Source organism: Electrophorus electricus, chromosome 25 (genome assembly GCF_013358815.1).
Source record: "Electrophorus electricus isolate fEleEle1 chromosome 25, fEleEle1.pri, whole genome shotgun sequence".
Classification (NCBI taxonomy): Eukaryota; Metazoa; Chordata; class Actinopteri; order Gymnotiformes; family Gymnotidae; genus Electrophorus; species Electrophorus electricus.
Window position 1 is genome coordinate 5,417,779 of NC_049559.1, and position 72,089 is coordinate 5,489,867.

The 72,089-nt window shown below is 40.3% G+C and overlaps 3 protein-coding genes and 1 long non-coding RNA gene across 7 annotated transcripts; 3 read left to right on the top strand and 1 right to left on the bottom strand.

Annotated features, from left to right (window-relative positions):
• Nucleotides 1-3,195: 3,195 nt before the first annotated feature.
• On the bottom strand, nt 3,196-25,110 carry LOC113586733 (dehydrogenase/reductase SDR family member on chromosome X-like). 3 transcript variants are annotated; one of them, XM_027025077.2, is made up of 7 exons: nt 25,001-25,110; nt 23,772-23,879; nt 20,942-21,010; nt 13,055-13,156; nt 11,745-11,952; nt 7,846-8,053; nt 3,196-4,064 (listed from the first exon to the last, which is right to left on the bottom strand). In XM_027025077.2, exons 1-7 carry the CDS (start codon nt 25,098-25,100, stop codon nt 3,819-3,821), a joined length of 1,041 nt encoding a protein of 346 aa, XP_026880878.2. In that variant the 5' UTR covers nt 25,101-25,110; the 3' UTR covers nt 3,196-3,818. The 3 variants fall into 3 exon arrangements, with proteins under 3 accessions (XP_026880878.2, XP_026880877.2, XP_026880880.2); XM_027025076.2 differs by having other exon boundaries at nt 7,831-8,053; XM_027025079.2 differs by lacking the exon at nt 13,055-13,156 and having other exon boundaries at nt 7,831-8,053.
• Nucleotides 4,750-7,906, top strand: LOC113586734. The gene is made up of 3 exons (XR_003411648.2): nt 4,750-4,832; nt 5,418-5,528; nt 7,838-7,906. It is a non-coding gene; the product is annotated as an uncharacterized LOC113586734 (long non-coding RNA).
• A 10,307-nt stretch (nt 25,111-35,417) lies between the features above and the next one.
• On the top strand, nt 35,418-48,540 carry si:ch211-39i22.1. The gene is made up of 18 exons (XM_027025067.2): nt 35,418-35,714; nt 37,063-37,092; nt 37,879-37,947; nt 38,577-38,606; nt 38,804-38,851; nt 38,966-39,007; nt 39,134-39,169; nt 40,651-40,686; nt 40,908-40,958; nt 41,825-41,863; nt 42,118-42,156; nt 43,763-43,807; nt 44,129-44,179; nt 44,361-44,393; nt 44,780-44,809; nt 46,866-46,982; nt 47,346-47,396; nt 47,728-48,540. Exons 1-18 carry the CDS (start codon nt 35,552-35,554, stop codon nt 47,754-47,756), a joined length of 939 nt encoding a protein of 312 aa, XP_026880868.2. The 5' UTR covers nt 35,418-35,551; the 3' UTR covers nt 47,757-48,540.
• A 335-nt stretch (nt 48,541-48,875) lies between these two features.
• On the top strand, nt 48,876-54,723 carry arsh (arylsulfatase H). 2 transcript variants are annotated; one of them, XM_027025084.2, is made up of 11 exons: nt 48,876-48,992; nt 49,301-49,341; nt 49,471-49,614; nt 49,704-49,825; nt 50,225-50,347; nt 50,440-50,863; nt 51,364-51,500; nt 51,733-51,867; nt 53,104-53,266; nt 53,673-53,794; nt 54,043-54,723. In XM_027025084.2, the coding sequence occupies exons 2-11, from the start codon at nt 49,322-49,324 to the stop codon at nt 54,420-54,422; spliced, it is 1,770 nt and encodes a 589-aa protein (XP_026880885.2). In that variant the 5' UTR covers nt 48,876-48,992; nt 49,301-49,321; the 3' UTR covers nt 54,423-54,723. The 2 variants fall into 2 exon arrangements, with proteins under 2 accessions (XP_026880885.2, XP_026880886.2); XM_027025085.2 differs by lacking the exons at nt 48,876-48,992; nt 49,301-49,341 and having other exon boundaries at nt 49,510-49,614; nt 49,694-49,825.
• The last annotated feature ends 17,366 nt before the right edge of the window (nt 54,724-72,089 follow it).

The following is a 72,089-nucleotide window of genomic DNA, read 5'->3' on the forward strand; positions in this document are numbered from 1 at the left end:
ATAAACAAAAATGTAAACTGTTTTTATACAGCGACTTTTAAATGAAAGCTGTCACAATTATGCGTATGTTAACTATACACATACATTAGGCCAAGCTTACTATAGGCCAAGCTATAGTGGATGGTGTATACCCTGATAAGGATGAAATCAAAATCACTCATCATGAACCTCACCTTTGTCAACTTTGGTAAAAGATTCCAATCATTCGCACAGATTGAAGTTTTAAAAGTAGTATCAGAAAATTCAATTCACAGCTGAATTCCATACAACTTAACAATTAAAACAAACACATCAACAAAGAAACAAATCCTGTGAATTTTCGATTTCTCACACTACGTTGTCTCTGTAATTTTATATGCGATTCTTATTCACACTTGAATAAAAACAAAATCTGCCACCTTATAAACTCTTGAAGTTCTTTTCAACATATGACTAGAAATAACAAAGACAAACAAGTATTTAGTGAAACATAAAGGTTATTTCACTCTTATCAACACCATTGTCAATAACATTATGCTGTGTTTCATCCAATGAATCATATAAACACATATGACTGCAAAAATTTAATGTACATGGGAGCAAGTATGTAACACAAAAGGGGACATCATTCAAATATTACACAACTGTAGTTTTTCAAAATTTTAGTTTAGTAGCCAGATCTTACTACACCTTTAAAGACCTAACAAACACTGTAGGGTATCCCTTCAGATAGTGGAATAGAATCTGTTTAGTGGAACCATCTTTAAACCTAAACAATCAGACAAACAAAAAACCTAAATTGGACATTGCAGCTTTTTCTTTTTTCCTAATAGAAGCTATATAACCAGTGTAATATATAACCTGTGTATGATACTGCTGAGACATTCTATAACATGTAATTCATTCCCTTTTAATCAACTACGTAGCAAACATGTTTTTGTGTCATGTGAAAAAGTTAGAAAAGTAAAATGTAAACTCCTATATACTTCTAAAGGCTTTTCTCACATTTTTGCTTGTCAGCTCCATTCATGTGTCACATTGTCAACAGCATGTTCTGAAGGAAGAAGGTGAAGCAGCATACAACCCCAGTTCACAGATCATTCTGAGCTTATGTTCATGTTATGAACCACAGACCAGAACAATATACTGATATTTGCAGCATAGCAAATACCATGAACTTGTTATTTAAAAGTGCTGGACTGCCCTTTGAACCTGTCCAAGTTGTACAATGTTCTAAACATTATTTCTAAGTAATAATAGTGAAAACACATTTGCACAGGGGTTAGAGTTGGGGTTCAAATGCTGTCAATTTAAGAATATAATCCAACATCAACTAAAATGATCTTTTCTTTTAGACTGGTTACAAGCTACTTTGTTATCTTTACAGAATTTCCTTATTAAAATCCATACCCTCAGTTATCCATATTTCAAGTTTTGGTATGAAAACAAAAACAAAAATAAACAAAAAGGCAGTTCTGATCATGCCTGGTGTTGACATTTTCCCTAATTCAGACCTCAGGATGGTTACAGTTGTGTTTGAAGTCATAATCCAAACAAGCTTCTACATCATATTTTCACACATGTACCTAGAAATGCAATTATTTGGCTATCTGCATTTTATTGAGAAGAGCACTGAGCGAGAGGGTCATAGTGAACTGGGCCATTCATTCCCAGGCTTCTGGCCTTACAAATCACAAAGCATAATAATTTCAACAGGACTCCGTTTGTTCATGCACAAAAGTAATAATGTGCACAATAATTCTGAATGACAATGAATGATGACAAAAGCCAGGGTGTGCTGATGCCGAGATGAGCTGGATAAGTGGAACCCGAGCTGACTCGGGTGGGGTCCAATAAGGCAGTTCCTCCGTGATCTCATGTTCTGGGGCTTTTTATTCCATTTTGCTTTGGGAATGAAAACAATGTGACAATAAAGTGTCTCCTTGAGTAAGTGTTCAGCAGATCCTGGGAGAGGCCCAGTGAGTCCAGCCAAGCTCATGACAGGTCCCCTGTGCTTTAGAGCTTCACTGCTTAACTCGGCATACCATAAGAGGTCACACAATATTTTTCTGAGCTGTAAACCAAAAGAGGTTGTGGTTTGTTCAGCCAAAGATGCAGTAATATTTCAAAGACGAGCAGCAAACATTTGAGCACAGGATAAAAAGTGTAAAGAGTTGATCCAGAGGTGATCCATCAGAGCTAAGGTAACACACACACACACACACACACACACACACACACACACACACACACACACACACACACACACACACACACACAGAGGCATGTCTGTGCTTGCCACAACCTAACCTACAAGCAGCATGAACAAACACAGAATACTGTGCCATGTGAGGCAAGAATGTGTGGCAGCATGTCACTGACTTTGGTCTGCATGTCCCACTAACTTACTAGTATATTTGTCTGCATTGTTTGTATCATTACAATTACTGCAGTCGTATGTAATGGCGAGTACTGGTGCAGTGATGTGCCTACAGGTTGACTGCATGGATGGACACATGGCATCTGTGTTCTGAGCACCAGTATGAGGAAATCTCCACATAGTCAAGGCTAAGGCCTCATGTCCCGCAAACAGGACTAATTAGGACCTAAAGGAGACGTGTCCATAGGCTCAAGCTCTGTGCTCAGCTCCCTGTATGCATTTAAATAAATGTCTATTATGAACAACAGACATGCACATGTATAGGGGCAATGGACCATGTTTGGTGTACAAATTATAAGCAGTTATTCTTAGTCTGACCATCCGTCCTTCAGTTCTATTATGGCAGTAGTCAAAACTATGTACCAAGAATGAACTCAATAATTAAAACAGGTAGTTTCAAAAGAAACAGAACAATTTGGACAGAGGTCCTTCATCAGCTGAGCAAGCACTTTACTATAATATCTCTACATCTCTTACACTGTACACTGCAGTTTCTCACCTAGAATCTTCTTCTTCCAAAAAAGGAAAATAAATAAAAAAACACACACTCAGACAAACACATTTGCAGGAAGAATGAAGACTTCAACAAAAAAAGCATAGAAATGTGTGAATAACAGTAACAGTAACAGTATGTTTCGGACATATCTACTGTGCAAGCAAAGTGTTTATTTTACACACACACACACACACACACACACACACAAACAAGCTTGATTGATTAAGTCTAACACCCAGTCGCTTCCTTGTCTGTAAATGTTAAATAATGTCAGAGATACTGATACAAAACTTTCTTTTATCTGAAGCTACACAGTAATAATAGCAAATCACCCATCTGACTGAAGTACACAATCTCATTAAAAACACCTGCAAACACTTATAATGCACAACAGACAACATAAACAGCAGCTGTGCCATTTACAGGTCGATGTCACGACGACAACACGCCACACAGATGCCAGGAAACCCATCAAAATGAGACGGGACAACACGAAAAGCCCATACAGGTGCGGCAACTGTACAGGCAAAGTGCTTTTTTCCTTCTGGAAGATCAAGGGGATGCACATACACACACATTTGCGTGTGCTCGCACACGCCTACGCACAGAACACGGGAGGGAATCTCTCAGACTCTCATACATTAAGCACTTCTTAAAAACACACGATTACAATAAAACCGTGACAGATTTCTTTCCTAAATTTACTTATTCTTATATTGCAGCCAAGCACAGTCTTTCGGTATGAAGAGATTGTCAACACAAAAAATACTGCTGAGAGAGAACTGAAGAAAACTGAACAGACTTATGCAGGAAAAAAACAACAACAACCAACCAAAAACCAGGGCTTTGATCATATTCACAAACAGACCATCACTCTTCATGTACTGAAAAATCTATGTGTTTCTACAAAGAGAGATTGGTGTAAGCTCCGCCCCCGCCCCCGCCCCTTTTAGCCTGGTACACGTAGAGGGAGTCCGCAAGGCCTAGAAGGCTGCAGGACCTTCTCCACAGCTGGGCCTGCAGCTCCACATCGTAGGAGAGTGCAGAGGAGGACACGCGCTTGCCCTCGTACAGGTAGCACCCCCCGACTCCCTCCAGCTCAGGAGATGCAGCGGCGTAGACGGCTGTGGCTGCAGCCTGGGCAGGGCTCTGGGGAGACACCATTTTTAAAGTCAAACGATGGCGTACTTTGTTCGAATGTTTGTTTGAAAAGGACAGAAAAACTCATTCATAATTGGAATATATTTGCATTTGACATTACATTAACATTACGTAACTTCAACAAACAAAGCAAGGTTGTATGTTTAGATGATCTTTAGAAACAATATGTACAAACAAATGCTTTCTGATTACACAGCTACATTTCTAAGTATATATTCTAAGAGAATATAACTGACAACTGACTCACCTTGCAACATTTGTATGGTAAGATTTTGAGTTCACTGTCCCAATATCTAAAAATCTGAAGAATTTTATAATTGCCTCAAATAACTTAATATTAACATATATTAAAATATTAAGATATCTGACGCATAAGTTTGAAGTGAATTGGAAAGAAATTTTTTTTTTTCGGTCAAAGTTATTTACATAGCGCTTTTTACAACAGCTGTCACACAGCAACTTTACAAATGTCCGAGTCTGTTACGAAACATTACAGAGTCCAAGCCCCCAGTAAACAAGCCAAGGGTGACAGTGGCGAGGAAAAACTCCCTAAGAGCACGAGGAAGAAACCTGGAGAGGAAGCAAGACTCAGAGGGGGGCATCCTCCTCTGGCTGACAACGGTCACTACAATAGCAATAATATAAACAATAAGGAGCAGAATAAGTAGAGAGAGAGAAATATAAATAAATAAATAAAAATTAAAGAAATAAAAAATCAATATCTAGTCCAGAACACAAACCTGTACTTCATTAAAGGTAAGGTCCTTTGATGTAAGAAAACTGCTTGATATATTTGACATGTAATGTCACTTTTCCTATTACAAGCTGCCAAAGATCTTTGATGTTTACTAAGGAGGATACCCATAACCTGTGCAGGATTATCAAAAAGCTAACTCTATCCCTAGTCCAAATTAATCACTTGACCAGGGAGGCAATAATATATCATTTTAATGGTATGAAAACCTCCTTTAAAAACGCTTCCTCATGCCTATGCTTCTTTTGCAGTAGGTTACTTTGGGCTAAAATGCAAAACAGGAATGTTTAGACACTTATTTTGATAGATCAGACCTTCCTGAGTGATGAAAAGGACTATGTAATCATTAACTATCATAAATTTACTTTGTTCAGCTACAGTTTTAATTTCATTGTTTAATATTTTGTTGACTGCTATGGCTAAGATGGGGACACAAGTTCCCAGTTAAGTATATGGCATAGGATTGAAACTTTTACAATGAGAGGAGCAACAGAAAAACAAAGTCGATAAATTCAATCTGATCACACTGCTCTGTGGTTAACAAACTGGTAAAGAATGACTGTCTTGTCATTTTCTTCTCCAAACAGTTACTGATCCCACAGCTATGGATCTTTTTGTCATGTGATACCTGGAAATCCTGGCTAAAGGATAACCAGATCACACCATTATGTGTGACTAAAGGGGGTTAAATGCTGATGGTAAGTTGGGCCAACAGCCTTATATCACACACTCTTTCTCATAGGCAGAAATGCCAATAGACACCATTGATGGATGGACATTACTCTGTTGCATAGACAGTCTTAGAGTCTTTGTATTTGTTCTCCAGTTAACCTTTGCTACTACGCACTTACACATAAAACTCGTCAAGAGTTGTTAAACATTAGTGTCAGCAGCTTGCAAAAACATGTAAATTCTACTCATTCTCGAAACACTGCCTCTACTGATATGCTTGTTCTATCACAGATAGATACAGTTTTAAAATCAGTCTCATCAACCATCAGACTATCCTAGATTGCCATGGAAGAAATGAAGACAGTGTTACGAAAACTTGAGACGCCCTTGTCCTAACATCACCTTTATTGTCTTGGAGTTATTACCCAAAACACAAGCCAATTAAGATAATAAGGCCCATAATAAACATCAGAGTGTTGAAAGAGCCAAAAATGCAAATAAGCCCCCCACTGACTGAGCACCACACGCCTTCTGTTCGGGTATGGAGCATCCTGGGCCCCCTTGTGTTCTGCAGTGCTATGACGGGTTGAATGGAGCAGGTGGTGGTGTTGCAGGGCGAGCTCATTGGCCTGTCACCCAGAAACGAAGGCAATTCAGCAGTAACGCCCCAAGCTACCCACTGCATAGCACTGATGGCAAGCTAGCGGTGGAATCAAGTACAAATCAAGCCAGTTCACTGCACCTCACATTTGAACTGTATCTCTTACCCAATATCTAATGACTATAGCAATATTCCCGAGACAGTCTGTAGACAGACTGTAATAAATAAAATTCAACATCAGAGACATTGCATACACTAGCGGCTTGGAATAAATTTCCATGTTTGTCACGTTTGCAGGTTAAAAGCCTCCTGAAGGGCATTTGTTAAGGGAACTGACCGAAAAACTGATCGTCTAAAGCACACGCCATTGTAAATCAGCTCTGTTTGGTACTAAATCTTGCCACTTGAGAAATAAAACCATCACAGCAATACGTATTCCTGCAGATGTAAAAACAAAAAACACCCCACACCAAAGCAAAACAAAATCAAACAAACCAAAATATTCCTCCATTGTCACTGTTTGTGGGGAAAAAATGCTGGATACTTTGATGTGGGAAAAAATGCTTTGATGTGGGAGTGGTCAGTAATGAACTTTGCAAAAGTCTGGGGCCAACAAAAGATTTGATGTAGCAATGGTATAATTACCATATATAATTTTTTAGAGGAATAGAGGACATGTGTATGCAGTATTTAAAAAAATCTGAAACCCCCCCCCCCCCCCCCCCCCCCCAAAAAAAAAAAAAACCAGCTACAGTGGCAAGTACTCAGTGTGACTTCTTTTTAAACTTGAGCAATAACAGAAACCTGGCTCTCTTAAACCCAACTGGAATGGAACCTGAATGGAATGGTACCAGAAGATGACTTCAGAAAACTTGAAGGTCTTCCCAAGTCTAGCTAATAGTCAGATTATGATGATCTTGTGAACTGTTTTTGATTGGTTGGTTTTTCCTCTGCGTGACGAACAGAATGCAGTGCACTTGGGAAACGGGCTGCATGACATCAAGATGTGCTTGATGCCAAGGGAGGTCACACTAAATACTGACTTTTCCCTGTAGAACCCATTTTGTTCTGAAAATTGCTATTTTTTATTTTATGTACATATTTCCTGTATTTACTGTTTGTATATTAATAAAAAGACTGAGAAATAATTAAATATGTTCATTATAACATTGTTAAAACAAATCTAATGGTGGCCTAAGACTTTTGCACAGTACTGTATGTGATGCATGTACACCTCACATCTCAATAGATGACTGATAAAATACCCTTCAAAATATAATAAAATATCCAGACAAAATAACAAAGAGATTGTCAGATCCACTTCTGAGCTACCGTGGAAAGGATGCTTTAGAAATAAAGGTACACATTTTGGAGTGATTTAGAATGGTTTAAATGGGATCTCTACCATCTTCCTCAAGATTTCTCTGTTAAAGTCACCTCAAAAAGACATTGCATGGTAGATGACTGCTATTAATGTAATCATGCACCTCACACATTAGATATCTTATAGTACATATATGAGGTGTCTTATAGTACATATATTAGGCATTTTATGGTATATATATCTGGATATCATAGATCTTCCAGACTAAGGAGCATCTGAGTTTTGGAGAGATAACTAAGGAGATAACTGCATGCAGCATGATAAATTTTCAATTAGTTTTGGATTTTTTGATTAAATCTAGGTACATTCCCTGCAAAACATTCAAGAGCACACTACTGCATACCCTCCAGGATCCTACCCTGAAGAGTAGGTGGGCGATGAGTCTTTGGGCCAGTCTGGCTGGGGTGCTTAGGTTGCGGTACAGATGGGTGTCCACCACGCCTGGGTCAACGGCACTGGCTGTCACAGCGCAGCCACTGGACTGCAGCTCCTGCTGGAGGCGGTAGGTGAACAGCACCTGGGCCAGCTTACTGTGGGCGTAGGCCCCATGGGCACTGTAGTGCTGCCTTCAAACAACAGAAAAAGTAAATATCAGAAAGTAAGATTTTTTTTTTTGTTGTTTCAATGGATGAATCTACGCAGATGTTTAGGAGGGTGGGTAATGAATCAGAAAGTATGGGGTGCGATAGTAATCCTGAAATTATACGCTTGGCAAATTCAAAATGGAAATCACAAAACCAACTGAATCAACACAGTTCCTGCAGAACCAGGTAAAAATATATTAAATCAGTTCAGTTCAAACAGACCAAATATAAAATATTCTTAATTAGAACAATGTCATCATATCCAGTTTCTACAAAATTGTTTTAAGCTCTGACCGAGAATTTTGATGTATGTCTTAAGATGTTTCACCCTTTGAATGTAACTTAAAAAGGACAACCAATGATGAGCAATTACTCGGCTAGAGAATGGTGGAGCTACTGAGCCTTCACTATACTCATCTTTTTCACTCTACCCATCTCTCGCTCTTAAGTTGACATGAGATGTGCTCTTCTCTCGCTGTCTGCTCACCCCGCCACCACCTCCTAATGGGCCTCTCAGAACCTCATCTCAGGACAGACAAAAAAAAAATCGAGAGAGATGAAAGTGTGCGTGTCGGAGGGTGTGGTGGGGGGTGAATCTTTCCAGAAAAATATAACTGCTGCATAGTGAGGAAAGGAGCCTGATCTCTTATGCAAATGCATGCTGCACCTCTGAGAAATCATTCTTCACAGATTGGTTCCGTTAGGTTTCAAATCACCAGATGCATCTAATGGCAAGTTTTCGTTGTTTAAACAAAGCTGGAACAATTCTGCCTGCACAGCTCCATTAGCAAACACAGGGACACAGCAGCAACCATTTCAATCAATTCCCCTGGGGATTTCCTCAGACACGAGGACAAAATCTCATATTAGGTGAGTCAAATGCAAACATAGATATGAAGGCTAACAGAAGACTCGTGGGGGAAGCAGAAGCATTTAACCCTGCCTAGACCCACTCAGGGTTGTGTGAGAGGTCATCCAGCTTCTGTAGCCTCCTGCGACCTCTTCTCTATCGAGCTGTTTCTGTACCACAGCTCAGACATTTTAGGTCAGAGGTCATAGGGCCTCAGCGACTCTTCCGGAACTGTCCCTGTTACTCCAGCAGGTGCTGTCACTCCGTGGGCGGTTAATGTAAGACTCTACTGATGAACGGAAACAGTGCCTTGCTTTCTACTGTTTTCTCCAGATCACCACTATACTGGAGGCAATGTGGATAAGCGGGACTTAAAGATAAGTTTTATTTATAAACATTGTTTTCATTTGACACTAATATTAAATCATATATTTAACAATGTATAATGTATACATTCAATAATATAGCAAGCAATGAGAATATAATGTGCAGGCTAACAGCTAATTTTAGGTAATTTAGCACAGTTACAAATGTATTTTTATAACGTTATATGATAGGATACACTGATATTTTGGAAATTGCCAATAGTCATTGACTCTCCCACATTTAGCACCTTTAGCTGTAGTGTATAGTCAAAGCCTGTTAGCTAGACCTGGTTAACCAGCAATATAAAGCTAGCTAGCTTACTAATGTAAACACGATCAATATGTAAGAAACGTGTAAAGGGTCTGGCAAAACCAGACGCTTGCGGACATGAAAAAGGAGGCGATTTATTAATTGTACAGGGATAGAGGAATAATCCAAGGTACATAAAGGGGCAATCCAAAACGTATAGAAATAGCCAGTCCAAGTCCGAAACCAAAAGAACAATGACAAAAAAAAAAAAAAAAACAGGCAGAAATTCTGAAAGGGGTAGGCAAAAAGACAAAAAAACAAAAAACAAATAAGAACAAGAACAAGCTACAATACTCTGAAAGGCGATCCAAAAAGAACGCTTGGTATGCTTTAAGATAAACTGTCGACAATGCTACGCCAAGACTGTGAGGCTGAAACATTCTTAAATACACTTGTTATCAAGACATACAGGTGAGTTAAATACTCTGGCAAAATAGATCTGAATTTCACGCCTCCGATTGGTTGCGTCGTTGACTGAGTGATGAACAGGCTGCTGGGTACTGTAGTCTGTATTGGGATCTGGTGTTATGACAAAATGCCAGGTGATACCACTCTGCATACGTCCGTAAAACATGAACCGTGACATTCTCTAATTTAACCAAAGACTTTGATTACTCTATTTAAACCCAGCACAATTCTGCAGTTGATCAATATCCCTAACAGCCTTTAAGCTCTTCTGGTTCAGATAAGTAAAGCTGCGTTGATGTGATCCAAATTCCAGCATTAACATTAACATAACATTCTATGCGGAAATATTTATTTTGCACAGATTTTTGCAGATTTTAAAAAATAAACTGTGCAGGGCCTTTAACGAATGGGCTTCAGATGATTTTTATTCAGCACTGCTGCTTATGTCTACCTATGCTGCTGTAATATGATCCACCTCTATGTAAAATCCAGCCCTGAAGTCGTCTCAGCATTGCAAGGATTAGTGTTTTCCATGTATGAAAACAACACCAGTCAAAGCTTGAGTTAATTACCGAACTAATGATCAAAGCGGCATGATTCAACTCATCAGTTCACACAGGTTTGTTGACGGCGGAGCAGAGGGGTGCTGGTGTCTCAGGGAGCCCTCATGCCTGTGCTACATTCTGGCTCTCCCCTTTTATCTAAGCTGTCAAAGCTAGCTGCTGGAGACTGTTACATTCTTTTAATCTATAATATAATTGTCTTGTGTATGCCAAATAGAACTAAACAAATCTGTGTTGCTTTTCTCTATCAAGCTGTACAAGTGTCACTCTTGTCTCTTGTGATGCTGATGCAAGCTTGACCCCTGAAGGAGAATTCCTGCTTGTCTGCTCCTCAGATCAGCCTGACCATCGTGGACCCTCCATCTGTACCTCACTGACCCATCTGCATGTTCCACCTCTCCTGAAGGTCCTGTGTATTGTCATGACTTCACCACGGCCATCCACCCTCCTGATAGACTGGGTTCAGTTGTTTACTGTGTGGACTCTGAATAAAAGTACTAATTGATTATCAGTGAATAATATGAGTACCTCTGTCAAATATTTGAATCATTTCTTCGGGCTTATAAGCTACTCTTAAACATTTTGTAGCAAGTCAAACATAAAGGCACAATAGTTTGAGGCCCTATGAGTTTATGTATATACTCTAAGGACTGTGCTGATGTTTACACTTTTGTTTTGAGATGTACTGTTTGTGCCAGTTACACAATCAGACTTTTAACTTGTAACGTTTGTGTGCATTTACACTCATGTATTGTCCCTGTTCCTGCAGTGCCCACCAGGAGGAACCAGGGGTTTCACACAAAACAGAGCCACTGGGCTTTTGCTGCTCAGAAATTATGATTCTTGGCTTGAATAAAACCCATGGAGTGAGAGCAGGAGTGCCAGGTTGTAGATATATCTTAGTGAGAGGGCCTGGTAGTAGCCATATCTTCTAGTGGGAGTATTTTGTATTCACATAGATAGCTTTGGTGGATGGAACAGAGTTACAATGAGGGTGAATGCTTCAATATGTATAAGCTGGAGGTTTCAATAACATAATGCTCAAGGAAATCATCATCTGAGAGACACATACCTACATAAGCATAACAGAGAAAAACATTTCCCATAGCATTTAGTCCATTCCCAAAGCCATATCCAAGTGTATAGTATTAGTTATTTTCAAGGTTTCCAAACTCACATGCTTCTGGAGAACAAGAAGTCTTTGTCGGCTGTGTAGTGTGCTGAGGAGGAGATGCTGATGATTCTAGAACACGCCTCGTCCTTCCCAGAATGCACCAGGGTGTCCAGGAGGAAGCGGGTCAGCAGAAAGTGCCCCAGGTAGTTGGTAGCAAAGTGCAGCTCAAAACCGTCATCTGTCTTGCCTTCGGGGACCAGCATGACGGCCGCTGAGACAGATCACTGAAGTGTTACTATGTGCCTTTTGTGACAAATTTCCATTAGGAGACCTGAACAAGCAACAAATGAACAGTACAGAGATGCCTCCTCTCAAGCACATGGCAGGGTAAGAGCTTTCTCTTGTTCTCTTATTCTTCTGCCATGCCTTCCTGGAGCAGAGTGACAACAGTGCACACTTTAGGGTCTCCCCTGCTATGTACCACTCCCCAAAAACTTGATAGTGAGTTAATAAGTTGTGTCAAAGCAGAAACACTACTAAACTGCACAGTGTTATGTCTTTTGCATCTCCTAGAGAGAACACCATAGTACTAATATGCTAATAATACTACTAAGAACAGTCTATTTAGTTCAGCAGTCACCACCCATGATCCTGCATATTTACCATCTTGCAGAGTTTAGTTCTCACACCAGTCCATTATGACTGACCCATCTAACCTTTGTCTCTGTAGGATCCTTGATTAGCTGGATGAGGTGTCATAGATTTGGTTAGAGGTAAAAGGGAAAAGAGATATCCAGGAGTACAGTTGAAGGCTTCTGATCCAATTCATAAATGTCCACCTAAAAACCTATTAAGATGTTCTGAAATATTTTCAGGAATGAATAATATGCTCACCTTTGGTTCAGTGGAAGTGACAGTGTTTTCCTGCATTGCAGTGTTAGGCCAGATCATTTCCTAAGCACACACACCTAGCTCTCCATCCACAGAAATAGAACTCACATTTCTGTTCACAAAGAGCTGTTCATCAACTAATCTATATAGCCTTTTTGGCTCATTATTAATTGTGAACTGCATACTATTCAGAATTGATGAGTGAAGAAAATCTGGATAGAAATGTTATTTCTAATAACTATGTGCCATCTTGATCAAGATCTTGTGATGGATGACAAACATAGGTTTGTAATTTTACTTGATTATAATCACAAGGGAATCTAAAAATAGCATCCTGGAATTTTACCAATACCACCTCCTGATTACTGACCCATATGATAATAATTGATAATATATACATTAATTAGGTAACAGGTCACTAGAACAGAATCTCATTGTAATAGACAAAAAGACCAGAGTTTCAGGCAGGAGACAGAACGCACCATTGTTGATGAGCACATGAAGTGGGAGTCCCTGGGCCTGAAACCTGCACACAAACTGTCGCACAGAACTCAGGGAGGCCAGGTCAACAAACTCAAAGTCCACTGGAACAAAACATACAGAGACACACACAATGAGCAAAAAGAAAAATTAAGGTTCCTGGATTTATTTCTATAAGAGTGCAATGTTTTATCAAGCCTTAGACATCATTCCATTTTAATTCATTAATATGTTCATTAATTAATATCATTAATGTCACATCACTAACCCGAGAGGTGGGGGGGTGGAGAAAGAGAGAGACCTAAGGAGACTACAAAGCGCACCTTAGCTATAGGAGAGGAACAGGTCCATATGCACATGCTTTCCCCTTAATAGCAGTTGATTAGCCAGCTTATCATTATCAGGTATGTAGGAATGTAAATTAATTAAAATGTCCTTGGTAGCAGCCAGCTGGCCTAGAGCCACCCAACCTGCTTTTAAGCATGTTAAAACTAAAGAAGACTTCTTCAGCCTCCTTCCTTAACCACTTGTTTTTGATCAAAGGCAGGGCAATGGCAGTGTTCGCTGCCTGACAGCCCTAAGAAACCTCCTCGGAAGGACAACTGTTCAGGAAAAGTGGCTGCAGCAAATCTAAATTAACCATGAACACTCTCGTGCTTAGGTCACAATCAGGTGCTCAAGCTAGTGTCTCTAAAGCATGGGGTTGTATTGAGGACTGGAGAAGGGTCTAAACCTCTCTGCCTGTGGACACTGCTGTTGCTGCTCATTTTATAGGTTTGAGTATAGATGACTAATTTCTCCCAAAGGGCAGCAAACACAACTTAAAGACCAAAAAGGTTAGTATGTGGAAGTGACATCCATTTTCCCCACAATTATCCAAATGCCTCTTTAATCTTTTGGTCTTTTGTAGGACTGGCTCCACTCTTCCATGCCGCACCAATTTCCCCATGTGGAAAGTCAAAAATCACCCACAAATTTCTGCACTTAAGGTCTGAGCTGTTTAAGGACTCTGTAAAATTACTTCAGCCTTCAGTCATGTGCATAGGAACCACAGGACAGACTGCTATCTCCAGATACAGCTCTGGCCAGACACTACCATTCCACTTAAGTGTGCCTTTATTTTGGGACAAGCCACCCAACAAATAACAACCAGGCTTGCCCCAATACACACAAACACACACACACACACATCCACACCAGCTGAGGTGGAAAGGCAAGACAGAAGAAAAAGCCTCCCTCTATTTGACATAATATACAACTGTTTTTGTGTTATCTGATGCTCATGAGTAACTGGTAGAAAAGTGGAAATAATAAGGCCATGATGCAGCTCCCACCTTGTCTCCCAAAGCCTCGGGGAGAGAGCTAACCTCATTTACACTCCATCACAGCCAACCTGGAGAAGAGTCCCAGCTGGGAATGAAGCTACTATATGTAGGGTTGAAAAATATATCATTTAATTGTTATCACAATATTTGCTGTTCACCTTCAAACAACAGGTATAGTGTTTCAAAACTAAACACACACACACACAAAGAAAGACAGAGAAAGAGAAAATCACATGGAGAGTAAGGAAAATAAAGGCAAAATAACATTCATAATAACCCATGACACCACTTGTGCTACATTCAGTGCTAGTGGAAAGAACAGAGTACGTGCCTCTAATCTGCTATACAGCCAAACCCCACATGTGACACAATGGCCAGAATACTGATGACTCTTTATGTGCTACAGAGCCAGGCATTCCTAGATGTTGACAAGTTCTAATTTTCTACTTCCTTGAAACAACAGCCTGGGGGTTTTATGAGCTGCAATAATAAGATTAAGGCCTGAGAAGGTTGAGAATCCTTTTTTATGCAGGAGCGGTTCTGCTCTAGGTACAGCTTATTGACAAATGTTCTGATAGTTAATAATTACCTTTATAATCAAAAAGACTTTTCACTAAAATAACAGGAGTGTTCATCCATTTTTGCAGATGTTTCTCAAATTCTGCCTTAATGTTTAAATTCAAACAACTTCTCAATACAGCAGGTCCCTGCCAGAAAATGTACGAGTATAGGGACACTCTTCAGGACAAACTCTATGGTTGTAAAGTCCTGATACACATCATAATTTAACTAACATTTTAATCCAGTAGAACAAAATATTAGCATTAAGCATAAACAAAAAAAAATCCAAAAACTCAAAAGGGCTGTCTGCACCATGGTAGCATACAGAGCTGGACATGTTGCATTCACAGACAGTGTTCATTTCAATTTCTGCTAGATCTGACATGTGGTGCTCAGACAGGGATAAAGGCGAAGCCAGTCATGCTGGGCGTCCATCAGAAATCTGACGAAGGTGAGAAGAATGAGACAGATAATCGGGTCAGCAGTTTAGCTGCACGCCCCTCAGGCCAATCACTGCACTCCACTCCAGCACCCTCAGGAAAGCGAATGACTCTGAGATGAGAATACACTCATAAAGCACACATACATCAGCTTTTTTCTATGAAAAAATACACAGCTGTGAGTGCTCTAGGTGGGAGTTGACTACAGTTGCTAAATTAGGGAGGAGTTGCCATATTTCTTTGTACTAGATGATATCAGTATCTCCTTTACCATATCAATGCACAAGTGATTCACAGTTAAAGCATTACGTTCACCACCCACTTTATTCTAAATATTTGATTAATTAAAAACACAGCGTAGCTGCGAAATATATTAAATCTGCAGTACTGTTTGTGCTGGCTGTCATCCAGCTCTCCACCACCGGTCAGTTTATGACACTGCTGCAACCTGTGCCCTGGCACCCAGCTCTGCTATCATAGATAATGAGGAGCAACCTGGCCACAGCTAACTGGAAACCTCACACTATATGCTTGTTTGGGAGGGCAATGAGTGGCCCCATGCTGAGCACTTGTGTGACTGTGCCTGACACAAGTGTCACAAAATTCTGAGAATTCTTTATTCTTTGTCCCACTGTTTTTGGCTCTGTGCATCTGTGGCAGTGTGAGCAACCTCATGAGTTATTTGAAGCAGTTTATCATGAGCACTTGTGACTTCAGTTGATATATTTTTCCTGAGGCTGGCTGCACTGATGCTGAAGCCTGTGGACGCTGCCTATCACACCGCTCATTGTGATGGTTATAAACTTCCTGATTTATGTAGGACCTCAGGTATGCTACCTCTGACAGTAAAAATGTCTTGCCGTTTACTTATGTAAATCCCAACCTTACACACTGTAGCCTGTGACATGGAGAAACCCTGCCGAAATGGCTATCCCAGTTGTTCATCCTCAACACTTTTGCCTTACATGCCAACCTTTTTAATTCTTCTACATAGTTCTTTTAAGCTGATATCTAAAGTCATGATGGATGTTCCACTTGTTCAGACAGGTTTCACACAGTTCCAGAAAAAGGCAGGTACCTTCTGGCTTCACAGATTTTTACAGTGAAAACTGAATCGTATTAAACCCAGAACAAAGCCATTTTTGTTCATTTTTACAAACAATTTGTCTTGTTGTCATACATGTTCACAGTCTAAATGTTGAGAGGAAGACCACAGAAACTAAACACTTTTCATTTAATCTTCCTAATAGCAACTGTTGGGGCAATGTATCGTTGTATCCCTAGTCTGTATACCTTTAGGTCTTCAGTACAATGAACGTCTGCAGGTCACTTAGAGTTTATCTCACACACTTGCAGTTAGGTTCAGTACTATAATTAGCAGCAGACTGCTTTGCTCGCAAACAGCAGGAGTGGGCAATCCCTGCTGTTCCTCTGGCCAATCAGGAGGCCTGATGGCCACCCACTGAGAGGGGGGGGACAGTTTGAGAGACAGGGGGGCTGTGGGGGGGGGGGGGGGGTCTAGGAGCAGTTAATGCACTCTCACCCTAATAAAACAGACCTATCAGCATAAAGTAAACATTTTTTTTTTTTTACTTGGTGTCTCTTCACACACACGGTTGTATTTGAAAAATTACTCATAACATCTTTAAACTGATGGTCAAGGATTTTCTTCAATCCAATAACTTCATGGAATAAACAGATAAACCTGCACAACTGTACTAGGTTTAAAAAAAAAACGTACATACAAATTGCATCAACATTGGTTGATAAAGGTGGGGCAGCAGGCATCACCCATTTCCTCGATCCATCAGCAGCTGGGAGTGGCCATCCCTACAAAGTTCTTCAGGGAACTTCGAATTCATTATGGGACTGTACGCAACAGCAATCTCACCTTTAAGAGAAATGCTTCATATATTTAATGTTTCCCCTTGCTGTAATAGGGCCTGAAGAGAGGCAGAGTCCTGCTGTTTGTTTGAGGAGATTTAAGATGCCCTGTTCCACAGGGCAGGCATTCACTTAATAGGTAAATGGTAAAAGGGAATTACTCACCTTTTTTTTTTCCTTTTTACAAGCATTACTCATGCTCATTATTAAATATTAAGCATAATCAAAAGTGAACTCTATTTGGCAGCTAAGCCAAATGGTTTCTCAGGAAACTATCTACATATCTATCTTTTGTGAAGCTGTTAACATCGAGACCTCACACTTCACCCCAGATTCAGCATCCAAATGACGTACACTAGTCGAAAGTGGTGAAAAGGGGCTTCAAAGCATAAAGTCCACTCTCAGGGATGAAACATAAAACACCCCTGAAAACCAATGAGCTGCTAAGACATGTGGTTGAAAAAGGCAGGACTAATGGACACAGGCACTAATCATACCAGTAAAAGAACAATGAAGGGGTACTATTATTCAGAGATGCACTATGCTTGCACAGCTGAAGAAAGACCTGGTTGTTTTAGTGTACTACAGAGTTGTTACTATGGCAGTAATTAAGTTAATAAACTCAAAGAAAAAGAACTTATCTGTACTCTCAGAACTTTAGAACCGCATGGAATGAACGTTATGATTTTAACATCAGCGTTTTCTAATATAAACTCCTGGAACTTCAGATGATGAGAACACCTAAGATACTATGCAGAACCAAAAAGGCATTTTTGCAAGGAGAACTGCCACTCCCTGGATATTTTCTTTTTTAGACCATTCACTGTAAACACTAGAAATGGTTGTACGAGAAAATCCCAGTAGATCAGCAGTTTCTGAAATACTCAGACTAGCTTGTCTAGGACCCACAACCATGCCATGTTCAAAGTCACTTAAATCACCTTCCTTCCCCATTCTGATTCTTGGTTTGAACTTCAGCAGGTTGTCTTGAACATGTTCACATGCCTAAATGCACTGAGTTGCTGCCATGTGCTTGGCTGATTACATATTTGTTTTAACAAGCACCTGAACAGGTGTACGTAATAAAGTGGCCAGTGAGTGTACATATTAATTCAAAATTGCAAAGTGTATAGGGTTAACAGAGAAACAGGCCATTTTGGACAGCTGTGCAGTTTTTTATTTGAAAAAGTTTATATATATATATATATATATATATATATATATATATATATATATATATATATATATATATATATAGCAAAAGAGAGAGAGAGAGAGAGAGAGAGAGAGAGCGAGAGCAAGAGAGTCTAATTTGCAGAAGTATAAGATAAAACTCAGCTATGATAATATTCACACATTTCCATACTTCCATAATTTTCACTGTCACTGTAAATGCACTTAATAGCTGTGAGTTAGAGATTTTGAGGAGTTTTTGCAGGTCTCGGATTGTGATGAGATTTATTGCAAATAAGAATCAGAGTCCATAGGTTTGAACGAGAATGTAGGTAGAATGTGGGTGGCATTTAAACCATAATTTCCAGACATAACTGAAACATCTAAAAATGTTTTCCTCATGCTATAGCCCATGTATATTCCAGAGCTGGTTGCAACTTGGAGAAGGAATCAACAGAAATAAAAAGTAAAATGTAGCAATACCAAAAATATCACCGATGTATCTCATAAATACTAAGGATATATTGTTCAAAAAAAGGATGGTCCCCTTTTAGTACACATACTAACTCCTTATTTGTGAATAGTACTTGGAGTCAAAGGTGTTGGAGTTAACAATGACAGTCTTAAGAGAATACCTGTGGGAGGGTTTTTCTCTGGTCTTATATCAAGAAAATGCTGTAAAGCTCAAACATCAAAACATCTTCATTAGGGATAACTGTATACCCCTTAATGCCCATTGAAAAAAGTAGAGTTGGCAGGAATCATTTGTTCTTTCAGGCATTCAAAGACGGTAGAAGACCTGAAAAGTTTTTAACATATTTTGGTAAAGACTGAACCATTGGTTGAAAAATGTCTTTGAGAAACTGGGATATAATTTCTGTCAGGCAAGAATAAGAAGATACAGCAGGATGTCCAGGATTGTTTTCCTTATGAATTTTATGGAGAAGACAAAAATGGCTACAGCGAGTATCATCTACAATAAGATTCTGTGCAGACTCGGGGAGGCATCCTACTCAAATTTCATGACTGATAGTGAACTGAATGTCAGTCTGTAACTGTGGAGTGATGTCAGAGCTGTACCGCCTCTAAAAGCTGGTATCAGAAAACAATCAGAAAACTGATTGTTTCCTTCTTGTAAAGGTCTTTTCTCCAAATGACAACAACTCCACTCTTATCAACTGTCTTAATAATAATGCCACTTTGTTTGTTAAAACCTTTAAGTGTATAGTCATCTTCCTTTGGAAGATAACGTTTTTAGTATATATTTTATATGAATATATATGAGTATTTGATATATGATGCAAAAAAGATTTATTCATGGTAATTGCTGAGAAACAGACATTAATCATTATTACAGCTGCTTAAGATGCAACACAGACAGTGAGATGTAATTAAGTGCACACCTAATTGATTGTAGTATTTCTTGGCATCAGAGGGTTAAAAGCTTATTGCACAAAGAACAGAGGCATGATGTGAATGTTTCTGATCCTCTGTCTTCAGTCATGTTTTACAAACTACAATTACATCTAAGAAATAGAGGACTCCAAATATTGTCTGCTGAGTTACCATGTGTTCCTTATCTATTAACAGGTTTAATTTGCATGTCTATAATCTGAGGTTCTTATCAGACAGGCTAATGGTGGACAGACTCATGGCAGACATGCTCAAACCAGTGTAACCATGCTTTTTCTTCTGCAGCAATGACTGCCTATAACTCCTGCTATGATTTCATGTAACCCTCCTGGGGATGTCTAATTTGTTTAACACTCCACTATGTTCCCTCAACCTGTGGCTGATGTGGATTAGTATGCTCCTGACATCACTGTCCTGGAGACACTCTTTCTGAGGACAGGCAATCTTAAATGACACTATGACACTCCTCAAGAATAATGAGCACTAGATTCTGCCATAAAATACAAGTAATACCACTAAATACCAATGCCGAGAGGCAGGAAACCATACATCTCAACATAAATGAGCCTTTAAGAAAATCAGGAGCACTGTGAGTTTATGTCCCTCTACAGTTCCTTTGTGGTGAAGAAACCCCTGAATGTTCTTTCTGGAATGTTACGCATCATCTATTTTTCATGCATCCACTGATAAGATATTGGTAACAGCTGTTTTTCCCCAAATGTAGCTCAAGCAGTAGTTTCAGAGATGGTGGACAGGTGTACTGCTTTGCAGTGCAAAGCATAGCATGTGTCTTTGCAAACAAACCTCAATTATCTCTGCCAAGAAACTACAAACCCAAAAGCTCCTCAGCCGCTACAACTGAGACAAGATCACACAGGGAGGGAGAGATGAAACAGGGAGGGATTCCATTCGACACATGAAGGTGTTAAATCTCTTGTCTCTAGCACCTTCAGGCACCCCTTCTGTGAGTGGAGCAGCTGAATAATATGCACTCCTCTGTTCATACACCATCACTGGTCTTCACCATGGGATGTGTGCAGAGTGGTAAACATGTGCAGAGATAGAGGAAAAAAAAAAAAAAAAAAAACCTCACCTAGAGCTCTGCTTTGCTCCTCCCGAATACTCTTCACAGCAGCCAGACCCTGCTTTTTGTCATGTGATGCTGGTGGAGAGAGTGAGTATTATGGGTTACTGCAATAATAAAAGCATGTTGCTAAAATTCCAAAATGAAGCACAACCTGTATGTTATAATATTGCTTTAATGATGAAAATCCACCTGAGCAGCTCAAAATGCACTCAACCTTAATTAACTGTTAAAATCTCTCTCTAAACAATCAAGTTTCAATAAACTATGAATGAAATATTGAACTGAAATACTTCAACAAATGTTCAGTCTCATAAAAAAACACTATCTTGATTTACCATAGTGTTTGTCATCAATTTGAGCATTTATGTAATAGTAAATCCACAGTATGTGGAAAAGATCAAACCAAAGTAGACTATGTCTGGGAGGGAAAAACTATTTTAGTCTCAGAGCATCAACACCCAAAGGCAGTAATTTGCCTAGTATTATTTTTGGCTTCTGGGAATTAAATACATAACCTAATTAACAAATCCTATTAAATAACTTACAAATGAGGAGGAAGACAAAATCAGGATAAAGAACATACATAATTTTTCTGGTCATACAGTACTTTACATGAAAGTGACAAAATATTCAAATACACGTCACACTGGAACATATTACAAATATTATAAAACCTCAACAATAAAACACATAGCACAATTTAATCACATTTTATTACAATTCCTTATTTCTGTTTTGTATGCCTCTTTTAAAAAGCACTATACAAATAAACCTTTAAAGAAATTCCAAACAGCACCAATACAAACCATTTAATATCACAATTCATTGCATTTTACTACCTATAGAAATCTATCTGAACAAATACAGACCATAAATTGGGTGTATATGTTTTGCACTCTTTGGATATATCCAAATACCCAACACAGAATGCAAAAACCTGAACTCATTTTTAGGTGCATGTTTTGGAACTGAGGGCACTTATTCCCATGACTGCCCTTGTTCTTGGTAGTTCAGCAGCCCAACACAGACCCTTGTGAGCAGGATGTAAACAGAGGGGCAGATGGCTCCGTTGCTGACACATCTGTACTGATGATCTAATTTACTACCAGGCAATAAAGTGCATGTCATTATAAATGTTGTTACAAACTCTGCTTTACACCCTGTGAAATACCCCTGTGAGAGTTCATTACCCAAATGATAACAGTGCTCTGCTGTGTGCATCAGTAGACACTTGATGCATATCTCAAAATAATAAACTTCATTATCACTAGCAGTGTTTTATTGCAACATTTCATTAACTTCCTTACACACCCAAACACCACACACACACAACTTCATGCTGTGCAGTTGGTGATTATTAAAGCCTTTTAATAGCCACAATAATAAAGTGACCTTTACAGTATCAATAATGCAAAACAGCAATATGTACAAAAAAAGAAGAAGAAAAAAGCAGACTTATTTTAGAGATTTTTAGGTTCACAGGTTCTTGTGTTTTTACTGTTCACTGGACAGACTTTTATTAACAGCTCCAGCTCACTTATCTGTCAGAAGCATTTTTGTTTTTGGCAGAAAAAAATAAAGAATATAAAACACCACCCCGTCAGGATAGTTTCACTACAATGCCTGGATATAAACTAGGGACTCTAAGGTAACGCAGTGTCAATATCACACGCAACTAATTAGAATGTTCATGGGTGGGACTTGCGTTTGACTGACAGGAATGTTAAGAACTTTGAACTTTTTGGGCCATTTCTAAATATAATGTTCTCTCAGCAATATACCCTGATCAACTTAATAATATAATGAAATAGGTTGTGCAATCAGAAACTGCCTTTTAATCACAGGAATGGTATCTAAATGTGTTTTTTCCAGCATCAAAGCAGTCTCATTATGGTGAAGGCAGCCACTGTTAAGACTTTACAGACTGAGGGAAAACTTGCTGAATTCACCACTGGGAACAGGCATACCCAGCCCAACTACAGCTGTAAGATATTTGTCCATCACTAATCTGCATACACTTCATACCCTCTTTCTCCTATCACAAGGTGGTATTATAAGGACAGATTTAGTCTTGGACTACAGCACACTGTCAATTATGATTACTTTTAGACGTAATGGATAAAACTCTATCTAAGGTTTAGGGCCAATGCCTTTAGCTAAATACTAAACATAATGTGCATGTTTTAGTCTGTATAACCTGTCTAAGATCAAGTTTAATGTATTAGTATGGCAGGCCTGTTTACAGGTGTTAAGCGCTTATGTTCTGAGAATGCCTGGAAGCTATAATAAAGAGAGCCAGTTTTCTATGCATGTTCCACTTTACAAAACACAAATAAGTTCTACACAGCAGCCATGAAATTATAGTGGTGAGAGAAAGCTCACTAACAAAGAAGACTTGAATTCTCACACTGGCCTCCCACTATAGAAGAATATTTACTAATTACCTGAAAATTCTGTTGGCCATGGTTTTTACCTTGTTAGAACAAGCTCTGCACTTAATTTCTTATCCTGTCTCTCAATATTCATTAGCCTGCCTGCATGCACTAGCGTTCTTGTATGTGTGCACTGCCAGTTCTCGCCCTCTTGCAGATCATGCAGCATGTACCAGATCCAAACATTTAAAAAACTCTTCAAATAATGTTGCTCGATCTTCACTGTTGTCTGTACAAGCTCGTTCTTGCTCGGTGTGCAGTGAAGAGAGAGGCCAATAGACCCCCAGGGTGAGCTACATAACACTCTCATCTTTATCATTTTACAAGAGCAGAAAGGTCAGGAATAACCGAATGTGAACGTCATGAAACATGAGTGTGTGTGTATGCACTGAGTGTTACTCTACCTATGATAACATGCATCCCCAGACCAGCCAGCTGCCTCACTATCGCATATCCCAGGCCCCTGGCTCCCCCTGTCACTATGGCAACCTTCCCGTGCTGTTTAGGCAGAGCTGTAAGAGAGATGGGGAAACTCAACATGTTGCTCTTTCATCTGTCATCTAATTCAGAAGAGCACATTGCTGCAAGCTGACTTGTGTCTGTTTCCATACAAAACCACACCAAAGATAACAGTACTTTTATTCCAGGATAAAACATTTTTTGGAGGTTGGAAGAAGGAAGCTTCAGAAATAATTTCATGAATATTCAGTTAAATCAAATTAATCCACATAGCAACCCTACTTTCCATGAACTCATCAGTAGTACACCTTATTACTAACAGTACGTGTTAATGTTGTATGTGTCCAGCTGGACTTGCACTATGTGATTATAGGTGATAGTTCTAGTGAAGTCTGGTTGAGGTTTGAGCTATAGGCCAGTGTTCAATGACTAAATCCAGTACAAACTGCAGGGATCCATAAATGTGTTAATATTCCTAGGTTGATGCACAGATTCAGGATTAGCGTGTTTCTGTACAGGGAGCACACGTCGAGCAGCAGCCCTGATAGCTGGTCACAGCTTATCTTCACAGAGCTTTGGAGGCGACATTCACGTAAAGAAAAGGCAGTAAGCTAGTCCGACCTCCTTCCCATTTGAACAAAAGTTCACTGAATCTGTTATATCTGACAGGTACCCAGTGTCATTAGTTGTGTTATATGGGGCAGACACGATTCAGAAGTATGTTAACAGAATGATATAGCTAAAGATTATTTTAAAAACTTATATTTGAGTAATCGTGTGCCACATTCTGCCAATAAAACGCTTACGACCTGTTTATTTTAAGTCAGTGTTCCATACGTGAGTGGAAGTATTAGGTAGTTAGCGAACACTTATCATGGCCTGTGCTAAGCGGTGAAATGAAACCGTAGCATTTTCTACCTGTGTGTGTGTGTGTGGCTGTAATTGTTTTGACTGTGACAATTTAGGCATTAAACGTGCTTCACGTAAGGTAGCCACGTTGATTAGAAGTTTTATCCTACGCAGACTAACGGACCTAGAGGACATTCACTGGCAAGTGGGAACAACGCAGGCTAGCAGCTAGCATGAAACGCAAAGCACCGCTGTTCGTCACAGCGCGACTAACATTTTAATTTTACATTTTAACATTAAAGCTGCTCAAACGCCGCAGGCTGACCTGGAACAGCGAACGGTTTGTGGAGGAGCTGATAAAACAGGACCTTCACGGCGGTAAGGTAGAGCTTTAAGACGGGGAGGACGCGCGCCAGTACCGACATGTCCGCTTCGACTAGCAGCTGCGCGAGCCTCCGGTACCGCGCGGCCGCGCGCCCTTCTCTCAGGTCCGCGCGCGCGCGCTGCCGTGTTTCACTTCCCCCCGTTTCTTTCGCCGAAAGCTTGGCTCCAAAAGCACTGCTCCCTTACAAGGAGACTAAGTTATGCACAAAGTCTGAGAAAGAAATAATGGATTGGGACGTATTTTTCGACACAAAATAAAGATGTGAACTATTTAGATTTTTAAAACTCATGCTACTCCAAGACATTTAGTACTGCAGAACAAAGAAGTGCTTAAAAACATCCTACTTAGTCTTTCCATATTTCATTGCCCTATAGGTCTATTATAGGTGTAGTCTATTATTTACTGATTAAATTTACGTGTAACAAAATGTTGCTTTTTGAGTTTTGTAACCGGTAAATAAATATTTTACCAGAATCGGCCTGATTATTAGCCAAGTGCACAAGTGAAACGATGGCAGGGCTCTTTTACCATGAAACCATTCTGAAGTAAATGAGAGTGAATAACTTCAGTTTGAGGGGTTTTTTTCTGCTTCCACATCAGGACATTATGTCCAAGAAGCAAAGGGACACTTCCTGTCCCATGCGGGATTTACATCATACCATCATCACATCATAAGAACCTCACATCACTCCATGCATACGCCATACTAACCTCACACCTTACCAGCCTCACATTACATTACATTACCTTGCTACATTCTAAAAACCTCACATCACTCCAGCCTGACTGCCCACCTGTGCTTTTTGGTCTGGACTACGCACAGGAGTTGTGATTCAAAAGGAACCCCAACCATAATTTTTTTAATATAAATGTTTTAACAGGTTTTTCTCATACTGAGGACACTGTGTAGATGAGCATTTAATGGAATTCTGACACCTTTTGATACATTGTGCAGGTATTATCAAACTTGTCCCAACACCACAGATTCAAGACCATAATAAGAGAAGAATTCTGATCAAGGTGTGCTCAGCAATCAGGTGTACCCCCCTTTAGCTCATTGCATGCATCAGCACAAACATTCTGATTAGTTGTATTTCATTAGGTGCCATTCCCTGAGTGCTTTTTATCCACAGTAAATGGAGTTCAAGTTATTATCAAATTAATCTAGTGCCCCATGAAACATTTTGTGTCTGCATATTAATTCCTGCTTTCAAGGCTGACGATGCTAATGTTTCAGCATGCAGAAAAGAAACAGAGCCACAACAACAGCACTTCTTTTTCTTTCAGGACCCCCACAGTGAATATATTTAGACGCACTACCAGAATTTGAAAGATATGCCTGACAACAAATAAGAAAAGCGTAACAACCTTTCTAGTTACTTCCCATGACACTCTTCTCCCTTAGGAAAGGTGATAGTTCAGAAAGGTAGAACAGGAGGCATTGTCTTCAGTATAGTTTTTCCTCACTGAAATTGGTCTTGTAAGAAGTCAGCTCTAAGTGGTCCATCAGTTAACTGAACTTTCGTTCTTGATGTCACTGTTTTTCTTATAATCACAAGCCTCTTCTGGAGTGATAATGAAAAAGATTCTGCTATCTAGAGAGAAGCAGATGCAAATAGGCCTACTAATGCTTTAACATGCTAATGCTTTAACAGGCTAATGCTTGTAATGCTTCATGTAACTAAAAATACTAAAATGTGCTGAGGAAGATAATTCTCAACAGATAATGGCCCATGACAACAATGCTTCATGTAACTAAAAATACTAAAATGTGCTGAGGAAGATAATTCTCAACAGATAATGACCCATGACAACTTCTTAAAGGGACAAAACACTGCAGAGTCAAAATCTGGTTAATTTGGGTATCAGACCATGATCTTATATAATTTATCTGTGAAAGCAGGAACTCATGATACTATACCCTAAATAAGTTATTACTGCTGAAGATAATGTTACTACACAATTGGCAATTTACTCATGATGAATACTATCAGCCAGACAGTGATCTGGACATCTACACTCAATCCAACCCTCCTATCTACACTCAATCCAACCTACCTATGTACACTCAGTCCAACCCACCTATCTACACTAAATCCAACATACCTATGTAAACTCAATCCAACCCACCTAGCTACACTCATTCCAACCTACCTATGTAAACTCAATCCAACATACCTATGTAAACTCAATCCAACCCACCTAGCTACACTCAATCCAACCTACCTATCTTGAATGTATATGATTTGGTGACTGTCTATTGCCATGAATGTTTGTATATTCTATACATTTTATTCAAAGTAGGAGGTTCCCCATCAAATTGAGCTTGTATTTCATGTACCAGAATAAATAAATTAGCTACATGATCAAACTATAAATAATAAAACATATGATGAAGGAGCGTACAAAGCTATGTAATAGCTGCTGAAGCATAGGGACACATGTCCCTGAAACAACAGGCAAACAGGACTACACATCTAAAATTGCTGTAAGTTTGAAATTAAACAGCCTTGAAGTAGGCTGTGGCTGTTGATTGAAATTCACAGGCTGTGTGAGGGTCACCTTACCCAGGCTGAGACAGGTAACACCAGAACCGCTTAGGTGTCATCTTATCAGATGACCTTATCAGCTGCTTACAGAGAAGGAGGCTCCTGACTATGCTCTGCTGAGGACCTTATTGGTAATTACGTTTCCCTGCAGTACCTCTGAATGTCATGTATCTGTGTCTATACTATAATTGAACTGAATTTGTGCATCTCTGGGTGATTCTGCAGTTTGGTGGTAAAAAATAAAATCAGACCCAGCACTCTGAAAAACCTCAGGATTTAGTGTCACCAAAGTCTGAGCCTGTGTTGGCACAGGGCTTGCAGCATGGTAGAGAACTACCATTCAGAGCTCTAGTTCTTTACCACTCAGTCTTCCGGAGCTTCTTTTGAAATGTGTCTGGCAGAGCACCAAAGACATCACATTCCCCTCATGTCCCAGAGTGTCAGTGTGTAACATGCACTCTGCACAACATTGTTTGTCAGCAGAGGGAGAAAGCGTAGGAGGAAAGCCATCAAACAGCCTTAATCTTCCTCCTCCACTGAATCAAATCTGGATTATGAAATCTGGTGCGGGCAGCCCAATCCAAGTGGAATTTCACATAAAGCACATATTGTTGATTTATGCTGCCCTTCCCTAAGGGTCCATTGGGCTGACTTTGTCATATTTCCCACTTCACACAATAGATGGACTGGAAGGAACAGGACTGACAGCTGGGTGTTTGAAGACATAAGGGGCTGCAGTGAATTCCTCCTGAGAGCACACTTCCTGGTCCACTTTCCCCAAGACTGTCAATCTGTTACATTTCCAGGAGTTCAATCTCCCTTATACCTCGCCATCCTATCCAAAGCTCCCTCCCTCATACACGTTCAATCTCCCTTATACCTCGGCGTCCTATCCAAAGCTCTCTCCCTCATACATGTTCAATCTCCCTTATACCTCGGCGTCCTATCCAAAGCTCTCTACCTCATACATGTTCAATCTCCCTTATACCTCGCCGTCCTATCCAAAGCTCCCTCCCTCATACATGTTCAATCGCCCTTATACCTCGCCGTCCTATCCAAAGCTCTCTACCTCATACACGTTCAATCTCCCTTATACCTCGCTGTCCTATCCAAAGCTCTCTCCCTCATACATGTTCAATCTCTCTTATACCTCGCCGTCCTATCCAAAACTCTCTCCCTCATACACGTTCAATCTCCCTTATACCTCACCGTCCTATCCAAAGCTCTCTACCTCATATATGTTCAATCTCCCTTATACCTCGCCGTCCTATCCAAAGCTCTCTACCTCATACACGTTCAATCTCCCTTATACCTCGCCTTCCTATCCAAAGCTCTCTCCCTCATACACGTTCAATCTCCCTTATACCTCGCCGTCCTATCCAAAGCTCTCTACCTCATACATGTTCAATCTCCCTTATACCTCGCCGTCCTATCCAAAGCTCTCTACCTCATACATGTTCAATCTCCCTTATACCTCGCCGTCCTATCCAAAGCTCTCTACCTCATACATGTTCAATCTCCCTTATACCTCGCCGTCCTATCCAAAGCTCTCTACCTCATACATGTTCAATCTCCCTTATACCTCGCCGTCCTATCCAAAGCTCTCTACCTCATACATGTTCAATCTCCCTTATACCTCGCTGTCCTATCCAAAGCTCTCTCCCTCATACACGTTCAATCGCCCTTATACCTCGCCGTCCTATCCAAAGCTCCCTCCCTCATACATGTTCAATCTTACAAACACACAGACAGCAGACAAGTTTGAGTGCCACATTGCTGGGTTGTGACTGGGTAATGACTGGGTTTTGAACATATCACTAAGATATCTTTGCATAGTACATTATGAAATCGGTCACAATTTATACAATATCCTTGATTTTGGGGCATTTTTTTGTTCTGCATGGAGGTCTGGAATCACAGCAATTTCAGTCTGGGACTAAATGGAGCAGTATTTGTCTGCTGGTCAGTGTTGAGAGTGACATGTCTGCTGGTTCGATGCTGCTAGAGGCTCTTATATCTGTACTAATGATTATTGGTCATTATGACAGTGGCTGTGAATGTGTAGTTTGTGACATAGGAGGAGAGATCTACTATAGCCTGCAAAGGATACCAATTCCATTAGTGGAGACAGAGGTGGGCTGCTAAGGAGAGGACTGAGATTTGAGGCAGATTGACTGCATGGATGGGGAATAACTGCTTTATGGCTAAAACTATTTTGTGAAATGAAACTCTTTTTTACTTAAAGAAGAATAAGGATGCCTATACAAAACTGTTAATGAGCTTCAATGAATATGTTAACAATTCCTGGCTGTCACTGATTTCTATAAACAGAAGCATAAAATATTAGAAATCCTCTGATCTTTGCTGAGTGAGTTGTACCCTGCAGTGGTAGTATTTGCACACTGCCCTTGACTTGTCCTTTCCAAACCTTTGTAACCAATATTGTGGTATCCTAAGAATATGGAGCCATCCGTCATCCATACCTTTATCCAATCAGAATGCAGAGCTTCTGTGAGCAATTAACTGCTGAAAGGGTGAATATACAAGGCTGATTAAAAGGAAAGGGAGAGCTTTACTGCAAGCCAGAGTTTGCAGATGTGAAATGGAGTCACAGCAGGAAGAAAACACAATGCTTATGTGTAATAATACATATATTTTATCAAGCACAAGGGAAAATGTGCATGTATATATAAATATATAAAATTGTATGTTACTGAAGACAAAAACATAGAGAAAAACCCTTCTGCATTAAAAGAGAAACAAAGAAACAGTGACAACAACCAACTGGGTGCAGGTATCATTGGTTCATTCAGAATTATTATTCTTATTTTTTGTGAATGCAGAAAATACATTAAGGTTTTCTTTTTAGATTGAATTAAAAATAGTTTTCATTTTTAAATTTTTTTCATTTTAAAATGGATAATCTCAAGAACCAAACATTTAAAACTAGCCTATAAACCAACTCGTATTTCTTTTAATCAAACTGAAATGACCTGCAGGCACATGAGCTCTTTGACTGTATTGTCATTACTGACCTGATTCTCTCACCAGAACCCTATAAGTCTGTAATTAATGAAATGTTTAACATGACGAGATGCAAGATGAGATATCGGAAAAGCTCAGAGAAATGGTGTCGAGAGAGGAAGCTCTAGGATGAGTATTCAGAGTGTACCCAGCAGACACAGCATGTGAATTAAAGGGCATATTACCCTATGGATTCTTGAAATGGCTTTAAGCAGGTCAGTGAATGAAATAATTATTATGTCTACTATTTAAAAAATTCAGGCATGGTGAATTCAAACAGCATATTTATTTATAGTAGACATTTTAAACAGTGGTGGTAAATCTGGGTCCAGAAAGTAAAAGTTCCTCCCAGGATTGTGTTCCAGTGATCCTATGCATATTAGAGAACTCTTCGGGCTGACACTCTGGACACTGCAATGAACTCTGAATCCAAATATCAGCACAGGGTGAGCAACCAGGCTTTCACAGCAGACTGCGCACACTGGATCTTGCATGATTTCTACAAAAACATGGAAAACAAAGTTTAGCACAAAAAATTCAAAAGAAACAAATACATGAGTTAAACACATAAAGATAAGCCAAATCAAATGAAGTTTACTCAAGCTGACCTCTGCAAGCCAGACAAGTAAACATATCCCTCACATTCCTTCTTTTCTGGTCATAAACAGTGTTTTCTTGGTTTCTCGCCTGGTTGGTACTGGTGACATCAAACAACCCCTGAGCAACCAGGACCTCTATTTTTTCTGACTCAATTGTGAATGTCATCATGTGTGCATCTTGAGAAACACAAATGTCATGTTTAGAATAAATAAATGTATATGTATAATATTAAATTAGGGTGTATCTTATACCTTTTATCTAAAACAAAAGCAAAGAACAATAACCACAAAAAAACAACAACAATAATTTCAGGTGCAGTTACAGATTGCTGAGGTGGAAGTCAACAATCCTCTTACTTACAAAATTTTGTTGGCGAATGTGGAAATCATATTGGAAACAGAATGCCAAGATGTGTCTGGCATTCTGCTTCCAATTATAGGAGCCTATATTTGCACATTAATAGGAATATAAATTAATCAAAGTGATTATACATTGATTTCACCACATTTATGTTACTCAGGGATACTGTTTGTATTTGCAGTGCTTTATAATCACTAGATGCAAGGCCACATCTGTGCACTCTGTGTGTGCCTGTGAAGGCAATCACACTAGCCTAATATGCCTTTGATATTCTTTGCTGCTGATGTTAATAGCAGAAACTAACAACCAAATATTATTGCAACATACTTTTATTAATATGTTACTATGTTTGCTATATGACATTCAATTAGACACTTGACAAACACTTAAAAAACAATTTTACTTGTGATTCCTTTTCATATATCAATTTTTCTATTCCCGAGTTGTCATTCACAACAAATAAATAAATAAAAATAAGAATACCTCATGTTTCTTCAGAGTGTAAAATTTCCATTCCATTGTGGTCCAAGATAAGTGGCCCCCCACTTCCCAAAGCTTCTTGGACTTTCACTGTGGTCATGATTGGGACATTGAAATTCTGCTCCGTACATCTCACAACCACCATTCTTCTGTTCACAAGCTTTCCATTCTTGAATTTTCCAAGATTAACATTTCTATGAAACATTACGACTGCATTTAGCATCACCAAGAAGGCTAAAGTAAGTCAAGCAACTGGACTCCTGGACTCAAGTTCATCTTCATAGTACTATTGTGCCTTTATAGTTACAAATACAGAAACCATCAGGAGACATTACATATAAAGTGCTGCTATTTGGTTGGTTTTTTTGTTTGTTTGTTTTTGTTTTGTTTTGTTTTGTTTTGGCAGTACTGTACTGTAAAGCCTAAAGCTATTTTATCTTCATTTCATCCATCCTGTTAACTTAAGCCTTATTCAAAATGGGATTGTCATATTCAATTTATCCATAGTTACTGAAATAAAGTATGATTAACATGTACATATTCATATTCACCTCATTTTATTCTCTACCTCGACTGTTGGACTGTTGGTTAATGACCATATCCTCGCCACAATAATTTAAAGGATGCTACATTGGCCTATGTTTCCTTCCCAAATATGAACTTTAAACATACATTCGGTATTGGGTCCTGGCCGGCAAGGACGCAACTGCCACACTGGCCCCTGACGGAGCTGCCAAAAGCGCACCTGTGTGCAGACGCGTCTCAGAGAGTTACCCTGCTGAAGTTAGAGTTAGACTGCTTTCACCCAGAAAACAGCTCAGCCAACGGACAAAATAAGCGCCTTCTGCTAACAAGCTGGCTGTCTATCAGATGCTCGTTTGCTAGGCAGCATAATCAGCTAAAAGCACTTCCCCCCTGAGGTTGGACTATAGCTACACCAGCAGCTCTGTGTGTTTGTTCAACATTATAGCCATTTCAGTATCATTAATGCGTGTTAATGTCATCGACTAACATTTAACCGACTAACATGGCGATAACGTTACCAGCTAGTTAGCCAGCAGGCTAGCCATACAATGTAAAACAAATGAGCTCAATAATAAAACGACACTATATTTTGCAGTATATATGTCATGTCATCGTCTCTCAATGCTTGTCTTTGGCTTGGAGTGAAAACCACAAAACCGTTCTAACGATGACCTTTAATTGGCGATTCCCGGCTCTCTCATCACGCATAAATCCCGAAATAATAGTCAGAAACGGATAAAGTTGTTTTAGAGTTTTGTTTTTTTTTTAGTTGTTAGGATCATCCATTTTACAATTAAAAAGAAAACACACCTAGTTTTCCATACTTTTAACCACATCTAAACAAAACTGACTCATCTTCACATTCTCCAAAAAAAACACAAAAAGACAAAAAACTGAATAGCCTAAATGAACGAACCAGTGACACACGGAACAAATGTTGGCATATATCTATTGCAACCTTATTATAATTTGCAGGATTTCGCAACGTGATTTCGCAACTCTTTGTCCTGTTGTGTTCCTCTTGAATAAACCATAACGCACTGAACGCACACTCATTATTGTTTACCTGAACAATTTCGTGAGTGATATATCAGTGAAATCACACTGGTACCCCAGGTATGACATTTTATTCGCTCATCTACATGCGCTTAACAAATGATCTTAACGAAAGCAAATCATACTGTCTGAGGTTTCCCACTTGCGCTCTCTTCGATTTGCATCTCATTCGTAAAAAGGTCCGTTAGCATTGAAATGCCATTTGGAAAAAAAAAACAAAAAAACGCCTCTGCCTTAAACATCACAACTCGTTCAACTGCACAGGCGTGCGTTTTCCACGATGCTTTCACGATGTTTCTGAGCGATAAAGCACCCATACCGATGCACTTACCGGGGTCACCCTGACTTCTCCATGGCTAGCGAGCGGGTATTCCAACGAGCCTTGCTCAACTGCGAAAAATCAAATGCCGTGATCACAGTCCACGTCTCTGCATATATACCACAGTATAACATAAAGGATGAGCAAAATTGCGAAAATAAACAGAGCCACTAAAATAGCCTTAGTCACTGGAGATATAAGAGACTGCATGTCAGCATCCAGCTGCTGAAGTAGAACACAGTTCAGCACAATAGTGGAAGCGCGTGGATGATGGGAAAACCGAAACCCTTGAATTTGGGTGACGAGCGGAGGCGACGAGAGGCGCGCGGGTGCCTTACTTCAGACTTTGCACAAGTGGTCAGTGTCCAAAAGCCAGATTGTCTTCATGCGAAAGCCGGTGTCACGTACAAAATTTTGGAGTCATGGCGAGATGAGCGATTTTGCATCCCAAGTTTGACGGGTCAGCTTGGTGCCCACAGCTCGCGGCGCCCGTGCTAGAGAACAGGTTGCCTCTCACTTTCCAGTTCCCACGGGAGCTTTGGAAACTCCGCGGAACGGCGATATCTAGTAATGCCCCCTGCCTTAAGGATTAGCAAAGCGACTCGAGCAGTGATAGAGGAAACCTGTTGATAGGAAACTTTGGACACGCATGATTTTCATAGTTTGATTAGGATGACCACAGTTACGATGATGATTATTGATAGCAATCGTATGCCCATCTCGTATGTTATGTGTATGCTATGTGTTCATCTAATTCTGGTGGTTATGTTAGTGATGTCATCAGTACCATATTCCACTGCCTTGTTTTAACACCATACTGGAGTTAATGCATGTAAACCAGCGGGTCATTTAGACACTACGTTACTTGGAACGCTTGACGTGCCTCGCACTAGTCCGTGCCAGAATATGTCTACAAAGCCAAGTCTATGGTCTCTACCGACACGTAGAAACACTAATAAATTACAGCATGCTTCGGAATGGCACGAAAATGCGTTATTGGCAAGGTGCAGCGTTAGCAACCAGCGTTACGGGTTAATACGTTGGGCTTTCGTGGCTTGATGAACGTCTCCCTGGCGATACGCAGTGCTTGTTGAGATATTGTACCACGAAGGGTGGGGTGTGCCAGGTGTATACTTAAAAGGAGTTAAAGGAGTCCGGAAACTATGAGTGTGTGTTGCATTTTTGTAGCATGTAACCACTGCAATCTCTGCGCCAAAGACAGCGATATCCAAACACCTCTTATAAATCCCGCAATTAGCAGAACTTTAATACTTTAACGCTCAGCATTACACGATATAAGTCGCTATAATCTATGTTCCCAATACATTACTAATAGGCCTATCAAACGGGAGTAGAGGTGGACTCTTAGGGCGTAGCGCGTGGCGTTGCCGCGCGCACCTTCTGCTACCGAGCATCCTTTTTTTGCAACTACTTGACAGAAAAAAAAAGAGTTTTCTTGCACACAATTGGATCCCAGGCGAGTCAGTCACGACTGTGGGTGGCGGATCAGACTCCGCGCTGGCACACCCTGGAAACTTTATAAAACTAAAGGCTGTGTGGAAGTTGCCGACCCACTGCATGCACGCGGCCGCGGACCTGCGATTATTTAGAAGTCAGAGCTGCACAACCTGGACGGTGTCCTTGCTGAACTCCGGAGCGCTTAGTTCAGTTTCATCAGCGATGTCATGCTTGTGGATTTTGTTCTTTGGCAGTCTTATTGCGACTGGAGTGAGGACGCAAGGTAAGCTTTTTTTCAGGAATAGATGTTGATATTTTTTTAATAATAGTTTAATCACGGTAATGAAGTTGCTCTTAAGTGTAGATAAACCAAACGCGAAAACACTTCGTCTTGCTAGAAACTAAACAGAAGTTCTCTGAAACCTCAGCCTGTAGTCGAGTGACTGAAATCATGGAAGGCTTATAAATTCATTAAAGCGGACATTATTCTACCATTAACAGATTTGCTGTCTACACCAGGCAGTAACTCACGATATGACAAACCACATTTATAATGCCCAGTAATCGGGCAGTGTTACTTCGACCGATAATATTGATATGTGATGACATTTGGTATTATGGAAAAATGGTCGTCATGCATTATTAACTACTGGAGCCCCGAGACAGACGCGTTGTGCTATGTGAAGTCATCGTCTCTCCCTCAGCAGTCCACACCAGGTCGCTGGATTGTGCCAGTACATTCTGTTCCTGATGGGCAGCGGCCGTTGGCTAGTGTCTCCTGCTTACCTCCCTAGTCTCACTAGTCGGACACACGCACACTGTGCCTTTCCCGTTCCAGTCCAACCGAATGTGCTTATGCCCCAAAACAAACACAGGCACTTGGCTGGGTGTCCCTCTGAGACCATCCCATTCAGCTGGCCTGTCAGAGAGACTGTAAAGAAAGAGTTATAGGCAACAGTAACTGAATCTCAGCTCCAGCTGCGGGACACCGCCCTTCGACTTGAGAACACATCTAAATTATAAGAGGTCTGGTCTGGATTCACCCTGAGGAGTTTCATGAGCAGCTCCTTCCCTTGGCCCCATGCGTGAGAGAGCTAGTCACACCACACGCTGCCTTGGCCTTGTTTTGTTTTTTTTTTATTGTGGGAGGTGAGCAAAGACTCTTTGTTTGGGTCCACGTGTGCATGTGTGTAGCTGGGTGGGCAGGTGCGTTGTCCACCTGTATGCTCACAGTTGTCGCAAGCATTATATTCTGTAAGCCTCCTGGAGACACGCAACACTACTGTGTAAGCAGTACCAGGGCAAAACAAAAGAACATACACAAACAGAATAGAGAACTGACTAAAGGTTTTATGAGTGAACGGTTGAGCAAACAATAAATTGGGAGAATATAGAAAGCACACAGGACTGAAGCCCACTTTAGACCAATTGTGTTGTGAAGAAGTCACATTCTACACCAGTATCAGTGTGTTAAGGTGGTTTTCTGTTTGAAATATGAAAATATAACATCACAGCAAATGTACTAACAAACCTACCAACCAACCACTGTCGAGTGATGGCAAGGTGCATCTCATTAGTAATCAACATTATGTATTGCTGTAATCATTTATAATTTTATTCTTGTGTTTCAGAGGAGGACTCTGAAGGTTCAGAGGAGGCCAGTATGTTGAGATTTTTTCACATTAGCAGAGCTATAACATTGGAGTGGTTCACACACACACACACACACACACACACACACACACACACACCCACACACCCACAACCACCCACCCACACACACACACACACACCACAACTACACAAAAATACAAACACACATCTACCCATTACAAACATCATGCTTTTTACACAAAAGTGTTTCAAACTGGGGGTTTTGCAGTAAGGTTGTTTGGTAATTGCTGTCGCCTATGGTCTTTTTCAGTATCAGAGAGTGCTGTAATATGTAAATGAGCCTTCTAACAAAACATAGATTTTATTGTCTATTGGGAGCACCCTGACGAGTATTAGATGAGTGCTCTATCGGTGTTTTGATGGATGGCATTCACATGCTAAATTATTTTTGACAGAAAGATGCAGGCCAGTCTAATGTGTCGATATATGGGGAGACATGTCATAATCATAATATGTAGCAATACAATCAAAATTTAGTTTATTGTGAAACTATGGTGTCTCACATTTTGGCCACCTTTCCTTTATACATTTAAAATAGGACAAATGATATTTTGTATCCAGAGGAGAACAAGCACTAAAGTCTGACTAATGAAATATTAAAAACCAGACTTCAGTGCAGCAGTGCTGTGCATATTTAGGGGCCCCACTGATATAACACATTAAGGATTGTAGTTTAAAAGGCTACATAAATACCTCATCCAGATTTGTTCACACTGAATATGATCACATTGCTTATGGTGATTAGTCCGTCATATTTCATCTCAATGTTTCAGACAAAAACGAAATGGCGACAGACCTGCCCCCAGTAGAGGCAGAGGGCCCATTTCCATCTGAGGATGGCGGTATGCTTTCACCGACACTGCCTAACTCTCGTCTAGGGTCAGCCCCTAGACATCATAAGAAGCTTCTACTATGTCTAGCCATGTGGGAGTTACAAAGCTTTCTGTCTGCAAAGACACAATACACAATACTTGTCTTGGTCATACACAATACTCAATCTGATCAATATTCTTCAATTCGAAGGAGAGCGAACTTCTGATATAGTTGTTAACAGGCTCATAGTCAGTTATTTAGACTTAGCTAAAATGTCTGATATTATATACATGTTGCATACATAATATGAGATATGATTAAATCTCTAGATTATTTATGCTTCTAAGCATGATTTCAATGCAATTCTGTTTAAACCGTGAACAACATCAAATCTGTGTGTAGTTTTGAGCCATGATTTTAAGCCTGTCCAAGTTGGTAAAAGTGGTTTTGTGTTAAACTAGCCTGTCCATTTTATTTATGTACTTCAGGGGAAAGAAGTCATAAGGAGGCCCAATACAATGCGTCTGCGTTCTTAATTTATACTTCTGCTTAGCTCATTGTCCATTGTCTGGGGTTTTTTATGTCCCAGTATGACATGAAATACAGAAGTGTGTGTGGAGCAGACAGATACCATGACACGGCATTTTGTGTCTTTCAGGAGCTGGCGGTCCAGAAGCTACTACTGAAGGTTGATGCACTTCAAAAAAGTTTTGATTTGTGGTGAAATTGATAAAAAAATGGATAAATGTCAAAGAATGTCGCTAGACAAAAACTCCTTCTCTTACATTACTCTGACATTAATAAATACAACATCAGACATTCCTGTTCACAGAGACAGTGATGGTACGGGCAAACCTGTTACTGATTATATCTTTAACTTTACAGCTGGCACAGCAGACACTGTACAAGCTGTTGAGGAACCGGCTGAAACAGGTTGGTCAAAATGCACAATACACATGCACATATGAACAAGTACACATACATGCACACACATTCATCCACACATAAGCAGAATATTTGGTGGTGATTCTCAATCATCTTTTGCAGTGTTGCCGGAAGATGAACCCGAGGTGACTGTTTCAGAAAAAGGTGAAGACCTTTAGGCATATACACATCGACATGCACTGTATTAAACCAGTTAGTAAAACAGCTAAAAATGATTTAGAGGAATGCGCTTTGTGAATATGATATGAATATCTGTTCTTTCTACTACAGATCCTCTATTAGAAAAAGAAGAGGAACCAATAACTGGTACAGCAGCCTGTGTAAATACTATATAAATACAGTGTAAATACAGAACTTCCCCCTCCTGGACTAACCCTGCACTCCACAGTGTGGCACTGCGCATGCTCAAGGTTCAGCTTTGAGATGAGTTATCCTTCTTGAACCCAGGTGTTCAGCGAGTCTCTGGTTGAGGAATCCATGTGTGCAGGGCCCTTGACAACAGTGTCTAAAAGCCAAGGAGGAGCATTATTTGTCTGTGCGGTAGAACGTCATTTTATGAAAAACTGATTTGCATATGTGTGGCAAAGGCAGAGGGCAGCGACCCACCCAGGCTTAAAGCCAGGCCTTCCAGATGGCAAACATGTGCCTGCCCAGCAAACCAAAGCGCCATCTCCCTGGCACAGAGGCCAAATATTTACACTCTTGAGGGAAAGTCTTCATCACACTGCTGTCTCCTTCAGGAAGTGATGGCCTCTGTCACACCGCTCTCTCCTCTCAACAGCGGAGTATTATTGCAAGATAACAGGCCTCACTATGCATGCATCATTTCAGTGAAGAGTCTTACATACATCCTGATAGCAACAGCTTTGCTGTTGTTGGAATATTTTGTATTTCTGAAATGACAGTCTAAGGTCAAAGTTCTTGTTAACATTGCAACAGTCATTATCTAACTAAGATCATATAACTTATTTGTATGCTTGGTTGCAACTGCCACCGTGTGATTGGTGACAAATACTTTTTTTTTTCAGTCTGTGGATTGTTGAATGCAATATCAGATTAAATTAGATTAAATTATATTCTGCTGCAGTGAAGAGCCATAAGTGTAGATTGGTATGAACATAGTGACAGAGAGGGATCAGACATGGCCACCAAGGGGTGTTATGGGAATTGACTAGAAACACTGCAGAAAACAGTCCCGTGGATATACTGTTTTGCTTCTCTTGACCAAATCCTACTTGCATTCACTAGCTGGTCATATGAGACGTTCAGTCCAAAGTTCTCTTGTCAAAACGCGCAGAAATGTGACCCTGTTGTTGTGACTGTCATTATTATTTTGACAAATGCCTTCGGATATCTATCCCAGCACATGCATAAAGCAAAATAACAGACAACTTTAGACAATCCTTTTCTGAGAAAGCAGTATGTTTCCTAGGCTGCCTTTATCCTGTTAGAACATGGGTCACTAATTTAATACTGCTGATGAGCAGATGTGGCCCAAGCTTTGGGCTTTTCATGATGTACACATCCAAGGAAAGAAAGCCTCTCACATAAGCAAAGTATTTTTTTTATTGAGCATAGATTGGATGAACTTTTATTTTAAAACAATCTAAATGCATGTAATTTAGGACACGGTTGTTAGACAAGCACTTGTTACTAACATTTATATTTGTCAAATACTAAGCATTTGTCAGACATTGTTATTCTTCATTTAATAATGGTGCATAGTGCTTATGGTAATATGATTAAAAAACAGGACATAGTCTCATGGAGAATGTCTTGTTTTGTAGAAGCCCCTGAGATGGATGGCACAACTGCAGAATCAGGTAGGATGATAAATCACTGTTCAATCTCTTGATAATCTTACGTCTTCTGAAGCACTCGGTTGCCTAGTTAGAACAAAACAGGTTTAGTCTGGAGAAAATTCATGCAAATGGACATTCAAACATGTCAAATGTGTCTTTCTGTGTGTCTGACCAAACATGTACGCTGAAGTATTGCCAGGTGTTTGATGAAACGTGTGTTAAAGTTTGTATATGATTGATAGGAATCGTTCAAGAGGAGGCCCCCACTGTAAACCTTGAGGGTCCTGAGGGAGGTAATTAGACATTATAGTCACCTTAGAGATATTATATTCACCTTATATCACCTTATAGACATATTGCAGTCAACATTATAACCACTATAACAAGTCCCTTGTAAATGCTCATGGACTGGAATTGCATTTGAAAGCTTCTGTTCTGATTTCAGTTCCTAGACTAGAGGAATATTGGCCCAATGCATTCTCATCCAATCTGTGTGTGGTGATCCTTACTCATGGCACTCATCCCTTATGTTAATGGAATTCTACACATTTGGTGGATCTGCTCGATGTCTCCCCTGATGTCATGAGTTTATAGTGCTTACAAGTCAGCATAATTGTTGGCTTTTCCAGAAACCACGTTATATCGAAATATCCTGTTAACCTTGTATAGAAACCTTGGCTGTGTAACTCTTCTATAATTCTTTCTGTGTGAGATCACAGTGGTTGGTGTACACTCTGCAGTGCTTGTGTGAATAGTGAATGCATGTTTCTGTGTGAGATCACAGTGGTTGGTGTACACTCTGTAGTGCTTGTGTGAAGAGTGAATGCATGTTTCTGTGTGAGATCACACTGGTTGGTGTACACTCTGTAGTGCTTGTGTGAAGAGTGAATGTATGTTTCTGTGTGAGATCACACTGGTTGGTGTACACTCTGTAGTGCTTGTGTGAAGAGTGAATGCATGTTTCTGTGTGAGATCACACTGGTTGGTGTACACTCTGTAGTGCTTGTGTGAATAGTGAATGCATGTTTCTGTGTGAGATCACAGTGGTTGGTGTACACTCTGTAGTGCTTGTGTGAAGAGTGAATGTATGTTTCTGTGTGAGATCACACTGGTTGGTGTACCCTCTGCGGTGCTGAATGCATGTTTCCACTCACCACAGCAGAATCAGAACAAACTGAAGGAGAGTCTGATCTTTCAGGTAGGCTTTGTGTGTTTGTCAGAATCCTGCAAACTCACAATATCATTATATTTTACAGTTGACAACTAACTAGGATATGATTATAAGGTGAAATAATTCAATTATGTACATTATGTTTTTATTTTATATTATTTTCTTTTAAACTTATAAATAATTTCATAAGGATGTTGTCAGCTTTATTGTCATATATTAACCTTATTTGCAAGTAAAAAGATAAAGAGTTTTTTTTTTCCTATATACTTTTCTGTCCTTAGATCAAGTGAACAATACCTCATCACCATCAGAGGAAGAGGGTATGGAACAGTTTATCTTGCAACCAATCAGTCAATCAATCAACTGATGAATGAATCAATAGTTAATCAATCGTCAATAGTAATCACTCAATAACAGCAAAGCATTCTCTGTACACTAAATCTACAGTAAATATAGTATGCTACAGTAAAAATAGTAATTTGGCTAACTGCATGATGATGATCTCTGAGCTTTTATTAGTGTCCGCTGATCACATTGGCTAACCGCATGGTGATGATCTCTGAGCTTTTATTAGTGTCCGCTGATCACATTGGCTAACCGCATGGTGATGATCTCTGAGCTTTTATTAGTGTCCGCTGATCACATTGGCTAACCGCATGGTGATGATCTCTGGGCTTTTATTGGTGTCCGCTGATCACATTGGCTAACCGCATGGTGATGATCTCTGGGCTTTTATTGGTGTCCGCTGATCACATTGGCTAACCGCATGGTGATGATCTCTGAGCTTTTATTGGTGTCCGCTGATCACATTGGCTAACCGCATGGTGATGATCTCTGAGCTTTTATTGGTGTCCGCTGATCACATTGGCTAACCGCATGGTGATGATCTCTGAGCTTTTATTGGTGTCCGCTGATCACATTGGCTAACCGCATGGTGATGATCTCTGAGCTTTTATTGGTGTCCGCTGATCACATTGGCTAACCGCATGGTGATGATCTCTGAGCTTTTATTGGTGTCCGCTGATCACATTGGCTAACCGCATGGTGATGATCTCTGAGCTTTTATTGGTGTCCGCTGATCACATTGGCTAACCGCATGGTGATGATCTCTGAGCTTTTATTGGTGTCCGCTGATCACATTGGCTAACCGCATGGTGATGATCTCTGAGCTTTTATTGGTGTCCGCTGATCACATTGGCTAACCGCATGGTGATGATCTCTGAGCTTTTATTGGTGTCCGCTGATCACATTGGCTAACCGCATGGTGATGATCTCTGAGCTTTTATTGGTGTCCGCTGATCACATTGGCTAACCGCATGGTGATGATCTCTGAGCTTTTATTGGTGTCCGCTGATCACATTGGCTAACCGCATGGTGATGATCTCTGAGCTTTTATTGGTGTCCGCTGATCACATTGGCTAACCGCATGGTGATGATCTCTGAGCTTTTATTGGTGTCCGCTGATCACATTGACTAACCACATGGTGATAAACTCTGAGCTTTTGTTAGCCCTCCTCCTGACAGCATGTGCTGATGATCTAGTTTTTGGCCTGTACATTTTTCCAGTGACAGCATCAGTAGTGTCTCATAAATGTGGTACTGGTTATGTGAGGCCAGCTCCTCCCATCCAGCTGGCCTTGAATACATTTTTTTTTTATCCCTGATCTAGTGTTTTTTGGTTTTTTTTGCTCCCTTCTACGTGTGTTTTAATTGGTTACAGAGTGTTCTTATTTTTAACTAAATACAGATGGTTCTTGTTTTTAATTGGTTGCAGAATCCACTTATTTCTCTACGAAAGCCTCAGGCTCAGGGCATTCAGTACACTTATTAGTGAGGCAAACAGGACAGGGAATTTATAAGAGGAAGAGGAATACTAGTTCTTCATGAATGCTGTGTGTTGATATATGTTTTTTGTTAATTTTGCAGCAACAAAAGCTGCAGCAGATCTGGCCAGTGAAGGGGACGTTTCAGGTGAGGATTACACATATCACTGGTGTTACATTTACCTTTTCTGACTCCTACATTCATTCTGTATGCATTTTCATTTTTTTCTTGCTGATTGATATTAGCACCAGACAGCCATGCAAACTGAGCAATCTTTGAACAGGAAGTAGTTTGTGATGACAGTAGTGTCCTCCTACGAGGTCAGTGGGTTCAGTCCAGGTATCCTCATATGACCTGGCGAGGTTCAATGTGAAGAAGCAATAGGTTGGCCATCACACTTGTCTACTTGTTGTTCTAAATGACTCACGTTCCTGATGATAAATGAGATGTGTTAATGTGTCTTAAAAGCTGAAAACAGCATCGGTGGTGCAGAAAACCCAAGCGATGGTGCAGGCAAAGGTACTGCTGTCCTATCATCTCTCCAACATTTGATCTTTTGCCCAAGACACCAGACTGTGTTTGTTGTGCCAAAGAATCACATCCATCACCTGACCTGCTGAGGCTGTTGTTATTAATACTAAAAACCATGTAATGTAAATTAATGTAAATCTTTGATCTCTTTCTTTATTCTGCATTATAGTGCGCATTGCTGGAGCCATGGCTGGACCAAATGGTATGATATAGATTTTTTTTGTTGTAGTGTCTGTCCTTATATTACATATTTTAATAGCTAGCAATAACAGCCAGTCTTTCTCGGCACACACTGAAAAGCCCACCTACATACAAATCATAAAGTCATTTATTTGGAAACACATTTAAAATATTTTGAAAGGCAAACACAGACACAGACAGACAGACACACAAACAGAATAGAGGACTGACTAAAGGTTTTATGAGTGAACGGTTGAGCAAACAACAAATAGGGAGACTATAGAAAGCACACAGGACTGAAGCCCACTTTAGACCAATTGTGTTGTGAAGAAGTCACATTCTACACCAGTATCAGCAGCATTATGCATTGCGTTAATCATCTGTAATTTTTTTATTCTTGTGTTTCAGAAGAGGAATCTGAAGGTTCAGAGGAGGCCAGTATGTTCAGATTTTTTTTTCACAACACTGGAGTTGTTCACACACACACACACACACACCACAAATACACATAAATACGCAGTCTTAACTGTTAGTCTACACTGCGCCCTGTATATATGAGCAAATTCACTTCAGAAGATTACCTTTGCCCATTACTTTCAGAGCTTCCTTCATTGAAAAAATGTCACCCTGTATGTTTGAACTTCACGTCATGTGTTATCTGTTGTAACTTCATGTCATGAAGTTACAATAATAATTACAAGAAATTATTTTTTACTTATTTTATGCTGATTCTCTAGCTGTTTATCTATAGTCTGTTTTTCAGATTATAGTACTGGTTAGTTATTGGAAGCATAACTTTCAGATATCTCTTTTTTGGTTCTTTGTTCAGATATACTTTGCCATTCACTGGACTGATTGTCAATGTCTGTCTGACATCATCTAGAAAGGTTCTTTCTAACAGTATGCATACTTTGAAATGTTTGTAAGACCATTACTTGCTGTTTGTTTTAGAACTTACAAGGTCTGGGCTTGGAGCGAAGTGCAGGTTTTTTGCATTGGTAAAAGCTGTTTATTCTGGTTGGGTAATTAATGAATTAGCTGCGGGTCTCTTACATGTGCTGACGTCAGTACATTCGTAATGCTCCTAATTAGTTTATTTTCCACACCCTCCTCCATTTGTGACTACAGAGTCAATCACGCTCGGTTTTGCTTGTCATTTTTATAATTTTTTCACCTCCTTCAGTCTCTCTCTCTCTCTCTCTCACACACACACACACACACACACACACACACACACAAGAATTTGTCATTTCTTGTTCTGCACTGTCAAACCCTGCAGATGCCCCAGTAACTTCCTGAAGGGCCCACTTGTGACCGGCGTACAAATTGTTTTGCAGCAGGTCTGTGTGGAATGAACTGCTGATACCTGCTGGCCTGCATCAGTGCTCATGATAGATCCTAATCTGGCCTATTGTATGGCATTGCTTAAGGCTGTGGCATGGTTAAAACATGACCCAGCACTACACCCACACAAACATGCACATTTTTTCACAGTATCACCAAGAACATTTATGTATGCAAGGATAGCCAGAGCTTCCCTGTTTTTGGGTAACACAAGCCACTACGGGTGCTTGGGCTACTATTACTATGTAACTGTGTTGATGTCATTCCAGAGTACCTCTGTGGTTATGCTACTCTGGTTAGTGTTGGTGTGTTTGAGCTGTAGCTGTTTGAGGTGTAGGACCTAATCACAGCTGCTTCTAATACAACAAAATGGAAATGATTTCATATTATTGCCTAGTATGATGTAATACATTATAGTTGAGGATAATTTAGACTGGAAAGCATTGTTATTTGGAGTTAGTATTTGGGATTTCTATTAAATATTCTACATCAGTGAAATATTAGGTGGTTCAGAAAATGCTGGTGAGGTCTTGATGAGTGGCAGGCACTCTTTGAAGTTCATATTGTGCATGGTGTATCTGTGACTGATGGGGTGCAGTATTGCAGGATTATTCTTCCCAAGCTTAAGGTATTTTATCTAGTTATCTAGAATAGATTTGTGTTATGACAAGTTTAAATAGCATGGAACTATAGTTTCTGTCAGGACAGCTAAATTGTAAATCCAACATTAAAACTAGCCAAGTCAGGCTTTTCCCTATGGAAGGTCAAATTAGACCAAAATACAAGAGAAGGCAACAAATAGCTCAAAAACAGCATCCAGGGTTCTATATGGTTTTATTATTCTGATATATACTTTTATTGTTTTAAACATTGATGACTTTTATTTTGAAATGACAATTGCTTTTTATAAGAGTCACCTATTCAAGAATCAGTGGCTGCTCATAAACAGAAATGGTTTTTGCCTTAGGATGATAGTGCAATACTGCCAACTGGTGGTCATATGCGCATATTTTTTGCATGATTATACTGCAGTTTGATGTTCTAGTTTACAAAATGAGATGCAACTCTAAATAAACATATTGACCTTCACATACTATATGTGTGCAGAAACCTGCGGCATGTGAGCGCTTGTTTTTGTTTCCCTACACAGGGCTGGGTTCAGGCATCGTTGCTGGGGTCGTGGCCGCAATCATGATGGCGATTATTGGCGCTGTCTCCAGCTATTTCACTTATCAGAAAAAGATGCTATGCTTCAAGGCCCAAGGACGTAAGTGCTTTCTTGTTAGACAATGTCTTCTCATTTTGGATTCTGCAAATTCAGTTTCACTGTGTACAGGAGGTTACTTTATTACTGCATAATGAGTCTGTAATAAAGCTAAACTAGTTGTAAAAATGAACTGTAATAAAATAAGCGCACAAATGTAGATATGTTCTACAGGGGGGTCAGTTGAAACTATGCATTTAAATTAATCCCACTATATATATGTTGAACCTCATCTTTGGACAACACATTGTCCTTTACAATTCCCAGTCAGAAACAAAGCACTTGCAATTGAATCAAAATTTAATTGATCATGCAGTTGACCAATGTGCAAAGTAGTTGATTAACCATGTTATGCCCCTTACCCAGGCGATCCCGAGAGAGCCAAAGAGGAGAACAGGACACATAATGACCCTCAAGGTGAGGCCTCCCCTCAGCTATGACTTCTATCAATCATTACTAACTTTAAAAGAACAATAATGAAAACAGTACTCTCCGTGTTCTGCACAGAGCCTCAGCTCTAGGCCCAGATCAATAAACATTAGACAGGGGGTATTCAAAGATACACTTACTCTGCCATCCTAATGTTTTAATCATAAAAATATGATTTAGAGTGCAAGACATGTAGTCACACACACAACTGCTCTATGTATGAAATTATGTAATATGATGCCTACAGACATTGCAGTGATATATCTGTAATGTATTAGGGGCTTTATATGTTTTTGGTATTTTTTATTTTCTTTTACAGCACTCAGCAGCCTCCTGAACTCAGCGTAATCTTCAGTACATGATGAAAACAGTTGGAGAAGGCCACACGATATAAAGCCGCTGTGAATCGGTTTACAAAAATAGTTGGGACAAAAATGCTAATGGAAATTTCAATAAATGAGATCTTGAGGCGCATTTTAGCAGTCAGAGAACTGGAATGGTTCTCATTTGTTCTTAGCGAGTGAGAGGGTGAGAAACACGGTGCCTGTCCAATATCTAAGAACACTGATAATTTGTGTCTGTGGAGTTTTCCATCAGAGCAATGGCTTTGATATTATAGTTTAAATACACTGACCACACGGGTTTCTTATTTTCTTATTTTGATTTGCCTTTAAGTTGCTTTACCACCAAGACAAAGGGACCTTTTTCATACTTACACGTCCTGCATCTTGGATTACAGTTTCTGGTATTACTGTACCTGTTCGACTGTTATATTCTGAATGTAAAATGCATACATGATGAATGTGTGTGTGTGTGTGTGTGTGTGTGTGTGTGGTCCTGTGTGTCTGTGTGTGATCACTTAGCTAGAATTTACATTTTGGGGGGAGGCACTTTCACTGACACTAAACTGTGTTTGTTTTCATATACCTTCAGTTCCTTGCTAGTACATTTTTTTAAAACAATCTAATCCCCTAACATGTTAGTTGTTACATTTCTTCCATTGACTGTTAACTATTTTTGAAAATATGTGATTTTACCAAATTGAGTCCCAAGCACTTACATTGTTTAGTTAAGAAATTTTGTAAATAACAATGAAGCATTTGAATAAAGTGTTGGTCGTATGTCTCTTTGAGCTGGTTGATGCGTTTTCCTTAGTTCAATAGGCTACTGGTAATCTAAGATTACTTTACCTACATGTTTAACATATTGTTATTGTTCCTGTTCATGCATTTATAAAAAGAAAATGTATATAAACTAGTAATAACTATATAAAGTAATTCTAGTCTTTCTGTATTACCATTAATGGATCTAACTATTGTGCTTATTTAAGATTTGTCTGTCAAATAAGACGTAAATCAATTAAAAGACGGTTACCTTTAAAACAAACAGTATTCTATTAGAAATCTTAACTTTACCGTAAATAACATATCAAACGAGCTTCCCGTTTTCTGTGAGTCCGTAGTAAGTTTCCGCATTGCAAGGAGCTTCTTAGCCTTCAAGACATTTTGAACATTTACGGTGAAAACGTGACCTATGGAGACCTACGATATTTGGCAAGTTGTGTAGAAAACAGACTGAACGAAGGTAAGTTCAATGAAAACGAAAATGCTAAATGTTTGTAACTTGACCGCCCCTGCTTCACTTGTCTAGATGTCTCACCTCGGTATAATAAACTAAAATAATCGTTTGAACCCTGACTAGATACTTTGTTCGTATTTTTGTCAATTAGCCGTTAACGGCTATTTAACTTTGTACTTATGACCTGGGCAATGGGGATGTTGTGTGTTAATTTCAGACTTGTGTCGCATTCATTTGACCACAAGGTCCACGCCTTTGCCCTTTAAACGGTCCCATAGTGGAATTTAACACCTCAAGTACTGTTTGTCTTACAGGAGAACTGGATAGCTCTCCTGATGGAATATATAAGACTGAGGTATGATCTGTGTGTCAATTCCTGCGTCAGAGTTTCAGAAAATACAGTGTAATCATAATCATAGCACTTGTTTGAGATGTTACATTTCTCAGTCAAAATGCTTGGCTTCATGAATATTTGTTCATGCAGGTTTCAGTCTCTGGGATTATTCCTCCTGCTCATCCAAAGCCAATGTCTCTCAAGTGCAGGGATCACCAAGCCCAACTTTGTACTTATGATGGTGGACGACCTCGGCATAGGGGACATTGGATGCTACGGGAATGATACGATTAGGTAAAAGAACCTCATGGATTCTTACAAGAAATACCGGCAGCTTTGTGCTGTGACTCCTAAGATTAGTGTGTGTCTTGAGTTTTCCCCAGAACCCCAAACATCGACAGGCTTGCGCTGGAAGGGGTGAAGCTCACACAACACATTTCTGCTGCTCCTCTCTGCACACCCAGCAGAACTGCGTTCATGACAGGACGTTATGCTTTGCGCTCAGGTGTTTGCCTGTAACACTTTACCTATTTTACTCATTTTAAACAGACTAGATGTACAATTCCCCAGAAGCACTGCAGAATTAAGGTGACCTACAGAGAATTTATTTAAAATGCTCACACTACCATTTCAAAATTATCTTTGAAGGACTCCCCCTGTAACTGTTTTTTTAATCTAGCTAGTATTTGTTTTTATTGATAGTGGTCTTATAATGGACAGGAGAGGAATAAATGAAATAACTGAATAATAACTGAAATAACTGAAATTGGACAAAAATGTGTCTAATTTTAGAGCTCCCCTGTGTGTAATTCACAGCTGTCATTCATCACTAACATACAGAACAAGTATGGCATGCAGACAGTGTGGTTCTTCTAGTTAATGAGTGAATGTGTTTGTGTCAAAGGTCTTGGCAGCACAGGGAAAGTGCAGGTTATTCTCTTCCTTGGAGGCTCAGGAGGTCTTCCTCCCAATGAGACCACCTTTGCCAGACTTCTCCAGAAGCAGGGTTACAGCACAGGCATTGTGGGTGAGGCACTCACTGCAAACCCGTAAGTTCTCACTTGTGAGGTGGCATTTATCATGTTTTTTGGATCTGGATCAGTTTGAGTTTTTCTGCAGGTAAGTGGCACTTGGGTGTGAACTGCAAGAGCAGGAATGATCACTGCCACCACCCCAACAACCATGGTTTTGACTACTTTTACGGGCTTCCCTTTTCAAACTTTAATGACTGCAAGCCGGGGGAGGGCAAGGACATTCTGGTGGACCTTCAGGTGGCGCTGTGGCAGTTGTCCATGCTGGCGGGTCTAGGCTTTCTGACTCTGGTTCTGGTGAGGCTCACTGGTCTTCTGGAGGTCAGCGTGAAGCTGCTCACAACTCTGGCAGCCCTGTGCCTCCTGGGCTTCATGGTATGGTATGCACCCTTCGGGCTCATGCGGACCTGGAATTGCATTGTCATGAGGAACCATCGGGTTGTGGAACAGCCCACGAACCTGGACACGCTGAATGAACGGCTTATGACAGAGGCGGAGCGGTTTGTAGAAAGGTGAGGTCACACCGGTCACACCAGTCACCAGTGAGTTTTTTTTTTTTTTTTCTTGATCTAGCCTATGTATATACCACATAGGCTAGATCTGTATATACTATACCCAAGGGCTCTGTTTGTGGTTAGTAAATATTTGTGTGATCACTCATGATGTCTTCTATATTAGCATAAGAATGCATAAATTCTAGGTGCCTCTTATTGTTTTATGTCCCAATAATAATTATTTGTTTCGATGGGCAGCTTTCACGATAGTTACTCACATCTGGAATTTGTCATTTAATTCCCAGTGGCTTACTTCTGTGGGGCTGGGATATTAATAGTCATGTTAATTAAAGATCTTTAAGGGTTTGAGGGTCACCTGTAGGTGACGTATAATAAAGTATGTCAAAGGACACCGACACCTTCCTACACAGAGTCTGCCTTGTGTTTTGCCCCATGGAAGATAACAACTTTGATCCACCTGTATAAACAGTAAAGCATGAATTAATTTATGGTCACAGGAATCAGAACAGGCCCTTCCTGCTGTTCCTTTCGCTGGCACATGTCCACACGCCACTGTTCATATCGAGGGACTTTTCTGGGAAGAGCAAGCACGGTCTGTATGGTGACAACGTGGAGGAGGTAGACTGGATGATTGGTGAGACAAACCTGGTACTGTCTTTCAGTTTATTCTGCTTTTTGCGGACAACTCTTTCTGTCATTCTCTGTACATTATGCAATGGTTCAAACACACGCAGATGTCTCCCTGTTTGTTTCTTTAATTTTGCCCTCTGATGATTCATCCACAGTGAGTTGTATTATTTTGCTCTTCGAGTAGACAGCAGTAAGTTTCTTGGCTTTTGATGCTGATTCTCGCTTACCTCTTACAGGCAGAATGGTGAAGACTGTTGAGGAGCTCAACCTTTCTGAGAGGACACTGATGTATTTTACCTCTGATCATGGAGGTCATGTTGAGGATTCAGACACACATGGCCAAAAGGGGGGCTGGAATGGAATCTATCGAGGTAATGCACAATTATGAAAGATTTTATCTTGGTGACAAGTCAGATTGTGAAAACTAAGAGCAAGCACTGGTGGAGTCACACATTTCAGTAACAGTTTGGATTTGACATAAATGCATTCTCTATCAATTTGTACTTTTCTTCTCTTATGTATATAGTTTTGTGTTATGTAATTATTTAAAAACCTACATATGCATTTAAAGTATAAAGTTGGAGTTGTATATAAATATACTCAATTGAAAAGGGGGAAAAAAAAAGAAGCCAACTCATGATGCAGAATCTTTCCAGCATTCGCTCATGCTTAGGTTCAAGGGTCTTTCTGTTTACAGTCTCTCTCTCTCTCTCTCTCATCCCCACTTAATTTCTTGTGCTATGAAGGACGCTGTGTGTCAGCCACACTGATCCAACAGCGGTCTTTTACAGCAATATGTAATCATCTGGTTCATTTGTAAGCCAGGATAAAGTGAATAACAGTTGAATGTCAACTGGTCTTGAGCAAAATTCATCTCACCTTATTCCCCCTTTTCTCTATTAATCAGTTTATTAGAGCCCAGTTATCTGTGCTTCCTGGGGTCAACATGAACTTATAAACTTCTAATAACTTCAAAAACTTAATTTAAGTAAAAAAATTTACTTAATAAAGAATTACTAGAGCAAAGCTTGATGCATGGCTTCTAGTTGTGCTAAACATTTCATGTACTTTTAACGTGCATGCTTCTTTACTGTTTTGTTCTCACTTTATTACTCCTTCCTTTTGCTACTCATATTCATATTTTCTAGCTGAGTAGTTTGTTCCGGTTTACATACTGTGGATGTATAGTTGATTATTTCACTGTTAAACCTTCATCCCATTGAGACCCATAATGTGACTTGCTTTTACCCTAACACCAGATTTTCAAAACAAAAGTTTTATACTAATTGTAAAATGGAGCTGTTGTGATTTTTCACAGCTAGGGTTATCACAAATTGACTCCTACAGGCTTCATTTTAGATTTTGCATTTTTTCTTGCTTGTGGCTTTTGTACATAACAGCTTATTTCCCCCATATTTTTGTTTCAGTTTGTCAGCATGCTTTTACAAGACTGCTCACAGCAAGCAGTTAAACAATGCAAGACAAAGCAGTAAAAATATTCAGTGGAATGTTGATTTCCAGAAGCGTCATTTCAACAGCTTTTTGAGATGGAGGGGGCGGGGTATCTGATGATCAGTTCCACACCTTTCTTGCATTTGTTCCTGTAGGTGGGAAAGCCATGGGGGGCTGGGAAGGGGGCATCCGCGTACCAGGAATATTCCGCTGGGTCGGACGTCTGCCCTCAGGCAGAGTTCTGGAGGAACCCACAAGTCTGATGGATTTGTTCCCCACCCTGGTGAAGCTAGCTGGGGGAGAGATGCCCCAGGACCGGTGAGAGGAAATGGTGGTGATACTAGATGAATCATTGGTGGCATTTTAAAGCATATTGTCCTGAGTCACTTTTTCCCAGTGTTTTGTAAAATTGTTGTGTCTGCAGTGCCTTATTTCACTGCTGAGATTTGGTTCTTTACAAGTTGCAGGGTTAGTTGCAGGGTTCTGAGGCAATCAGACCCAGCAACCTGTAGATGTGATCGAACTACTGATGAAGTTTATGAAAATCCCGATTGTACTAGATTTATCAAACCCATTTAGGACAATGACCTGTGTGTGTTCCAGTGTCTCAATTTAATTGCACTTGATTTAATGTCATTGATTTATTTAATTAATGTAAAAACACAAGTCACCTTGAATTAAATTGCTGGTGTTGGTTTGTGTGTGTGCACACATGTGTTTTCAGAGTTTTGGATGGACATGACCTGATGCCACTGTTGGAGGGGAAGACGCAGCGCTCGGAGCACGAGTTCATGTTCCACTACTGCGGCGTGTACCTGAACGCTGTACGCTGGCACCCTCCTGACAGTAAGTGTCAAACACACACACACAAACACTCCTGAACATGCTGGAATCTCCATGATTGAGTGTAGGTGGCACTGTCACATGTGCATTCACATGTGCATTTATTTCTCATTTTATTTTAGTTAGGTGTCAGTATCTTGCTACCCCATAATTGAATGTCAACCAAGGGGCTCAGCACATACTTAACATGCTCACAAATCATAAGCAGGCAGGAGGATTTGAACAGTCTTTCATCTTACCTTTCTTCTCAGGCGATTCTGTCTTCAAGGTGCACTTTTTCACACCCAATTTCTCCCCTCCTGGAGCTGTGGGCTGCTACCACACCAAACTGTGCATGTGTCACGGCGAATTCGTCACCTGGCACGACACGCCACTCGTGTTTGACCTGTCTAGGGACCCGTCGGAGAGGGCTCCCCTGAGGGGAGAAACAGAGCCCCGCTATGCAGAGGTGCTGTGGCGGGTCCGGGAGGCTGTGGAGATACACCACAGGACACTCAGCCCCGTAGAGAACCAGCTCTCCTGGGGAAACATCTTGTGGAAACCCTGGCTGCAGCCATGCTGCGGCATATTCCCATTCTGCTCCTGTTCCGAGGACAACTCCACCTTCACACACAACATTGGGGAATTATAAAGCTAAATACCAGTGCAGCTTTGTTCAAGTTTTGAGACAAGGGAAACAGTCTTGATCAACACCTTTTTAGGCTTTCAGAAAGCCTGGGGTATAGTCAGAATTCAGCTTGCTCTTTAATAAAGTAGGGCTACCATCAACACCCCCCCCTTTGAGTTAGATGCTCAGAGATTTAGCACGCATAGTTGTATAGCTGTAGATGAAACTACTCTGATGTACTGCACAGGGTTTACATCACAGTGGCAGCTTACATTGGTCATTTGTAACAAACCTCTTTTGGCTTGTAATAAACAAAGAAAGATCACCCGTTGCCTGTCCATATTTCCATAGAAGATGCTTTCACTCTACAACAAAAATGCATATTTTAGAGGCCTAGATATCCAGTAATTATATGGTTCACTTGATTTCAGTAGTGCTTTCCAGCTTTCCGAAGGCACACAGTCTACCAACTCTTTGACTGTAAAAAGTATTATTAATATGCTCTTTTCATGTAAGGGAGCAACAGCTTTTGGAATAGTAAATCATGGAGATTATAGAATGCTACATCATGCAGTTCAAGGAGCATTTACCCAAAGCCAGTTGGTGAAGCTAGGTTCTGCACCAGGTTATTGAAGTGTTGCACTTCTCTCTATATTTTACCTTCTAGAAGGAGTTAATTATGATCTTATTCATTGACTCTAGTGCCATTATATTCTAGAGACAATTTTTTTAAAAAAAGATGCAGTTAAATTGTTATTTAACTGTAAAAAAACATTCAGAGAAATTACACTTGGACTTTAAAATTGCAAACTAAAGGATTGACCTGTACATCCTTTAACAGCCACTGTGAGGCGCTCTTTCCATTGACAAAGCCCAAGACATTTGCCCCACTGTGTCTGAAGCTATTAATAAAGGGAATATGAGCAAATATTGACACTGTGAATTGAATATGCACACTTTGATCATTTGGAGAAGACTGAAAGGCAGTAGGCCTATACCTGAATGCCAAAGCAAAGTGTAGGTTAAAATCACCTGCCAACAAAGGACCCCACAGCCAGTTACTAGACGATAACACCCCCCCGCATACTGCACCAGTACTGTGACCCTGCTCTCAAAGGGCCAAACTCCTGGAGAGTTCTGTTTCAGCTGTAATGTAACACGAACCTGGTTGTGTAGTGTGCAGAAACTGCTTACAGTTTGATTAGCTGGATCAGGTGTTTTGAATTAAGGTTTGGAACTCCACTGTGTAGAAGGGTAGCTTGTGCAGGACCGGAGTTAGAAAAACACATCTCTGTCAATGTCAGAATTACAGTTCAGAATTTCAGAATCAGCTCTAAAGTCAGTGACTTTCGTTTTTCTTTTTTTTCTCTTTCCTCATTACATGGGTTATGGGTAGTTATACAGATCAGTTTTTATTGCAGTTATTTTTCATTTCTATAACTGTTTGCTTCGGTTATTGCAGAAATTGATGGTATTGATTGCTGTGAGCGTTATTTAAAAATTATATACTCAAAATCCCTCGTCTGGTTGGTTGCACTGGCTCAAACCATATGCTTTGGTTCAGGACTGTCTTCTTTACCTGGTGAGACAGAGGTCAAACTCCTGCTGTCAGAGATAGCAAATCTTCTCCAGTGATGATATAGGCAAGGTTTATTCCTGCCACAGAGTCCCTTGCCTTCTTTTGTAAGCAGCAGGATCCCTTTGACTCTGGTGTTCTGGATAGTGTTCCACAGGAAGTTTCCATTGAAACGTTTTGGTTCACAATGGTTTAAAATAATTTTTGAAGTGCATAACAGCAGATGACAGGTTTCACTGAGCAAGCATAGGATAATCGCTCTAAAACTGATCCAAGGGTGAATGTGTTTATTTCCACACCAAAAATGGTTTGAATGATGCTTCCATATTATCTTCTCCATATAATAACCAACAATGATGTTCTTATTTTAAAGTTCTAATCTGTCAAACCCACAAATCATCAAGGCTGTTGGTCATGTTGAAGTGCTTGATGTGTATTTTGTTGTAGTTTTGTGATGGCCTTAGGCTAGTTTTTAATGAGACTTTTTTGCCCTCTTTTAATGCGTGGACAGTGAAGGTTGGATATTAAATCCATTCATCTTTATAGTGGTAACAGATGTGGTTATCGCATTTTGCCTCATGTGCCTGTGTGCATTCACAACCCCCGGAGTCCTATATTCACATTCCTAAATTTAAAGATATTGGAAATAGATTAATTCTATGCAGACCTCCCAAATTACAACATCTAACATGTAGCTGCCTTAAGATTACTTCCTCATTTCTCAAATTGTGGTCCAGGAGAAAGATGTGCTATTCTTCTACTCTTATGTGTGTGAAATACCTGTACAGATACCATATCTTTGGCATAGGCATATTACTGTTGAAGACCAGTCTGTAGGACAGTCAATTACTTCAAAGTGTTTGAAAATGGCCTGCATGTCTTTAGAAGGCACATTATTTTGTCAGGACCAACATGCATGGATAATTTTCAGTCACCTAGTTATCGAGTAGGAAACGTGAAATAGAGAGTAGCTGCTTATGGAATTTATTTATAGAAATGACTGTTGATAGTCTGACAGTGCAGCAGAGCTGTTCATTACCCATGCAGTTGCTTGTTGGAAGAGAATCTAGAAGGGAGTTCCCAGTATCACTCCAGAAAGGATAAAGCATTCATTCTCATCTCGTCCCTCGCGGTGCTTTTTTTCTGTTCAGAAGTGGCTTTCTCCCAACATGAAAAGATATGTTTTTGAGGGTGCTGAATCATTCCTTTGTTGTTCACAAAGCTACTGCCAGATGTCCATTGAAATGTGGATTTTATAGACATCTAATGTCTTTACTAGCATTGTGTGCATGCTAAAAGAGGGAGTCATTCTTTGTTTCTTAAGCAAAAGGACTCCTGCTGATTTTATACGGGTTGAGAATCACAGCAGGAATCTGCAGGATTTACAGTGTCAAGTCCTGCATTTGTCATTGGTTTCGGGTGTGTCGAGCCTGGGTCTGCCTTGGTAAGAAACTTGAAATACAACAGAACACTGCAAAGGAAGTGCATGTCCAAAGGCTTGTTTGTGGCTGCATCAAAATCAATAGAAATATCAGTAAAATGGATGACTCAATCTCTTCACTGGATTCATAACATTCATATAATTAGATATAGCTCATTAGTCAAATCCTTTTTTTCTGCTGTTGATCTTTGCATCCTTTTTCAGCAGAAATGCCACCCTAATCTTCTCACAGATAGGAAGAGCACAAGATAAACTAAGTGAATTATTTCCTAAAGATTTTACATAATGCAATCTTAGAGAAAGGGAGATGCACCTCACTGACCTGGAACCATTGAAATTCAAGTGTCCTATGAAGATATCACATCAGACCTCTTCTATCCACAGTCACATGATTTAAGCCGTCCTTGGAAGGCTAAATTCCAAACCTCTGGGTTCACTGTTCCACCCTCCCCCTTCCCCGAGAAGGATTCCTTTGTCTAACCCTGGCTTGATAGGAGACACATCATTCCTACTTTTCTTAAATTGAATAATGTAATTTCAGTATTTATGGGCTTCATGCTATTTGGACTGTTTTGGATGACTTGGCGCCTTGTCCAGTGTGGAGTGCTATTGGCCATCCTTACCTCACTGTCTCATTCTCTCTTAGAAAAAACATCATGTTAACCTTTATTATATTAATGTGTATTTGCATTATATTTTTATTGTTGTTTATTTGTGTTATGTTGTTTTATGTACTAGTATGTTTACTGCACAGATAATTAAATAAATTATAAATCTTGCACAGTGCTGTATTTGCATGGTAAAGTTAGCTAAGTGTCTAGTATAGTTGAACGTCAGTAGGCTGAGCTCAGTGAAAAGGCTGACGCGTGCACCATGGCTAACGTTGGTGCTGATTAGTGAAAGGCACTGCTGTGGGCCTCTGCCTTGAATGGGAAGAAGAAGTGTATTGCACAAGGTCTGGCAGCACCGTTAGAATGGTCTTCCTGGACTCCATAACAGCAAGTGAACGATCAGCTTTCATCTGTGAGTATACACATGAGACAGTTTCTCATCGAAAGAAGGAAAAAGTAAAATATTCAAGCTCAGCCCATAACACTTACAACAACCTGATGTGCTGTAGAAATTACAATGACCTTTTCTGTGGGATTTGTAAAGCATTGAGAGATTCCAGGGTAATTCAGGAAATGGCTGAGATCAATTACATATTATTTTAAACAAAATAAAGACATACTGGAAAACTACAGAGTAAAATGTTGCTTTAAGCATTTTTCATTTTTTTTTTTTTTTTTTTTTTTTTACAGTTTTATTTTTATATGCTTTTGATTAAGTATAAAACAAAGCAGGTGAATCTCTTATACTGAATGTAATCAGTTCTAACTGAAGGCAATACCAGGCATGTTTTAAGTGACACTGAACAACTTTGAAACAAAGCCATGGTGCTTGGTTGGGGTCTAGCACATCACTGACCCATCATGCTCCCTTAACACATCATGCTTAAGGCTGTGCCAACACCTCCCAGCTCTGGGTTTCCACCATGATTATTAATATTTTCCAACATTTTTGCATGCATATAAACAACTGTATTCAAAAACTAATCTACTTGTTATCAAATATCCCCCAGGATCCTCACTCACACAAAACCAAGAGTGATCAAGACAAAATAAACAAAACAAAAACAAACGACAACAATAAAGCTAAGGATAAATAAAATGTCTGTATATGTGTCCACGTATGTGTAAGGTGGGCTCAAACCCAGGTCAGCTTAGTGACAACACCAATAGGCTACTGTGTGAGCAACCACACTAACAATTTGCAGAACAGGTCTAACCCAGCTGTTGGGTGTTGAGCCTGATTAGTGGTGTGGTTGACTCGAGGCCTCCTGGTGGCCGGATAGGAGCCTTGGCCTGGTGCCAACCCTTACAGTACCCCCCCAGAAGTGGCGGCTCCTGACGTCCCAAGGCCAGCCGAACAATCCTGCCGAAAAGCCCGAATGAGTTCATGGTCCAGGATGTGATGGGAGGGGACCCAGGACCGCTCCTCGGGCCCGTATCCCTCCCAGTCCACCAAATACTGGACTCCATCATGAATTCGCCGGATGTCCAAAAGACGTTTGACCGTGTATGCCGGTGTGCACCGTTCACCATGCGCAGACCCGGCGGGATGGAAGGGCCCACCGAACATAATATGGGCCTAAGGCGAGATACGTGGAAAGTTGGGTGGAAAGTTGGGGGAAGGGCAAGGCAATGAGAAACAAGATAAGAGTTTATGCGGCGAAGAACCTTGAATGGCCCGATGTAGCGAGGGGCGAGTTTGCGGGTATAACCACTCAAAGGCAGGTCCCTAGCTGATAGCCAAACCCGCTGTCTCGGCCTATAAGTCGGCGCTGGTCGCCACCTCGTCGGCATAATGTTTTTGAGCAGCCGTAGCTGATATGAGAGCCCTGCGCACCCTCTGCCAGGCCAAGCCACAGTGCCTGACTGTATGCTCAGCAGACCGGACACCCACGTCAGCCTTTTGGTTGGCAAACATGAGCGGAGCATAATCGTACTGGCACTCAAATGGTGACATGCCTAAAGAGGAGTGCCACAGGGTGTTGTTGGCAAACTCCACCCATAATAGGTACTCAGACCAAGAGGATGGGCAGGAAGAGGCCAGACAGCGGAGGGTGCTGGTTAACTCTCTCGGTCTGGCTGTTGAATTGGGGATGGAAGCCAGAGGACAAGCTGGCTTCTGCCCCCAACAATCGACAAAAGGCCCTCCAGAACCGACTAGTGAATTGAGGCCTGAGGTCTGACATGATGTCGCTAGGCAGCCCATGAATACGGACAACTTGAGTAAGTAATAGTTTAGCTGTCTCTTTCGCAGATGGCAGTTTTGGCAGTGCAACGAAGTGGCCGGCTTTGGAGAACCTGTTAACGACCACCAAAATCACAGTGTTGCCCCTTGATGGGGGCAGCCCTGTGATAAAATCGAGTGACCGATGAGACCAAGGGTGCAACAGACCACTGGGCCTTGTTCTGGGGTCCTTGCACTGAGCACAGATGCGACAGGAGTTCACAAATGCTCGGACGTCGGGTTCCATGCGCCGGAGAAACTAAAGCGTCTGTGTGACTCCTGGGTCATGCATGTCCCCACTCGAGGACCTGAGCTCTAACCACCTTAGGTACATACAGCCGTCATGGTGAGCCTCCATCCAGGTCCGGTTCAGCCACGAGAGCCTGATGTACTGCCTTCTCAACTCCCCACTGGATTGGCGCCACAATGCGGGCCCTTGGGATAATGGTCAAGGGCGGAGCAGAAGGCAGCAAGGATTCCCACTGGCAGGAGAGTGCACCAGGTTTAATGTTCTTAGCGCCTGGCCGGTATGATAGGGTAAAATCAAACCGGGCAAAGAACAGTCCCCATCTGGCTTGGCGTGGATTAAGTCGCTTGGCCTGCTGTATGTAGGCCAAGTTCTTGTGGTCCAGCCAGACCAGGAATGGGTGTTTTGCCCCCTCCAGCCAGTGTCTCCACTCCTCGAGTGAAAGCTTGACTGCCAGTAATTCTCAGTCGCCCACATCGTAGTTCCGTTCCGCTGAGGACAGACACCCGAGAGAATTTGGCACAGGGATGCAGTTTTTTGTCCTCTCCTGATTGCTGGGACAGAACTGCACCAACACCCATCTCAGATGCATAAACGATAGTTCTGCATTGGAAGTTCTGCATTAGGGAGCCAAAGAATAGGAGCCATGATTAGATGGCGCTTTAGTTCTTCGAATGCCTGCTGGGCTTCGGTGGACCAGCAAAACCGACCAGACGCTTTCCTGGTCAACATGGTCCGTGGGCCTGCAACCATGCTAAAGTTCTTTACGAACCTGCGGTAGAAGTTCATGAAGCCCAGGAAGCATTCGACCAGACGCACCAAGGTGGGTCTGGGCCAGCTCTCCACAGCTTGTACCTTGGCTGGGTCCATGCATAACATGTTATGGGAGACAATAAATCCCAAAAAGGAAATGGTGCCAGAGCACACCCAGTCAGAAGGGAGATGCTCACTCTGTGGGGAACCAAGATGGCTGCTGCTTGAAAGCCAGTGAGCATTGAAGGAGGAACCCCCTACAACCTGAGCGCTATGCTGGTGATGCAGGAGGGGTAGGGAGCATTGGCTCTGAACGTGAGGTGGGCAGGATTTGGGCTGGCTCTGCTACTACTGTAGCCCCAGCTCCCTCCTGACTAGGGGCAGCCAGGGGCACTGGTGTTCACGTCAGGAGGTCCGTCAGGACCTGCAACTGTTGCAGGGCCTGCTCATGTCGACCAACAGTCACCCCCTGCTTAGTCAGAGCCACCTTTACCTTTTCCAGATCTAACTGTTGAGCTGGGTCCATGGCTGGGTTTTTCTGTAAGGTGGGCTCAAACCCAGGTCAGCTAGGTGACAACACCAATAGCCTACTGGGTGAGCAACCACGCTCTAACAATCATGGGCCCATGTGCAGAACAGTTAAATCTTGGATCAGGTAAAACAAAAGTAAAATAACTAAACACCCCACTGAGCATGGAAAAAGGGAGAACAAAGAACGCCACAGGAAGAAATGGCAACCCTGATGTACTGGGGAAAGCCAAACTAAAGCTTCCAAAACAAAATGGGAAGACAGGGAGCAACTTGAATGGCTAAGGGAAGCCTCAGGAAAGAGACAGACTCAAGAGGGAAAACTGGAGAGGGGAGGGGATGTGTGAAATCACAAACACCCTCGCAGACAAGAAGTGAGGTGTAGCACAAAGGCTCACAGACCTCAATACATGACATTACCGGCTAGGCACCTGGCTCAAAACTTTAGCAAAGACCCAGCACTGAATGACTGGGTCACTGGGCTTTTATAAGGTCCAACCCAGCTGTTGGGTGTTAAGCCTGATTAGTGGTGTGGTTGACTCGAGGCCTCCCTCTGGTGGCCGGAGGGGGCCTTGGCCTGGTGCCAACCCTTACAGTATGTGTACCTGCTCATAATGTGTAGTGGTGTTCTAATCTCATACTTAATCTGTGTACATGAGCAAGGGAAGGCTAAAGAATGAAGAGAAAAGAGAGAACAAATAAGGAGGAAAAATAAAGAGTGAGCGAGATATGTGTTTGAGAGTGAGGATGTGTGTATTCAAGGGTGATAAGGAAGAGGGTATATTATTGGATATTTATGGAGAGACTGAGTTAATAAAGGGGCCCAGTCTTGATGATGATGTTGAGTGAAATTGGATAAAACAGACATTATTTCTAAGGAGTTATGTTCTATATTGAAGCGAGTCCCTCTGTTTTATACTTTTTTTTTTTTTTTAAGTTTCCCTGTTCAATAGAATGGTTTTCTTTGCAATAGTGGTGGCCATAAGTGAAATTGACTGCGGATAGTATGTGCAATGTGGTCTGCTACAAAGAGATAGTGAAGTTGAAACTTGACAGCCCAGATGAGAGGAAAGGAGTTCAGTTATTTGTTGCCAAAAGTGTTACACAGGTGTTTGCTGCCAGGTGTCATTTAGGGATACATTTTCCTTTATGTAAAGGGTAATCTATGGAGAATGTTATACTGAATGAGTAGGAGATTAGCTTTGTTAGTTATTTTGGTTATGTTATGGTGGTAAATAGGGATGGAGAGAGTGGACAACCTAATCTGGCAACCCACTGCAGTTCTAAAAGTGGTGAAGTAAGTCCATTAGTTGTAACTGTTGCCACTGGATCAATGGTTCATTAAATCTGAATTTATGTATTATATTAAAAAGAAAAAGGACCAACCAACTTTATTGACTGCCTTCTCTGCATCGAGTGATACTGTAATAGTATCATGTGGAATATTCAGTGACACCACTGAGTCGTGACCTTGATGCTGATGCAAAGAGGTGAGCCATAATATGGCATGAAGAAGACCAGCAAAAACAAAATGTAGCAGTGCCAAAAAACAGTCAAGAAAATAGTCTAACTTTGGATTTTTCTACCACCATATTTGCATAGTCAGTTTACTAGATGCCTTCCTTGGCATGTTGAATAATGGGCACCTTTGTGTCTGTGTGTGGGATGTGTGCTTTGGTAAGCACACGCAGTGCTGCTGGTGTTGTGTGCCATTTAGACTTGGATGAAATGAGAAGACCCATGTGGTGAGGATGAGGGAGACTGTTATGGGGAAATCAGGCTAATGGCTTGGACACCTCACTGCAGAACTCAGGCCTGTTCCCGGCATGTGGACAGGACAGGAGATGAGGGCTAATTGAGCTGAAGCCTAAATGACAAGGACTAAGTTAGGGGAGTTTCATTCAGGAAGTATATAGGTAGTGGGGAACTGCAGTCCGGTTGACTTCTCAAAGAGTTACTTTACCCAAACGATATTAATGACACTATCAATAACTAGGGTTAGTGTTGGCAGCAAGTATGGCATCGTGCACATTGGCTTCATTCTTTCAGTCTTTGTTGCTGGAACGGTCCCTTTAAAACATATGTTGTTGTTGGATAGTGTATGCTCGAGAAGCTATGGGACACCTGTAAATAACAATAAAAAAACACAATCGGAAAAAAGATGTCACACGGGTCTATGTGTCTGCCTCTGCCTAGTTCATCACAACTTTTCCATCACTGGTACATACAAAACAACTGATTCGCTAAAGTAGAATGGGGGAAGTTCACTATTTTTATATCATTCAACCTTTAGAATAGTTAAACTCTCCAAATACCCAAGATTACTGCCTGTGCATGTTATATAAAGACATGTCTAATTTATAAAATATACATTACATGTCTAATTTATGTACAAGGATAACATATTCTAACATGTGTAAGATAAACCATGCATCTTTGAACCACGGTATGCCATGCATGCAGTAAGGAAGTTCTGTAAGTGTGCCCAGATGTAACATTTATGTAACAGGAAATGGGATCCCAGCAGATGGAGACTTTCCACTATAATGTGCTTGTAAAAGCACAAAGGAATGCATATAGATCATATACAACTTAAACTGCTTACAATTTATGTTCATTTTTCAGCAATGTCTTGTGGATTGTTTTGCATACTGAATTACATTTTTTTTTAAATCAAATTATTTTCAGAAGGGCTTTCAATAGAGATCAAACATAAAACTAACCCATTATGCTAATTACTGGAATCCAATATGCACAACTTGGTTAAAAAAGGATATATGGTACATACTATTTTTATTACACTCTGCAAATATATGGCATGTTTGGGACCATTCCCTTGAGGTCTTCTCGACAGTAGCTGAGAGTTAATTAAGAGCCATTTAGGTTTGGATTTTGCACAGTTGTTCTTCATCAGAACAATAAAACAGGTCTATGTGAGTTGCTCCAAGTCGCCTCCTCCAAATCCAAATAGGGCTGTTTAGGAATGTACACATACAAAGGTGCCATTGGAATGTAACATCTGCACAGTCTGTTTGTCCATGATATAATGGACCTAAAGCCAGAGGGCATCAGGTCAAATAGATAACATCCAGCGTGGATTGGGTCTTTCATAACAAATGTTAACTGCTCTACTGAAGCAATGAGAGCTGAATAAGGCCCCACAGAGGGAGGTGGGCAGCGAGTGATCATCTGGGCAGTATTGATGACCCTCTGAAGGGATCTCCTGTCTGCTACTGAGCAGATGATACAGTATGTCAACATGATGGAACAATGGTAGAAGGACACCAGCGCCTTCTCCTGTTGGTTGTTCTTTCCTGAGAATCCTCATGAAGTGCAGTCATTGCTGAGCTTTCTTGACTGCTGCTTTGGTGTTGGTGGTCCAAGAAAGACCTTGAGTGATATACATACACAGGATCTTGAAAGCAAGAACCCTTTACACACAGTCCCAATTGATGTATAATGGATCATGGTCTGCCCTGTTCTTCTGGAAGTCTATTATGAGTTCTTCTGATGTAATAGTTCAGGATGAGATCATTCTCAGAAAACCATGCCGACAGTCTTTGGACTTCATTCTTGTATGAGGGCTCATCTCCTATTGAGATGCTTCCAAACACAGTCATAATTATTTAGCATAATTATTTTATAGCACCTTTCCCAAGCTCAAGGACACTACATTCAAACAAACAAATTAAGTAAAAAGTGCACAATAACAAAAAACAAAAAAGACACTACATGCATAACACTCACTTGCGTAAGGAGAACTGGTAGCATAATGAAAATAAGTAAGTATTTAACAAAGATTTAAATGATTATCCACTCATAGAGGTCTAATTAAACTTTATAATGTGGAGGCCTAAATGTTGCGGTCTTGCAAAGGTATGGGATGTATGGATGGAGAAGCTCCAGGTAAGAACCAGGTAATGAGCTGGTAGGCCATGCAAGGTTTTATATCTACTAAGAAGAACCTTGTGCAGAACACAAAAGGTAATGGGTAACCAATGTAGATTCTGAGTGATACGGCTGATATGGTCAGATTTCTTAAAGTTGGTGAAGATTCTAGCAGCAGTATTTTGTACATACTGTAACATATAGAGAGTGTTACGAGGGAGACCAGATAGAAAAAAAATTATAGTAGTCTATCTGCAAAGTCAATAATGCATAATGTGTTTCTAAATCTGCTAGACTAAGGAATGACCAGAGACGAACAATGTTAAAAATGGAAAATGGAAAATTGTTGATTTAACTTTTGATATGAATGTAGAAGAGAGTGTGGGGTCAAAATTAACTCTGAGATTATGGACGTAGGAAGAAGCTTTTACGAAAGATGAGCAAGATATTAGAGCTTTAGCATTGATTATGGGCAACTCAATTTCACTAGCATTCAGTTTTAAAAAGTTAAAAAAGACTTTGGCATGAATATAGTCAGATAGGGCTTATGGTGGTATAGTCTGAGTAGGCTAGTGCTGACTTAAATGTGAATGTTGTCTGCAAAACAGTGAAAAATTAAGGCATGATGGCATATGATCAAGTGGAAACATAAATAGTACAGAGTACTGGACCTAAGACAGAGTCCTGCGGGATGCCTCGAGTCACAGACAAAGTAAAGGTTTTGTTGCCAAGATAAAAGGACAACCAAGAAAGAGCAGATCTAGTAATACCAATGCTGTGCATTTGAGACAGTAATAGATCATGAGATATGATATCAAAAGTGGAAATAAGATCAAGAAGCATGAATATTCTAAGAGCTCCAGAAGAAGCTGCACATTATTGGTAACTCTTAAGAAATATAGTCTTTGTACTATGCAAAGGGTTGAACTGGACTGAAAAGACTCTCCCAAATTATTAACTTCTAAGTGGGACTGCAGTTGGAAGTTCCAGTGACTTAGTTGGAAGTTAGAAATAATTATCTAAATCAGCAGAGTTCAAATATGTTCTGAGATTTACAGGGATACAACCAGTTACAAAACATATATTAGTAAGGTATGTGATAGGGATGGTTATCTCGGTCTTACATTCCTTACTACGGATCTAACTTACAATATGTAAACTTGGACTTTGTGATCAGAGGTAGGAGTCAAATGTGAGAGTGGCCAGATCATACCAAGGGAAAAGAGATCATGAACAGAATGATAGACTGACGTAATGGGATAGAAGACGTAATGGCATATAAATTTTATAATGAAAAAAGTAAGCAAAATTGTTGCATAATTTAACTGAACCAGTATCTACAACAGGTGGTTTATTAATACTGTTGAACAGAGCTGGCTTGAGGCACAGCAAATGACAAAGGATAAATGAGTGGAACGAGCCCTGTTTATATGGTCTGCAGAGACCAGAGAGTAGGTCTGTATAGTAAGCTGAGTACTTCATATCTCTTAGTGAGATGATAAGTTATTGCCTTGGTCATCATCTGCCTTTTCCCCATTGCTGAAATCAAACGTAATTCCACATTAACTTAATATAATAAACCTTATAAGTGGTGGGCGAGGCAGGATGCAGAGGCGAGTGGTCACGAGCACAAACGTTTACTAAATACAGCAAACACAAACAAAATCGAAACGCGATGAACGACACTGGAAGTTAGCAGTACAAAACACGACGAACAGTTTTAGGCACAACGACAAGAGCCCGGTAAGGCATCTGAAGCTGAACGCGCACCGGGTCAAACACCGACGAATGACACCCTAAACAGGACCTTAAGCACGTGAGAAAGACAGGGCGTGACACATAACGGACTAACAGAGGGAAATTCTACTTCTCGTGAATTTCAATACTAAATTACTGTTCTTCCACTGTTGGTTTGCCAAAGCACTGGATGATTGTACATGTACAGCGTGTTTGTACCCATCAAGGGTGATTGTGACTGCCCAGGAAATAGGCTGCATGACTACTTTCATGTGCTTTTATAATTTTCTGTCACTCCAATTTCTAAATCTTTTAGTGATAAAGTCAGGCTCTTCTTTTGGTGCCATGGGGTTTTTCTTGATACACTTTCTTGTAATAAGAAGAATGTTAACGAAACCAGGGCTATTCCTCGTGACGCAGGGCAAGAAGCAGGACGTACAGACTTTCTCCACGTTTATTAACATACATGAAGGACAACGGCACTCGCAAAAACGAACACAAATAACACACACACTATATCTGTGTTACGACAGATATAATGACTGACAAAGACGCACACGCCTACAGCGATTTAAACGCACACAGACATCGCACCACTAAACCACATGCAGGTGTGCGTGGTTACAAACAAGGCTGAACTCCCACTGCACGGCGGGCCTGACCACGTGGCCAGTGGGTGTGTTTTGAACTTTGGGTGTGGTCGACGTGGCTCTGTCCTCTAACTCGAGTTTTTGATCAAGAATGTGCTGAAACAGTACTAGGACTTGTAAGACCCTGCAACAGACTTTCATTGATTATTTGCTGTTGTTACTTATTTGTCCTTTATTGTTTATATTGTAGCTGCTGTAGTATCCCGTTTCCAGATGCCTCACTCTTTGAGTCTTGGTTCTTGTCAGGGTTTTTTTTCCTACTCCTCATGGGAGCTTTCTCTTAAACAAATTGTCCTGTGTCGCCTTTGGCTTAAACTTGGACATGTGTAAAGCTGCTTTTGTGACAATGGCTGTTGTAAAAAGCACTATATAAATAAATTTCACTTTGACTTTGACATTTTTGTTTGGGGGCAATTATTTTCCATATTTTACGTTTTACAAGCTATTACCTTTTGCTAGATATTTGTGTTTATTCTCAGAGCATTTCTGCACATAACAGTGAGGGTAAAAAACTCAATGCAAAACAAATGTCTATTACGCAACAGTTTTTCATGTCATTGTTATGCCAGTACAGAAGATACTACAGAGCATCTTTCTGAGGTCCTCACGTTTACCACCATCCTCACCAGACAAGTTATATCATCAGCATTATGTCACCCGGCCAGAAACTGGGGGGGTCTAAGGGTGTTTTCACACTTGCCCTGAAAACTTTCATCTCCACCCAGGACTGATTCTGGGCTGTTTTAAGGGATGGTTTGCATTTACACACAAGAACTCTAACTGAGCCATGGATTGATTGAACAATTCAGTGTGTCACTTTTTCTGTGTGATAGTTCACGAAATCGTAGAAAGGAGTTTAATCCGTTTGCTATTTTACTTTTCCTTGGACACAAATAATGAGGTGGCAAAGAACAGATGCATTGAATTTCACCATGAAGGAGCACAAGCAGCCATTCTCGTATGATAAGATTTTTGTTGCATTGTACATCTACAAACTGCTTTTGTACTATTTTTCACAGTGGTGTGAAAAATACATTGAAAAAGCTTATCTGGTTAGCAAGCGTTTATTTACTCAAAAAATACATGAAATTTGAAAATGGAGGGTCTGGGTCTGATATTTTGTCAGCTAGAGTTAGGGCTTATGTAGGTGTCATGTAGCTTTCTAAACAGGGCCCTTCAATAAAGCTTTCCACAGGTTCCATAAAGCTACCATAAACTCACTTTGACTGAACAGTGTCCCCCAAAAAACAAAGTTTCCACTCAAAAGTTTCCGTGCATGTCCAGTTTGATCCTGCTTTGGAGAGGGTGCTGTATGATGACACAATTTCCAAGGGACTCTTTGATGTTCACATAAGAATGGGGTTGGAGGAGGGTTTGTGCTGCACTGATTAGTGTGAGCATGTGTTGGAGCTAACATCGCCCATATGGCAGATCAGACCTAGAAACCTTACTGTACAGCTTTCCAAAAAATTCGCTCTGGGAGGATTACCTGTCACTTGATGCTATGCATCATAATGAAATAAATGGATCACATTGTTTATTTATTCACATGCTGTACAATGTGTAAGTAATTGAGAATAGCTGCAATTTTTTGTTTTGTCTTTGAACACCAGCACACTGAATTTATAAAACAAGTAATGGCTATGGGATTAAACTACAAAATATCACCTTAATTCTAAATGCATTTACATCTATATTGTTAGTTGTTGATATTTCTAGGGCATATTTCCCATCGGACTTTGGCAGCACAGTGTTTACTGGCTCACACCGTCCTGTTGGGAAGATCAGTCCTCTCCGGGCTTCTGCCGGAGCAGCAGACCTTTTGGAAGAGTTCTGTATTTAGTAAAGAAAATAAAATGAACAATGTATGTTCTTTGTCTACTAATTGCTATCAATATTAAGCTATTTTAAAGGCTATAAAATACTTAAAAATGTAAATTAGTTAATAATTAAAAAGATGAAGGAATACTTCTGTTATTGAGACTGCTACAGAGTTTTTAGGCCTTACTCTTGGCCTTACACAGCCAAATTCGATCTATCACTAAATATGCAATGATACTTAAATTTCCCCAAGTTGAAGGCAGACTTATTATTCAAATCTAATCATGACAGTGGCAAGGAAAATCTCCCTAGAGCATGAGGAAGAAACCTTGAGAGGAACCAAGACTCAAAGAGGGGGGGCATCCTCTTCTGGCCGATAACGGTCACACAATAGTAACAATGCTAAGAGAGAGAGAAAAAAAAGAAAAATAAGCAAATAATGTCTTGTCCGGTTTTCTAGAGGTCCTAGTCTTGTCCCGATGGTGTGTGTCCAAAACCCATCCCGCAATAGAATGTCCATGAAGGGGAACAGAGAAGTAGTTGGCTGGGGTGGAGGTGTGGTTGTCTACAGCAGGGGACATCAGGGAGTGGTGGGAGTAACCATGGCAACTAAGACGGTTTGAGGCTCAGTAACATCATGATATCAGGGGTAGGTGTACCGTTGTTAAAATGAAAGACTTTTTTACAATATGTTGAGCGGACCATGTTTTAATCTTTTAGCTTGGACCATTTTTAATCTTGGACCATGTTAATTTATTCTTTATTACACTTTTTCAGATTTCTAATAAAAAGAGAGATGGATTTATACTAACATTAATACTATAAGTATGCAAACATTTTTTTATTTTATAACGCATACATTCCTAGTTAAATCTAGGTCTTCTGTTGAAACATACTGAATCACAAATACATAGCATTTTTCACTTGGTTCTGATGTTTTAACTATTTGGAAAGCCTTGGCTTTCCAGTGAACAAAATTAGACATATTGAATCTGGGCTCCTTCCTGATTTGGACCTTTTTCCTCTTAGTTTATTTGGGGGGACATTTGTCCTTCTCAGACATCTGGTACTCACAATGGAATTTTAAATTGTCTCCCCCCAGACAGATGAATCTTACAGTTACAACTAAATGGGTGTTTACACAGTTTACAGTATAAAGTACATCAAAGCACTAACAGCGATTCCTATATTTTTCTGAAAATCAAGCAATGAATTAACAAAACAAACTACGGTACATTAACATTAAAAGACATGTTCTGCGGAGAGCAGAGTCTGCTAGAGATCTTACTGGCAAGGCCTATAGAAGCCTTCATACTTGTTTAGTGTAAAAAAAAAAGCAGAGAATTATCCTGCCAGCTTTGTTTTGGTCCCATACTGGTACTGTTGTTTGTTTCATGTTATGTATTGCAGGAACTAGAGAGAAACCTACTGATCTGTGGGCAAGGTTTTAATCTGGGATTTGGGGAAATGATTAATAACAAACTCAACATTAAAAACACATTTCCCCTCTTCAGATTAAATAATATTCTACAGGTCCCACTGATATGTTCAATTAAACCCATGCTTTTTGAAATGTATATAAATGCTATAGGCTTTGGTTCATAATAGATTATACTTGGGTTGTGCTTTGCTTTATATTAGACTTGTAGCTCTCAAATAACTTTTTAGAGGGTTGTTTTTCCATGGACAACTGTAATACCTTGTTGTATAAGCCAAATTAAAATGACAAAAAGGGGAAAATAGGCCACTGGATAGAGCCTGGAGTTTTGTTTTGTTTTTTATTCTTTTTTCAAATGTTGGCACTATTGTTCATAACTTCAGAATTTAAATGAATTTTCAGAGTGGAATGCCTTTTTGCTCTTTCAAAACCCCGTATTGCAGCTTTCAGCATTTTTGTATTGTAGATTCGTCCATACTTGGAGCAGAGAAGAATTCAGGAGTCTTTGTGATGCAGGTTTTGACTTCGTTCAGGTGTTGAAACAAAACAGATGATCCTTTTGATTGGAGGTTTTCTCTCTGCTGTATAGCCTCAAGCTACAGAGGGTCTGCTTGTTTTCATGAGCTCATTGCTAGATAATACCACGTCACAATACTTATGACACTCCACAGTACTAATAACTCCATAAATACAGCTTTCTCATATCTCCATTGCCATGTCTTGGTTCTTCATCTTGAACTGGTGTTTGTTGCTGCCTGGGAAAGTAGAAATGCATGG

What these genes read in the sequence shown, in the direction of transcription:
- LOC113586733 (XM_027025076.2), bottom strand. Translation starts at nt 25,100, where the DNA reads ATGTCGGTACTGGCGCGCGTCCTCCCCGTCTTAAAGCTCTACCTTACC. An exon ending in GGGGATGCATGTTATCATAG is followed by an intron (nt 21,011 to 23,771) that starts GTAGAGTAACAC and finishes TCTCTCCACCAG; the next exon opens with CATCACATGACAAAAAGCAG. An exon ending in TCAGGGTAGGATCCTGGAGG is followed by an intron (nt 4,065 to 7,830) that starts GTATGCAGTAGT and finishes GTGTCTCCCCAG; the next exon opens with AGCCCTGCCCAGGCTGCAGC.
- si:ch211-39i22.1 (XM_027025067.2), top strand. Translation starts at nt 35,552, where the DNA reads ATGCACGCGGCCGCGGACCTGCGATTATTTAGAAGTCAGAGCTGCACA. An exon ending in GACTGGAGTGAGGACGCAAG is followed by an intron (nt 35,715 to 37,062) that starts GTAAGCTTTTTT and finishes CTTGTGTTTCAG; the next exon opens with AGGAGGACTCTGAAGGTTCA. An exon ending in ATTTCCATCTGAGGATGGCG is followed by an intron (nt 37,948 to 38,576) that starts GTATGCTTTCAC and finishes TGTGTCTTTCAG; the next exon opens with GAGCTGGCGGTCCAGAAGCT.
- arsh (XM_027025084.2), top strand. Translation starts at nt 49,322, where the DNA reads ATGGAATATATAAGACTGAG. An exon ending in ACGTTATGCTTTGCGCTCAG is followed by an intron (nt 49,826 to 50,224) that starts GTGTTTGCCTGT and finishes TTTGTGTCAAAG; the next exon opens with GTCTTGGCAGCACAGGGAAA. An exon ending in ACGCTGGCACCCTCCTGACA is followed by an intron (nt 53,795 to 54,042) that starts GTAAGTGTCAAA and finishes CTTTCTTCTCAG; the next exon opens with GCGATTCTGTCTTCAAGGTG.